Source organism: Astatotilapia calliptera, chromosome 18 (genome assembly GCF_900246225.1).
Source record: "Astatotilapia calliptera chromosome 18, fAstCal1.2, whole genome shotgun sequence".
Classification (NCBI taxonomy): Eukaryota; Metazoa; Chordata; class Actinopteri; order Cichliformes; family Cichlidae; genus Astatotilapia; species Astatotilapia calliptera.
Genome location: NC_039319.1, coordinates 13,773,279 through 13,845,367, shown reverse-complemented (window position 1 = coordinate 13,845,367; position 72,089 = coordinate 13,773,279). Strand labels below are relative to the sequence as shown.

At 38.6% G+C, this 72,089-nt stretch overlaps 5 protein-coding genes, 1 long non-coding RNA gene and 2 pseudogenes across 8 annotated transcripts; 5 read left to right on the top strand and 3 right to left on the bottom strand.

Annotated features, from left to right (window-relative positions):
- The first annotated feature begins 737 nt into the window (after window positions 1–737).
- On the top strand, window positions 738–7,566 carry LOC113010738 (chemokine XC receptor 1-like; annotated as a pseudogene).
- A 13,238-nt stretch (window positions 7,567–20,804) lies between these two features.
- Window positions 20,805–23,768, bottom strand: LOC113011431 (chemokine XC receptor 1-like). The gene is made up of 3 exons (XM_026151016.1): window positions 23,648–23,768; window positions 23,437–23,553; window positions 20,805–23,274 (listed from the first exon to the last, which is right to left on the bottom strand). The coding sequence occupies exon 3, from the start codon at window positions 23,083–23,085 to the stop codon at window positions 22,093–22,095; it is 993 nt and encodes a 330-aa protein (XP_026006801.1). The 5' UTR covers window positions 23,086–23,274; window positions 23,437–23,553; window positions 23,648–23,768; the 3' UTR covers window positions 20,805–22,092.
- A 12,916-nt stretch (window positions 23,769–36,684) lies between these two features.
- LOC113011425 (uncharacterized) lies at window positions 36,685–41,015 on the bottom strand. Of its 2 annotated transcripts, XR_003270541.1 has the most exons (7): window positions 40,476–41,015; window positions 38,851–38,983; window positions 38,634–38,733; window positions 38,456–38,515; window positions 38,277–38,367; window positions 37,953–38,110; window positions 36,685–37,289 (listed from the first exon to the last, which is right to left on the bottom strand). It is a non-coding gene; the product is annotated as an uncharacterized LOC113011425 (long non-coding RNA). The 2 variants fall into 2 exon arrangements; XR_003270540.1 differs by having other exon boundaries at window positions 37,953–38,367.
- A 1,272-nt stretch (window positions 41,016–42,287) lies between these two features.
- On the top strand, window positions 42,288–46,621 carry LOC113010956 (chemokine XC receptor 1-like; the record flags this gene model as incomplete). Its single annotated transcript, XM_026150257.1, has 2 exons — window positions 42,288–43,203; window positions 46,578–46,621. Coding segments are annotated over exons 1-2 (954 nt in total), but the record flags the coding sequence as incomplete, so codon positions are not given.
- A 6,852-nt stretch (window positions 46,622–53,473) lies between these two features.
- Window positions 53,474–56,175, top strand: LOC113010926 (chemokine XC receptor 1-like). 2 transcript variants are annotated; one of them, XM_026150213.1, is made up of 2 exons: window positions 53,474–53,637; window positions 54,872–56,175. In XM_026150213.1, the coding sequence occupies exon 2, from the start codon at window positions 54,904–54,906 to the stop codon at window positions 55,915–55,917; it is 1,014 nt and encodes a 337-aa protein (XP_026005998.1). In that variant the 5' UTR covers window positions 53,474–53,637; window positions 54,872–54,903; the 3' UTR covers window positions 55,918–56,175. The 2 variants fall into 2 exon arrangements, with proteins under 2 accessions (XP_026005998.1, XP_026005997.1); XM_026150212.1 differs by lacking the exon at window positions 53,474–53,637 and adding an exon at window positions 54,323–54,369.
- A 1,574-nt stretch (window positions 56,176–57,749) lies between these two features.
- Window positions 57,750–59,154, top strand: LOC113010849 (chemokine XC receptor 1-like). Its single transcript, XM_026150075.1, has 2 exons — window positions 57,750–57,771; window positions 57,924–59,154. The coding sequence occupies exon 2, from the start codon at window positions 57,934–57,936 to the stop codon at window positions 58,942–58,944; it is 1,011 nt and encodes a 336-aa protein (XP_026005860.1). The 5' UTR covers window positions 57,750–57,771; window positions 57,924–57,933; the 3' UTR covers window positions 58,945–59,154.
- A 1,607-nt stretch (window positions 59,155–60,761) lies between these two features.
- On the bottom strand, window positions 60,762–62,949 carry LOC113010455 (pescadillo pseudogene; annotated as a pseudogene).
- Window positions 62,950–67,160: 4,211 nt separating this feature from the next.
- Window positions 67,161–70,896, top strand: LOC113010893 (chemokine XC receptor 1-like). Its single transcript, XM_026150161.1, has 2 exons — window positions 67,161–67,191; window positions 68,850–70,896. The coding sequence occupies exon 2, from the start codon at window positions 68,890–68,892 to the stop codon at window positions 69,871–69,873; it is 984 nt and encodes a 327-aa protein (XP_026005946.1). The 5' UTR covers window positions 67,161–67,191; window positions 68,850–68,889; the 3' UTR covers window positions 69,874–70,896.
- Window positions 70,897–72,089: the final 1,193 nt, after the last annotated feature.

Here is a 72,089-nt window from a genome sequence, read left to right as displayed (position 1 = left end):
ATTGCTAGTGACCCATTACCATGAAAAGATAAAACATCAAGGACGACAGTTTACAGAAGGGGCAATCAGAGCGGAAGGCCTGTGGATTGTTGCCGGCAAAAGGTTGATTAGCTCTGTAATCCATTCCTGTATTGTCTGCCGCAAGCTGAGAGGAAAACTGGAAGTCCAGAAAATGGCCGACCTTCCCCCAGAACGTCTGAGCATGTCTCCTCCCTTTACATATGTAGGGTTGGATGTTTTTGATCCGTGGGAGGTAATCACCCGAAGAACTCGAGGTGGAGCAGCTCAGAGTAAGCGATGGGCGATCCTTTTCACGTGCATGAGTACCAGGGCTGTGCATATAGAAGTCATTGAGTCCATGGACTCAAGTAGCTGCATCAATGCACTACGCAGACTTTTTGCCTTAAGATGGCCTGTGAAGCAGCTGAGGTCAGACTGTGGTACAAACTTTGTTGGAGCATGTTCTGAATTAGGAATAAGACAAGATGATCAGAGTCAAAACAAGATCCTGAGTTACCTCTACGAACACGGCTGTACATGGGAGTTCAACCCTCCACATGCCTCGCATATGGGAGGTGTGTGGGAGCGCATGATTGGTGTAACCAGGAGGATACTGGACTCCATGTTGTCTCACGGTAAACACAGTTCCCTGAGTCATGAAGTGCTCTGTACATTGATGGCAGAGGTGTCTGCTATAATCAATGCAAGGCCATTGATCCCAGTCTCCAAAGATCCTTCTTCACCACTGCTGCTGACTCCCGCTATGATAGTAACGCAGAAACCTGCAAGTACAGGTACTTGCTGATGAATTCTGGACCCGATGGAGAAATGAATATCTACACACTCTGCAGCCAAGTGGCAAGTGGCATGTCGCAACTTACAAGTGGGTGATGTAGTGTTGCTCAAACAGAAGCAGTCATCTCGTAACGAGTGGCCGATGGGGTTGGTCACTACCACCTTTCCAAGTAGTGATGGGAAGGTGCGCAAAGTGGAAGTCAGAACAGCATCACAAGGCAAAGTAAAGACTTTCTCAAGGCCTATAAGTGATGTTATTTTGCTCTTATCAATAGAGAGTCCTAAGTTAACCAAAGACAGTTAAGCATGAAGTGGCATATTTGGGAATGCCAGACGGGGAGTGTTCTGTTTTCAATATGTTCATATGCTAATGACACAAATAAGTGTAAAGTGTATTTCTATTGTTATATATTGAAAAATGTTGAATCTTTTATTTTGACATCTGGATAGACAGGGAGGCTTTTATTTTGCATTGTGCATAGACAGGAAGCAGGAAATGCAGAGAACAGTGGGAAAAGCATGGCTACAACTTTGTAATCATTCATGTGGAATCCAAAGCAATCCTTCAAAGGAGTCCTTCAGAAAGCAATAGTCGTAAGTTCTGTCAGTTCTTTGTATATTAAGCAATTAATAATAGGGTGTTTTGAGACATTATTTTGTACCTTCTTTGAAGTGCAGTTATAGGGTGTAGCTTCTGAGCTAATGATACAAGTGTACGCTCACCCACTACCTGCTTGTTTTTCTTTGTAGTAATATCAGTTTGCATATCTACAGTATACTTATTTCATGGTCTCCTGTGTAAGTGCCTGAATATATTTACCTGCTGATTATATGTCAATCGATTAAGAGTTTTGTATTATGTGTTTTTCTAGTTTCACTCCAGTTCAATGATGTCAGTGCAAGATGATTGCTATGTTTGGAGTCATTAAAGGAGCAAGTACGCTCACCTTCCTGGCTCTTGAAAAGGAGTTTGGCTGGCTGTTTATCTATGTTCACACTCAGGGAGTTTAACACATAGAGAGAACAGTACACATACACTCAAAATATAACATGATCATTTTAACCGGTGATTTTAACCTGCACATAGATAATCCTTCTGACTGTACATCAAAAGAATTCTTAAACATTCTTCACTGTATGGATTTTACCCAGCACGTCACGCAGCCGACTCACAACAGAGGACACACTCTGGACCTGGTCATCACCTATGGGCTGTCCAACAGTGTGTCCTCTGTTGTTGATTTGGCTGTCTCTGACCACTACGGTGTGTTTTTTAACATCACCGGTTTTATTCAGCGCGAGACCTCGGTGCAAACTGTGAGGAGGCGCTATCTAACCTCTGTAGTGGCTGCAAATTATACCAGGGTTTTAGACTGGATACATGCACCTCATGTGTTAACCTCTTCGACATGTAAATGGCTGTGAACAAAGAGAAACTTGTAAATAACTCATGAAAGAATAAAGTTACGTTGAAACCAAGCACACCATTGTTTTTCTTGTGACATTACCAATAAGTTTGATGTGTCACATGGCCCTCTTCCTATTGAAAAAACAAAAGTTGTATCCAAGATGGCCGACTTCTAAATGGCCACCATGGTCACCACCCATCTTGAGGAGTTTTCCCCCTCACATATACTAATGTGCCACAAACAGGACTTTAATATCACCAACCATTCCCATTTTATTACGGTGTATCCATATAAATGGCCCACCCTGTAGATAACCAAACTAAAACCTGACATTACAAAGAGTAGGCATGCAGAGGTGTTGAACTCCACTCCTGGAGGGCTGGTGTTCTGCAGGTTTTAGATAACACCCTGGGTCAACACACCTGAATCAAATAATTAGTTCATTTCCAGGCCTCTGGAGAACTTCAAAAAATGCTGAGTAGGTAATTTAGCCTTTAAATAAGCTGTGTTGTATCATGGACACAACTAAAACCTGCAGGTCACTGGCCCTCCAGGCCTGGAGTTCCACACCTGTGGCATAGAGCAATTACAACTATAATAAGAAATAAAACCTGGAACACAATCTTAACCTCAGAACATTAAAGAAACCAGAAATAAAAGACCAAACACATAAACATTGTGCCACAGACCCACTGGGACCCAGACCCAAACTCAACTCAGATTAGAACTACTTCTACTTAAAAATATTTATGTTAGAAAATTAGTTGTAATAAGTGACTGGCACCTACAAACACAGTCAAGAGGCTTAGCTGTTCAAGCCAAATTTAAGAGATAAGGGACTTGAGATTTGTTGTGCCCAAAGATCTGGTTCCAGTATTCTAGAAACATTTAATAATTTGGGATTGACACAACAAAACAAAATTAAAAGGGAGTGGCAGCTGTCAATGGCAGATATTAACTTTTGCTGGTTAGCGAAGATTATTAAAAATTGGTTTGAGCTAAGGTGAGAGGGGGGCAAGAGAGCGATGGACAGACTGGTGCTGCAGCCGCAATAATGCAGTCGTGGTTAAAAGATAGCTGAGCGTAAAAGTGATGCTCTTGAATTACCAGTCAATCTATGTCCCTACGCTCACCTATGGTCATGAGCTTTGGGTAGTGACTGAAAGAACAAAATTGCAGATACAAGTGGTGGACATGAGCTTTCTCCAAAGGGTGGCTGGCCTCTCCCTTAGTGAGTGAATGGGTTAAATGCAGAGAGGTAGTTGTAGTTGTAGTTGTTGTTGTTGTTGTTGTATACAGGATGAGAGGTAGGGATGGGTATCTATGAGATTTTCACGATTCCGATTCCATTTTTGATTCTGTTTAACAATTCGATTCTTTATCGATTCTCTTATCGATTCTTTTAAAAAAGGAGAACACTAAGGTCGAATAGCTTAGAACTTTGTTTTATATCTTCTCTTTGAACAAGATAGAAATTTAGGAGTAACATGGCCTTACAAACCCAACAGTGAGATCTTAAGAGATCCACAGCCTACGGCTCTTCAATGGGGTGTCACAGGGTCCCCAGGAAAAAAAATTGTAAATGTAAAATAACAAAATAAATATTCTTCTGTAGCAATAACAAAGTATAACATAAATTATTCTGTAGCAATTACACAAGAATATCCAGTAATGTCCCTGCCTACAATTAAACACATTCACTTACCGAAAATCAGGGCATCTGCTGTGGCAAATGGGTGCAAACCTTTTACCACAAACTGAGTCACTGCTCAGTAACATTCGTCTATCCTGGCCTGAAAGGAGATGCTACCGGTAGACTGCAGTGAGAACTGCCAGCATCTGAGCCAGCCAGACTCTGTCTGTCTCTCTCATCATGGTCACCTAAATGCACAGTAATAGCAGGTTTTGTAATAAGGCAGATCGCGCTAACACAATATGCACTGTTAGTTGATTATTTACCTGCCGCATTAACGGGAGAGGACGTGCCAACGTTACCGCTGCTGCTGGGTTGAGATTCACAAGTCGAGCGGAATTAAAAACATGACATTCATTTAAGGTTATCGTGTGTTTTGTGAGCAAATGCTTTTTCATATTCGTAGTGTTTCCTCCCTTAAATGAAATATCTACTTGGCAAGTATTGCAAGTTGCCCTGTTGTCATCCGTTCTCGTAAAGTATAATCAAACTTTTGAGCGTTTGAGCCGCCATGTTTCCTGCCAGGTAAATGACGCTCCGCAACGTGGTGACGTCATTCGGGGCGACTGGAATCGATAAGGGAATTGTTTTACAAAAATGGCAAACAATTCCAAGGAATTGAAACAGTGGGAACCAGTTCTCAACAAGGTTTTCGATACCCATCCCTAGTGAGAGGTTTGGCCATCTGGAAGGGGCTCCGATTATCTTCTCCACATCGAAAGGATGCAGTTGAGGTGGTTTTGGCCCACCAGAAGAAGAATCTGGGGCAGACCCAGGACATGCTGGAGAGAATATACCTTTTGGCTGACCTGTTAATGCCTTGGTGTTCCCCTGATAACCTAGAGGAGGTCGCCAGGGAGAGGCAGGTCTGGCTTTCTCTGCTTTGGCTGCTGTCCCTGCAGCCCGGTATTAGGTCTGCACTTGCAGGCTTTGCTTTGTTCACCGTGAATAAAGCAAGATAATTAGACCTCAATCCATTTTAACTTGCAAGGGAAGCCGGTCTGGTCAGGATCTTGGAGCTGCAAGCTCCCCACCTGATCCCAGCCAACTCCAGTCTCCCCTCCCATTGTAAAACCCATATGGTGTGTCATAAAAGTTAAGGCACTGTGTGTGTGTGTGTGTGTGTTTGTGTTTGTATATGTAACTTCCTGGTTACAACTGTTTTAACAACATCCCTAGTCATAAAAAAGGGTCATCTCCCCTCACCCCGTATATGTCTTAACCCCTTTTAATGGTCCACCATATACAAGCATAGGTGAGCCCATAAATGGCAGGAAGTAAACATTCCTTACTAAATAAGGAAACCAGAATGTTACCTGCAAGTGTGCCTGCAGTTTAAGACAAGGTTCACAATTTTAAATGCAACAATGACAACTTTTAACAAAATCACTCCAACACCCAGCTCCAGAGAAGTGGAAGAAAATGGATGGATGGATGGTTTTTGCTACCAAAACTATTACAGTAACTCAAATATTCAGGCTCTATAACAATGGCAAATTTCTGGTGACAAGATCTCAGACAAATCAGGCTGGTGGGGTCAGAGTGTAGCCCTATTGTAAAGGGTCTAACAGAAAAAAACAACAACAACAGAATAAGAGTGTGAGGCTTCTTTTTAACCACAGTGGTGTGTAACATGTTTTGTTTCAATTTTAATTTTCTTCTTATCTGCTTCCTCATCAAGAGCCTTGCTGCTGTACTACTTTAGCACTTTAATATGTTGGTCTACCTTTTTATGCTCTACACAGCATTAGAGATATCATAAATCAACACCATTTTTATGATCTGTGTTGGATTTTATGTTTTCATATTTAGTTGTATTTATATAATGTTTACATGTTTTCAGCAAGAAATACTTTCTTTTGAACAGAATACTGGGGTTTCTGCATTTATTTATGTAAATAAATGTAACTTTTGATTGAGTCTGTTTTGATTAGATGGCTTTGAAAAAAAAAATACATTCAACATTATTTTATTTCATTTCAATGTAGAAAAAAGTGATTGCTCAAGCTTTTTGCTTTTTTTTCTTCACAGTGTGGCTTTCATTAGGGTGGTACTCTAGCTCAAAGACGAGACAAAATATCAGATATCTCACGAACATCACACGTTTTTCACCACAGTGCAGTTCAACAGAAGACCTGAGATAGAGGTAAGTTCAGAGGAATGTAACATGCGTATAGACAGCTATTTGTCAGGTTTAATTTTGATGAAGTTTCATTTTTCATGTGACAGTTTGTTGCACAAGTTAACTTTGAATTTTTTGTTTCATAATGTGGTTTTTGTTAAGGCAGAATATCTGAATTAATGTGAAACAAAAGGACGAACTATTAGTTTTCCGAAGAACATTGTACAGCTTTTGTGCTGAATCACAGGGCAATTCAGCAGAAGACTTGACAGTTGATGTTTGAGGTAAGTTGCTGTTTTTGTTTTCTGAAATTTGATACTTTTTTAGTCACTTTGGTTTTATATAATATACAAAAATTAGAACCAAAATCAACAGTTTCTGTCACTTTAGAGAAAACTGCTCAGTCATTGTGTTTGATTGCATTTTCTTTTATATGTATGTTTTCCAGAAAATTGAAAATGGCAAACTTCACATCCACATCCAGAACGAGTGGTCTTGTTGAATACATGTGTGATACTAATGTTCCCACCATCACTGGTCCCCTTTTCATCTTGATCTTCATCCTCAGTATCATATGCAACAGCCTCCTCTTATGTGTTCTTTTCATCTACGAGAATCTGAAAAGTATCACAAATATTTTCATCCTGAACCTGGCCTGCTCTGATTTGATCTTCACCATCACACTTCCATTCTGGGCCGCTGATCACCTACACAACTGGGTCTTTGGGGACTTTGTCTGCAAAGTTATCACTGCTGGATTCGCTGTTGGTTTGTACAGCAGTGTCATTCTGCTGACTGCTATGACAGTGGATCGTTTTACTACTGTTGTACTGCACAACTGGCCGATCAGCCATGTCAGAGTGAAGAAGTGTGCAATTGGTGCCTGTATAGCTGCCTGGGTCATCAGCATCTTAGCGTCCCTGAGTGATGCAATGAAAGTAAAGGTTGAAAGCTGGGAAGGTAAAAACTTTTGCTATGATGAATCTGAAGACACGCTTGGACATTATCTCCAAGTGTCACTGCTATTCTTCCTCCCATTTGCCATCATTATTTTCTGCTACTCTGCCATCCTCATGAAAGTTTTGCAAGGTTTAAACAGAAGGAAGTTCAGGACTGTGGCTGTGCTGTTGTGTATTGTTGCAGCCTTTTTCATTTGCTGGGGGCCATACCATATTATGCTTTTAATCAAGTCTCTCAATACAAACAATGATTGTAAGGTACTGAAACGGTTAGCAGTTGCCTACCATATCTGTGAAATGCTTGCCTATTCTCACTGCTGTATGAACCCTCTGCTATATATGCTCTCGCAGAAGTTGCGAAAGCATCTGTTGAGTCTTTTGCGCTGTGAAAAAGTGAACAGGAAGAAGAGAGAGAGAAGCACCAGCCTGAACATTTCACAACAATTCACACTGCAGAGCTCTGCTGTTTAGATGGAACTGCACAACTATCCATTTAACAGTCACTAATAAAATTAAACCTTGATTCAGGCTGATACAGTCATAGTACTTTGATGTGTAAGTGTATTAACTCATTCATTGAGGCAAACAGAGAGCAGTAATTAAATCTAATTACTGCTCTCTGTTTTCCTCAGTTGGACTGTAAAAGTCCAACTGAGGAAAACTTGGACTGTCAACTTGGACTGTAAAAGTAAAAATAGCTGGTGTATTTTTACTTATACCTTTATTTTAAAGTAGACAAATTACTTTTTTAATTAACAAAAAGTGTAAAGGTTGGGATAAACATGCTTTAAAATTATTGAAATGCTGACACTGATGTAACAGAAATATCAATCAACCTTAACTAGATAACCAGAACCTTAAATACAATGTGAAAATTTAAATGAATTGTGCTTAATAGACAATTCAATCTGTATCCAGTTACTTAAACTTTAGGGAAAAACAGTATTAGACTGCTCCATCAAGCTCCATCTATGCAATCTATATGACTCCTTCTGTATGTTCTTTTCAAAATGGTGGAAATTGAAACTTCCAGATTTTATGGACACAAGGGAGTGGTACTGTAGATAGCATGATTCTGTTGCTTAAACTCAAGTTGTTTCTTCTATTTCCAAGTCTGAACTTTGATTTAGTAGGATTTCAGAAATGCACAATAGTTTTACCCCTTCGAAAAGAAATGTAAGTACCTCGCATGTTAAACCAATGTCCATACTTCAGGAAGTAGAGGGCAGGATGAGGCAGAAATTATTTTACTCAGGACAGCTATAAGGGGCAATAGGTGGAGTAAGACCAGACATCAGAGCAGGAATTTGAAAGCTCAGAGGAGGACATATCAGCTTTTGAGGGGCCTGGCCGCGGACCGAACAGCTGTTTAATGCAGGGCTCTGATGTTTAGACATTACAATATGTAGAAGGGGAAATAAGAATGTATTCAATTTAATTCACACACACACACACACACACACACACACACACACACACACACACACACACACGAACTAAGAATTTGATTTCTTCTTTTATCCTCTCCTGTTGTTCATGTAATTAATAATATATATGTAAATAAAAGTGGACTAAATCATATGCTTTCGTACTTCATTTCACTTGAATTATCGTTTCACTTCCAATCTGAAATTCAACCTGGGCTGAAAATTTTGTTATGCATAAACAAGAAAACAGGACAACAGTGCCCGCAATCAGAGGACCACCTGTTTGGTGGTCTAAATATTAGCGCTCACATGGCGGTCCCTGAATGACATCAAACAGAAAACAGGCAACCAGGTTTTAGAAAAAAAATCAGCACACACACAACGGCCTATCTGTAGTTATAGTCAGATCAACAAGCAGATTCTTGAATAGTACAATGGTCAAAGTACCAAATGATTTCAATCTCTCTGATAATGGGACAAGAATAAAGCCTCCTGAAAAGAGAAAAGTCTCTTAAACAGCACACAACAAGGCTTCCATGAAAACATGATTCCCTTCACGGGCCAGGCCTCAATTCAACATTTAGTCTGCTTATCTTGCAGTTTATGACAGCTCCTTCTCTATAATGAAATGCAACCACAATTTCCTGAACTAACGAACTGTGGTCTGATTAGTTAGTTCCTTTTTGTAACACCTGACTTAACTTCCTGTTTTAACAGGAAATGTATTAGGTGTTGCTTTGCTTGTGTATCAGAATGAATATTTATTCTAGTAATGCTTTGCTTAATTTCTTGCACAAATGCTATCTCTTGCTTTCATGCTGATCAGTGCACATCCTGCTTCTTTAGTTGTTCAGAAAAAAAAAAATCTAAAAAAAAGAAAAAGAAAAGAAAAACATTGCTATGTGTGATTTTTAATTTCTTGAGCCTCACGTTATGCAATAGCTCTTATCCATGATGGACTTTGGGTGTTGTCATTTGCCCCTTCTCAGGCTCCAAGATTATTTCTGGATGCTTCTAAACTGCATTTGTTTTTATCAAGATGTGACTAATGTATTTGTAATACAATGCATTTATTAATTCAGTTCATGACCTGATTGATACAGCTTTAACTATTAATAATGATGTAATAATGTTATATCGTCATTACTTCGGTTACTCAGTAGTTATTTGCTGACAAGACCTGAACATGTAAATCATGTTCCTGAAGAGGGACTACCATTATGTAATTATTGTCACTAAATAATAAATATTATTTTTGAATTCCTTATTTATTTTGAAACTATCTTTTTTTTTTAATTGTGTTTTATTGTATTTTTATTGGCTATTATGGCACTTTTAGTCTTTTTGTGTGTACAGCGCTGAAAGCAGCTCAATTGAGCTCCACATGGAGAAATCAGCACTTTACGTCCTCTGCATTAAAACAGCTTCCTGTGGGTCTTTCTAAAGGGAACAAGCTTTGAAGATCACATCAGATATCCTACGTCTGCACCTCAGTTTCTAACCTGTGGTGCAATTTTTAGGCTTTTAAAGAACTCCATGACGGGATCTTTGGAGAGTGGGTCTGTGGAGTAGGGACAGGAATTTATTATCTGAGACTGCACACCTCGTCTTTGGATTATGTTTTTGCAGTTTTTAAAAAAATTCAGTTTTTCTTCATTGATCCTTTAAATGCAAAGCAGCAGTGAACCCTTCCAGAACTGGGATGCCAGATTCTTTCTTTATCTTTCATTTGGAAAATGCAGCAACAAACCTGTCTGCATCTATTATTGCAAAAGGCATCAGGGAACCCTTCTGCCTCTGGATGTCAGTTTTCTGCCATCTACCTATTGTTTGCAAAACAAAAAACAAACAAACAAAAAAGCTATGGGCACTTCCCTCTATCCTTCTTTCGCAAAATGCAGCAGCAAGATTTTGGGCACCGGCATCCTGACACCTGGATTCCAGCTTCACGTTCGCAAAATGCAGAAGCAAGTTTTTCTACCACTAAGACGCCAGGTTCTCACTATCTCTATCCCTCATTTGCAAATGCAGCACAAAGCTTTTTGCACTGGGATACCAAGTTCTCTCTCTTCTAACCTTCATTTGCAAAATATAGCAGCTCACTTCTCCAGCACTGGATTAGCAGCTTGTGCCATCTACTATTAAAAACAACAAAACATTATCATCACCGTGTTGCCAGTCTTCTTCTCCATATCAGTTCTTTGTCCAGGTTCTCTCTCCTCTATTGCTCCTTTGCATCATGCAGATGCAACTTCCCGGAACCGGGATGACAGTTTTTCTTCTCCTGTACTGTTAATTTGTAACACAGCAGCCTTTCCTGCCAGTTTCTACATTATTGTTTTCTTCTTTGCAGTATGCAGCAGCAAACCTGGCACCAGGGGCTGGTTTTTCTGCCATTTGACCATCATTCACCTTATGAACATTACTGGCACTGGGTTGCTGGTTCATTGCTCCACTATCCCTACTTTTCAATAAACTGCAGCAAACCTTTTCTCGTCACAGGGTTACCAGTTTCTCTGCCATCTATCCCTTCCCCAATTACATGCAGCAATGCACCTTTCTACACTGGGTCTCCAGTTCCAACATTCTCTTCTTTGCAAATGCAGCAGCAACAACTTCACACAGGGATGCCAGGGCAGCTTCCACTAACACACATCTTGTGTGTGTGTGTGCTGGAGACCAGCTGAAAATCTGAACTGGGTACCAAACCAGTCAACTAAGCATTTTGTGTGATTTGCAATAAACACTCCTCAAAGTTGTGTTGGGTCAGTCACTGCAATCCAACTTATACAAACTTCAAGTCAAAAGATCGTCCAGGGACGAGTCAAGAATAAATAACACAATAGGTCAGTTTCAGCAAATCTTTATACAATTGTATTAGGGTTCGCAATACAATTGGACCACTAACAACCTTACAACCCACACAGGTACTGTTTCTAACTAAATCCACTCCAAGTAAATACGATACCACAGGGACACTCATTACATGCACTATGTGCTTCCGTGAGAAAATAATTTATACCACTGCAAATAAATTATACTAGACACAACAAGTAATTTCATCATAAACAATTGCAAGGGCAGATTCCTATGAGTTGTTAGCCCCCTACTTAGGGATTGCACATTGCCCAAACAATATTGCCCCTAGCCCAGTTGACATGAACACAAACCCAAGCATAAAATCCTTTTTAAAATACGGCCCTTTCCCTAAAACAAACTAGGGTGTAAGATCGACAACAGGAGAAAAGAAAAATGGTGACACATGTGCAGCCCATCCTGCAGGAGACGATACAGTGTTACCTGACAATATATTTTTTTCATGTTATATTCAAAGGTCAAAGGTCAACTCGAGCTGACTCCTCTGCTTGCCAAACCACACAATTAATGAATACAATAGACATCACCAATACATTTCAACAAACTTCATTAAAAAACATTAAGTCTACACCTTGAATCTTTGATGAAGGGCAGTATGATCATAAAGTACTTAAATGGCAACCAGATCTACTCATGTTCTAAGGGCCCAGGGACCAGATCTCATGTTCTTCACACTCAAAAACTTCCCAGCATTTCAAAACCACAATTGTCTAGAGCCACACATCAGAGAATAAGAGCATCTGATTCTACTTCCTCTTTTATATCTTCCCGTTGATCCCCTGGGTCCTGAAGCCTTCCCCAATACAGTAGTTTCAGTTTCACCTTTTTTGGATTATGTGTTTTGCCTTTTTGGATTTCAACAGCCTGGAAATTAAGAGCTTGCTTTAATTTCACCACACTCCACTTGTCGTTGTCTGGATGTGGGTCGTCAATTCAATATTTAGTCCGCATGTCTCACAGATTACAACCAATCCTTTCTCTGTATTAAATGCAACCACATTTTCCTGAACAACAGGACTGATATCTGATTAGCTAGTATGTGGCTTTGCAGCAGTTGCTCTCAAAACAGCCTCACACTATGCACGGTTTTTGCAGTTATATTTCTATACTGTTACACCTCACTGAGTTTTAACAGGAAATATACTGGGTGTTGTTTTTCTAACTAATCCATTTATCCATTTTTAGTGTTGCCTTGCCTCATTGACTGAGTCAGTTTGACCTGCACACACATACAGACACACAGTTACATTATTATAATCTAAGCACAGAGAAGCCAGTTGCTCTCACTTTTCCACCCTCTGTCATGTGCCCACCTGCAAACCACTTGTTTGTTTTTCCATATTGTCAAGCACTATGTGCCTTGCACATGCTACATCAAGGGGGTAGGACAAAAAGATAAATACTTCTACATCAAACTGCAGAGTCTTCCACTACACACATACATACATACATACATACATACATACATACATACATACATACATACATACATGTATGTATGTATATATATAAATACATGTGTGTGTGTGTGTGTGTGTGTGTGTGTGTGTGTGTGTGTGTGTGTGTGTGTGTGTGGGTCAAATGTTGGATGTATTTTGGTGTTTTATTGTTCTGTGAAATGTTTACATTGTGTCAATAGAAAATTGTACTTAGTAGTCAGTATAAACTTTTAATGATATAAGTTTGCATATGATAGAATACTGCATGATGACCTTTTGATCACTTAGACTGTTGTTCACTACAAGACTTGTTCTGTTCTTTTATAAGTTTCTTCCCACAACAAGCAGTTTCACTCCCTACCAGGAAGAGGAGAGCTGAACACTCTTATCTTCACTCCCTAACAAGAAGAGGGGCCGCATCCTTCAGAATCACACACAAACATACACACACACATACACCTACATACGCACATACATACGCACCAACATTCCTCTGTCTATGAACAGAGGTATTCACTATTGTATTACCCTTGTATATAAATAAAGACCAGGGCAGTGGCAGAGTGCAAGTCCTTGAGCCACACTCTCGGGTGCGAGCGCTCTGTGACTGCCCTTGCAAGTAAAAATTGCAGCGTGTGTGTTTCTACTCTCTGACTCTCAGCTGAAGAAGTGTCTTTAGAATACATTTCTTGTCAAATTTTATGATTGATATATCATTAGGGACCCTAAAGCTCCCCCAAAATAGGGAAAAAATTAAAAAGTCATGCAGTAGAGGGTTAATGACTAACCTTGTATTGTGGATGGATTATCTCAGTTGTTCTCCTGACTGAAGTTTGGTCCGTTTGCAATCCTGCCATGCAATTGCATTTGTCCCAAACCATCGGGAACCTTCACATTAACTTTTATCAATGGAAAAAAGTTAGCATTCATTCTCCAGCTTCACTGTGCTAATGTGTTTATATTATGCAAACCACAGCTGTGTAGCTAGCCAACACATAGCCCAACTTCAGTAACCCTACAAAATGTCACTGCTGTTTAGTTTTCTGTCTTCATGTATTTTGACGTGATAGCAGAACTGTATATTTTAATATTTCAGAAATTCCTAAGTCAGAGCATAGTGTATTATTTAATCTTAATTTTTTTAGGAGACTTAGCTTACCACTAGAGGGAGCCCACATACCACCATGCCATTCGCCATCATTATTTTACGCTATTCTACTCTCCTCAAGACAGTTTTGCAAGGTTTAAACAGAAAGAAGTTCAGGACTGTAGTTCTATATACCTAAAGATTGTAAGGCACAGGTATGGTTTCATATCACTTACTTATTCTCATTGCTGTGTAAACCTTCTGCTGTGTATGCTCTCACAGAAATTGCGAAGCATCCGTTGAATCTTTTGCGCTGTGAAAATGTGTCCAGAAAGAACAGAGAGAGAGATGCTGGCCAGACTGCAGCTGTCATTGGACAGAGATCTGCTGTTCAGTTGGAACTGCACAACTTTCCATTAAACAGCTACTTGTGAAATTAAACATCGAACCAGTCTATCAATATTTTCATACATACAATATGGTTTGTACTTTTTTAATTTCACATCTTTTGCATGATCACTTAAAATTATCTAAATCAATGTTTCACTTTTTAATGTTTCAATCAAAGATTTGCATGGGAAAAGATGTGTATAATAAGATGTTTTCAGGCTAGACTGAAACATGCTCCATTGTCATCAGTCAAACTACTGTTAAGTGTAAGCATATTAACACAGTCATTGGGGGAAACAGTGAGCAACACTTAATGTAGAGTGACATGGACTGTATGCACAAGGCAATGTCACTTTGGTCTTTTATTCTATTTTGAAGTAGATCATAATACATGTAGCCAGTGTTGGGGAGTAACGGAATACATGTACCGCCGTTACGTATTTAGAATACAAAATATGAGTAACTGTATTCCGTTACAGTTACCGTTTAAAAAGGTGGTATTCAGAATACAGTTACTTTGTTGAAATAAATGGAATACACTGGGGTACTTTCCTGTTTCATTTTGTCGCGGATCAGGACTGTTTGGGTTTTGTTTGACAGCTACGTTCTTTTGTTCCAGGCGGCAGCGTTACGGTTGCCATGGTTACAGGGCGACGCTCTCTCTCTGCGACTGTGTGTTTCCTGGGTGAGAGAGCGCCTTTTCGTTGTTGTTGTTGTTGTTGTGCTAAGCTAACAGGCAGAATGCTACAAGCATAGCTCTAAAGAATGTAGCATCATGTTCAGTGTAGTCCGTGCTGCTGGGAGAATGGACTGCCATACACGTTATGTGTCTGTGAGCGCTAGGAGGGAGAAAAAGGGGAGTGGAAAGGTACGAGCAGTCATCGAGGAAAAACGGGAGCTGGAAGCATGTAAATATAATAATAACCACTTCAGCCAAGAAGAGTGCCTGAGGAGCCCAGTTGTAAGTAAGCTATTAAGACTCGACTGTACACTGTGTTCGTGTTTTCCTCCGAAAACAACAAGTTCCGTTGGAGCAGTCTTTCAACGCCTCTCTCTGTCTGTCGCAAGAAAAGTTGACCCACACAACAAAGTAGAGCTATTTTTCGGCTACCAGCCGACAGGGACCCCGCCGTATTATGCTGGGCTTACACTGTGCGATTTTTTCAGTTGCGCGATTCAGCTCCTGCTCAAACTAGAGATGGACCGATCCGATATTACGTATCGGTATCGGTCCGATACTGACCTAAATTACTGGATCGGATATCGGAGAAAAATAAAAAATGTAATCCGATCCATTAAATATCACGAAAGCACCTCACAAAACTTGCAACACGCCGTAACTCACCTCAGAACGTTAGCACGTCGGAGCAGTATGCATCACGTGATAGAGCGGCTGTGGGATGCGGGACCTGTCGGTGGTCTGGATAGCATGTGGAGCTTCGCTAGCAACCCGGCATTTCATCTCCGACAAAGTTATCCCCGAGAGAAGTAAAGCAAGTGTGTAAGTCCATCTCTGAATGTAAAGCATTCCTGCGTTAAGCTTAACAAGCGACTGCCTCTCTCTCTCTCTTGCTGCTACTTCAATCATGAAACTGCTTAATGATCAGCTGATCGGCTTTTCTGTCGCGAGTCCCTCTCTCTTGTTTGTTTTTGGCCCACTTTGCCCCAGAAAGAGGAAACCAGCGGCTGAACAACAGCAGCACGTTTAAGCTTGATCAGCTGCTGTTAGAATTTATTTAATATTACTTTCTACACCAGGATCTTTTTCTACTAGCTGACGCTGGTAACTGTGCAGGGGCGGATCTAGCAAAGTTTAGCCAGGGGGGCTGATAGGGCATGAACAGGGAAAAGGGGCACAAAGACATACTTTTCTTTCTTATTCTCATTTAAAATGTCTCGCTTTTAATAAATAATTATCCGAATCTTACACCCAAAGTTTTAATTTGATGTAAAATGAATAGAAGTCAATTACTGTATATAGTGACTATTAAGTCTAATATATATACCCTAGTAAGCTATAGTACTTTTTCCTTTGGGAAGGTACCATCTGTGCAGTCTGCAGTTCTGTTGAAGAAAGATGTTGAATCTATTTAATATTTCTTGAAAAATAATTGATTTCTGTGCATTTTTTTTCACACTGCATCAAATTAAGGTTGATTACGTTGATTAAGCATCATGAGGTGTAGCGTGGGGGGGTGGTTCCCTATTTTTTATTTATTTATTTTTGTTGTTGCTGGGAGTTGGAACCCTATTAGTTAGGTTGCTTAATATTTACACTAAGTACTCTTTAAAATACCAGAATAGGGAGGATGGTGTAGGTTTAAGTTTATTAGATTGATCAGTATTGCTGAACTATGAAATATTTTTTTTGCATACAGGTATAACAGAATAGCTTTAGTGTAGTTGTTGTTTTAAACTTGAGTATGAACTTATACAAAATGCAGCAAGATATTTAAAAAAAAACAGTTTTGTTGATTAAAAAACACTATATCGGATTCATATCGGTATCGGCAGATATCCAAATTTATGATATCGGTATCGGACATAAAAAAGTGGTATCGTGCCATCTCTAGCTCAAACTGTACGATTGACTCGCAGGGGTTAGAAGTTCATAGGTCACGATGCAGGGTCTCACACTATACGGCCCGATGCTCTGATGCGACCTGAGTGCTCACACTGTGCGTCCATAAAAATGAAGGTTATAACAGAAATTCTGTCGCTCGCTCTCCCTCTCCGTCTTTCACTCACACAGACACACCACCACCATCAACTTTGCTAAATTGCTAATGAAAAACATTGGTCAGGCAGCTGTGATTGAGCAGCAGTGTCGATCCAACTATTTTCACGGTTGTTGTGGTCGTGATAATTTTGTGAGGCCAAATCGAAAGGGCTCGGATGGTTCTACAGGTTGTGCCTCCATCGCTTGTGTCCAGATCACACGCTGCACTGCCGTGCTACGCCGTCTTTTTCGCTGACATTTGTGTTTGCGCGTGCGCAGTGTGGCAAACTGCGGTGACACCCTCACGACCAAGCGATTGATGATCGGGAGCTGGTCGTGAGGTGTCAATCGCTTCTCGTTACCCCACGTATACTACACGATGCACGACGCACGATGAAGGCCAAAATCGGGCCGATCGCCAAAACGATCGCACGATTCAAAAATCGGCTCAAAATGGGCCAAAAATCGCACAGTGTGAGCCCAGCATTAGTCAGAGGTCCCTTTACTACAGTTCGGAGTCGCGGACCTTCAGTAATAGTAATAAATCACACAGCAATAGTACATTCACGTTGTTGTAAAAAGCATGATAATATTGTAGCGGGTCAGGGCTGTTCGGGGTTCTGCTTGTACAGTTATGTTTTGTGTATGTTGCCATGGTGACGGGTGACGCCCTCTCGCTGCAACGGTGTGTCCTTCCGGGGTCAGAGGGCGCCCTATGTGTGTTGTGGTTGCCGCGCTGAGCAGTTAGCTAGTGGCAGTGTGTTCTTCTGCAAATGTAATAAACGGCTGTGCTCCCTGGCTAGCTCACGGGAAGCAAGACCAAACGATACCTCCGTCTCCTCCTTGTCTGAACTCGCCACAATATATTAAGTAATCCAAAGTATTCAGAATACGTTACTGTCATTGAGTAACATAACGGAATACGTTACAGAATACATTTTGGGGCATGTATTCTGTATTCTGTAATGGAATACATTTTAAAAGTAACCTTCCCAACACTGCATGTAGCTATGAGAAATTAAAAAAATATAGTAAGTGTAAAGGTTCAAATAAACATACAGGATGGGTTGTAAATGTTGCCCTTTGAAGTCTGTAATGAACTCTACATGAAGATTTCCCTTTTCATTCTCATTCCTTTCCATACATTTACATGTCCAAATGTGGATAATGACAAAACAGGGTGTGTCAGGGGGCTGGCTCTGTGACCCAACATTTTGAGTTTGTGTTTTGATTGCTTATATATTGAGATAATGTTAAGTTCTATTATTATTATTAGTTTGTCTTAGTTGAGTTTTGGTCTAGTTTATGTTTCTTCTATGTCTCCTTATTTATGAGTCTTTTCCTGTCCTCTGTGCAGTCTGTCTTGTTCTCTGTTTTACTTTTAGTTAAGTCAGTGCTTTCATCTCTCTTATCTGTTCTCATGTGTTTCTCTTTCTGTTCCATGTCTCCCCAGTCAGTCATGTGTTTCATGTCTGCGTGTTCCATGTTGTCAAGCTTGTATTATCATGTCTACATCTCGCCATGGTTCATGTTTTATTTTGAAAGTCTTGTCTTTCCATGTTCAGTGTGTTTAGTTTTGCATTCCCTGTGGCCTCATGTTCAGCTGTGTTTCCCCTGGTGTTTCCACTTCTCTCATTACCCTTTTCTGTATTTAAGTCCTCTGTCTCCCTCTGTTCACTGTCGGTTCATCTTTTTTTCTCCCTCCATGTCACGTCAGGTTGTTCATGATTCGGTCCAGGTCCCGGTCCCTCTTGTCATAGTCATCATAATCATCCCTAGTTATTCCCAGTTTATGTTTTAATTTTAGTTTTAGTTCTCTATCATTTATACTCTTGCTGTTCATTCATTCCTCTCCAAAATGTTGAGGAAATTGAATTTACAATTCTTAGACATAAACAGGAATTAGGATTGGATGGTTAGATGTATATGGTTAGATTAGGTAAATTAGCTGAAGGAATTATAATATCAACATTGGATTTGTTTTTTTACATAATTTTTTTTTCAAACAATATTGGGTCAGTAATCTTAGCCCTCTAGAGTACAGTGTTGATCCTGGGCAACAGAAAATGCTTTTAAGCCTCATTCCAAGAAAATGTAAATTTAAATTATGCCAACCAATAGGAGTGTTTGAATCTTTTTCTGACAAATGGTCACAGGTCCATATTGTGTGAGAAGAAAGTTAAGAAAATTTGCCGTAGTAATCATATTAAAAATGAGATAAACTCTAAGAAAAAATATGTTTGAGAATAAAAAGATATAGAAAGGGTTTTTTGTAAGGTTTTATTAAAAAAAATTATTTTGTACATTCAGACATTCAGTTTTTCTTTTCGTTGCCTCAGGGCAACATTGTGAGATAAGGGGGTACTTTTCGAGGGTATTGAGTATTTGTATACAGGTTTGTGTACCTTTCACATGTTGCTGATGTGATGTGATACCTTTTGCTCAGCGACAACAGGTCACAAGGAATATTGGTGGCTATGGTGAGATACAATTCAGCCTATCCCATATCACATCCTCGTGAAGCTCAAATAGCTTCCTATGCAGGAAACATTGTGTATGGATGAGCAAATGGTGCCACGTAGCGGGGAGAGCAAATTCAAGCGATACCTACCCAGTAAACCATGAAAATGGGCTTTTCAAGTATTAGTCCTTGCTCAATTAAATTCAACTCATTTAATTTTATTTACTCAATTTTATTTACAATTTTATATACTAAGATTTGCAATTTTAACATTACTGGACATCACATTTTGGGTTGTTAAGACCACAAATACTAAATTTTTCTCTACAAGGGCCTGATATCCACTTATGAGGATATGTGTGATTTTACTGCCACTGTTCTATCAAAATTTTAAACAAATGTCCTCATATGTGAATATCAGGCCCTTGTAGAGCAAAATCAGGTAAAAAGATAATTCTTTGTTGAATTTGAAGTTGAATTTGAATTCGTTGAAACTGTCTGAATTCTTTCATCTGTAATAAAATGATCAGTGTGGCTGCTCTACCAGGTGTAACAATTAAGTGTAACATCCAGGCATCCATGAAAACAGAATTCATAAAATTCAACAGAGTGAGAAGTTAGCAGGAAGTTAGCTCGCTGATTTCGATGATTTCGATCTAAATATAATATGCCATGTTCTGACTGAGGGATTTCTGAAACAAATTAAGACGTACAGCTCTGCTATCACTTCCGACATAAATGAAAACAGGAAAGTAAACAGCAGTGACATTTGCAGGGTTACTGAAGTTGGACTAGCTGGAATATAATGGTGTGGTACATGATCACTAGCAACACAGCTATGTTGGCATAAGATAAATAGTGAAGCTGGAGGATGAATGCTAACTTTTTTCCACTCGATAAAGGTTAACATGAGGGTTCCTGATGGTTTGGGACAAATGCAATTGCATGGCAGGATGCTGCAAACGGACCAAACTTCAGTCAGGAGAACAACTGAGATAATCTATCCACAATATCAGTTTAGGCATTAATATACTGCTGCATTGCCTGGTCTTTAGTTACATCGTAAAGTTTTAAAAACAGAGCTTTAAAATGAATAGTGATAATAAAAACCAAGAGAGGCAGACAGTGATCACTGACTGTTTTTTGGGGCTTGCTGAGATTAAATAGAACAAGATAAAAAGAATTAAAACATGTTAAAAACAGAACAGCCTTATTAAACGCAGAGTAGTTTGTACCCGAAAGCAGGATTCATCATGTCATCACTTAAAGACCGGATAATTTTCCACAGTGCCTCCTCTGGGTGGAGCCTTCATTGCTCCTCCCAGGATTCCCACCTGAAGCTAATCAGACCAGCTGTAGTTAAGACCAGCGTTCTCTACCAGCCTTTGCCAGAGTATCTGCTAATCTATGTTAGTTTCTGGCCTCATATTGGCCTCTGTGAGATGATTTTGAGTAATTTTTTCTCTAATTTTATTTGTCAAGAACTTTTGCTAATGCCAAGCATGGACAGAATATTGTGAAGTGGTTTAAGTTGCGAAATACATGAAAATGTTGCTTTCCAGGCTGTTCTGGGGAAAGTTTGGGATCTTACAAGTTCATGCTTTTCTCAGCAAGGAGTATTAAAATTGAGTTCAACACATTAGGGTTACGCCCTATTGTAAAACAAAGGACGCATGTTCTACAACATAAACATGATATGACAGCTGATCCGTTTGTTTACCTACCTCATCTAAACATTTTGTAAAGGTATAGCAGTCTTTTGGCTTGAAATGACACCTGAAATCTCCACATTTCGACTTCTTTTCTCAAAATACTATTTTAAGTTTAAGTTTAAAATGTCACTCTTTTTTTTCTTAATGTAACCGTAGTACGTATAGAGCTGTCAGGAGATTAGGTGGAGGAGAGCCAGACATTAGAGCAAGAAGGTAAAAATTCAGACAGAGGACAAACCGGGCTCTGAAGAGCCCGATAAAGGGCAAAATAAAGACACCAAAAGCTCATAATGTCTATGTCATTTCTATGTGTAATGTCTAAACTTCAGAGCCCTGCATTAAACAGTTCTTCTTATTATTAATGGTAGCTCCCCACTCAGGCCACTCAAAAGCTGATATGTCCTCCTCTGAGCCTTCACCTTCCTGCTCTGGACCGTGGACATTGGCTGAAAATGTGAGGTACTCAGACTTTTACTGCATAGACTCAGACTCACATCACAGACACAGGACAAAAATTTATTGTTGGACCTTAGGAGGTTTAAATAAATAAAATATATTAGAAAAGGTGAATGGAATAAAAATCAGAAGATTAAATGCAATTTTTTAAAGAAGATTTAGAAATGAAATATGAAATGAGTCTACCAGGATCACTGTGACACAATGAAAAAGTCACATCAAATATTTTAAATACAAAGTTGTATAATTCATTGCATATTTTCAAGTTTTATTTAATATTCTGTTTCATTTCAAGGAATTATGCAAAAGATATGAAATTAAATGAGTAGAAACGATGTTGTATGAACATATTTCTAGCCTGAAGGTAAAAGGAAAAATACACCAGATATCGTTACTTTTACAGTCCATGACACTCTAAATGCTGCTCTCTGTTTGCCTCAATGAATGAGTTAATACACTTACACATCAAAGTACTATGACTGTATCAGCCTGAATCAAGGTTTAATTTTATTAGTGACTGTTAAATGGATAGTTGTGCAGTTCCATCTAAACAGCAGAGCTCTGCAGTGTGAATTGTTGTGAAATGTTCAGGCTGGTGCTTCTCTCTCTCTTCTTCCTGTTCACTTTTTCACAGCGCAAAAGACTCAACAGATGCTTTCGCAACTTCTGCGAGAGCATATATAGCAGAGGGTTCATACAGCAGTGAGAATAGGCAAGCATTTCACAGATATGGTAGGCAACTGCTAACCGTTTCAGTACCTTACAATCATTGTTTGTATTGAGAGACTTGATTAAAAGCATAATATGGTATGGCCCCCAGCAAATGAAAAAGGCTGCAACAATACACAACAGCACAGCCACAGTCCTGAACTTCCTTCTGTTTAAACCTTGCAAAACTGTCTTGAGGATGGCAGAGTAGCAGAAAATAATGATGGCAAATGGGAGGAAGAATAGCAGTGACACTTGTAGATACTGTCCAAGCGTGTCTTCAGATTCATCATAGCAATAGTTTTTACCTTCCCAGCTTTCAACCTTTACTTTCATTGCATCACTCAGGGACGCTAAGATGCTGATGACCCAGGCAGCTATACAGGTACCAATTGCACACTTCTTCACTCTGCCATGGCTGATCGGCCAGTTGTGCAGCACCACAGTAATGAAACGATCCACTGTCATAGCAGTCAGCAGAATGACACTGCTGTACAAACCAACAGCGAATCCAGCAGTGATAACTTTGCAGACAAAGTCCCCAAAGACCCAGTTGTGTAGGTGATCAACAGCCCAGAATGGAAGTGTGATGGTGAAGATTAAATCAGAGCAGGCCAGGTTCAGGATGAAAATATTTGTGATACTTTTCAGATTTTCGTAGATGAAGACAACACATAAGAGGAGGCTGTTGCCTATGATACTGAGGATGAAGATCAAGATGAAAAGGGGACCAGTGATGGTGGGAACATTAGTATCACACATGTATTCAACAAGACCACTCGTTCTGGATGTGAATGTGAAGTTTGCCATTTTCAATCTTCTGGAAAACATACATATAAAAGAAAATGCAATCAAACACAATGACTGAGCAGTTTTCTCTAAAGTGACAGAAACTGTTGATTTTGGTTCTAGTTTTTGTATATTATGTAAAACCAAAGTGACTAAAAAAGTATCAAATTTCAGAAAACAAACACAGCATCATTACTCAGTCCAGATGTGACATTTGCCATTTTCAGTTTTCTGGAAAAAAATAAAACATACATACAAAATAAAATGCAACTAAACACAATCACAATTTCTCTAAAATGACAGAAACTGTTTATTTTGTTTCTAGTTTTTGTATAACAGATAAAACCAAAGGGATTAAAGTACCCAATTTCAAAAAAAACCCCAGCAACTTACCACAAACATCAACTTTCAAGTCTTCCGCTGAATTTTATTGTTGTGTAAAAGCTGTAGGGTGTTCTCTTGAAAACTAACAGTTCCTCCTTTTGTTTCACATTAGTTCAGAGATTCTGCCTTAATAAAAACCACATCATGAAACAAAAAAAGTCACCAAATTTAAACCTAACAAATAACTGCCTACATCCATATTGCATTTCTCTGAACTTACCTCAAACTCAGGTCTTCTGCTGAATTGCACTGTGGTGAAAAACCTGTGATGATCCTGAGATATCTTAAAGTTTGTCGTGTTCTTGAGCTAGAGCGCCGCCCTACCAAAAACCACATCATGACGTGAGCAACCTCTTCTTTTTCTATACACTGAAAATGAACAATAAAACACATGTTTATTTTACTTCATTTGTTTTAGCTGTGTAATTGAAACAGACTAAAAAAACCTTTTGTTCTGTTTTGTGTTTTTTTAAGCATGAGGATACTGCTGATAAAAAATGAGAAAAGAAGCAGAAACCCTAGTACTGTTAGGAAGAAACTATTTCTTGCTGGAAAAAAATGTAGACATAATATAAATACATATAAAACTGTCAAGAGATTTATTCTAAAAGACACTTCTTCAGCTGAGAGTCAGAGAGTGAAGACACACACACGCTGCCGATTTTACTTGTAAGGGCAGTCACAGAGCGCTCACACGAGAGTGGGGGCCCTGTGATCAGCGCTCTGTTCTTGCACTTGTCTTTATTTATACACAAGAAAAGTTGTTCAGTGGGATGTTGGTACGTGAGCATGTGCATATGTGATTGTGTGTGTGTGTGTGTGTGTGTGTGTGTGTGTGTGTGTGTGTGGAATGTGGGAAGCAGCTCTTTTTCCTGGTAAGAGTTCAGAACTGCTTGTTCAGCTTCTTACTATCGCTGTGGGAAGATTCAGATAAAAATATCCAGAGGTGTGGACTCGAGTCACATGACTTAGACTCGAGTCAGACTCGAGTCATTAATTTTATGACTTTAGACTTGACTTGAAAAAATGTTGTAAGACTTGTGACTTGACTTGGACTTTTACACCAATGACTTGGGACTTGAATTGGACTTGAACCGGTTTACTTGAAAAGACTTGATATTTTACCCCAAATATAAAATTTAACATGCATATTATATAGAGATTGAAAATGTGACGTCATTCACGGGTAGAACCGCAAAGGATTCTGGGAACTCGTGGCAAGCGGTACTAGCGCGCGCAGGCTTTCAATTAAAATCAGTTATACAGCGATAAAAAGAAACACAAAAATGTCAAGAAGCCGTTGTATTATTAACTGCAATAGCCGGTCGCATGACAGCCATGAGAAGCTGACGGGTAAAGAGATCGGTTGTTATCGGATTACGTCGTTGAAGAGAAATTGTTCAAGCCATGTTTCCGAAGTAACAAAGACGCGACGGATGGCCTGGATCGCAGCCATTCAAAGATCAAATATAACGTCCCAGAACACTCCAGCTCACAGGTTAGTCTGCTCCAAGCATTTACACGAAGGTCAGTGTTTTTTAGTAGTTAATACGTCATTTTCATAACATAATTAGTGATATAGGTTACAAGCAAGTCTGGCGCTGAACAGAAATTGTCGCGCTATGCTCCTTTATTTATTGTGCATAAATAGTGAATTGTCCTGACACAATATTGCGTTTCGCTTCTGTTATTATGGTACATTGACAAAAACATATACTTTTATTCACAGCATAAAACAGTTGTTTTGTATCACTAATTGCCCAGTACGATTACAGCATACAATATTGTTGTCACTGCTACATTTCTGTGATGGGTACCAGAAATTATTTCCACTACTAATTAATTACCGTTGAGCTCAAAGGTCCTATTAATAAACGGTTAACGAATGTGTATTTATGACGACGATTTGTGAGACTGGTAAACTTATGATACGTACGATGGTCTTTCGTTCTACACGGTGCATTTCAAGGTCCTGTACCCATCCGTCGGTAAACTGTACCTGGGCTTGTTGCAGTGACCTGAAGTTACTAAACTTCATGAGTGTGTGCACTCACTCCAAGAAGCGTATAATTATAAATATGCATATAAATATGCTAGGATGAGATGGCTGACTTCATCTAACTAGCAAATGTTGTCCAGGCTACGTTGGTGATACAGTTTTTTTTAATGTGTATGATATTTTTGTCATGCGATTTTAAAGCTGGTCCTACAACCGCATCCAAGAATAACATGCAGCTTATCTCAGAACTGTCGGTGAAAATTATTCTTGGAGCTAGGTTTAATTGAGCTGCATTTTAAAGAGGTGCAATTTCACAATTTGTGTATATTTTCTAAGTTCACTATTTTGTCATGTGTTGAGAAAAACACAGATTTTAAAATTACATGGTCTAATATTTACATTTAGCATAACTGCAACATTATTATTTTTTTTTTTTTTTAAAGACTCGAAAGGACTTGAAATTCAAAGTTTCAGACTTGTGACTTGACTCGGACTTTTACACCAGTGACTTGAGACTCGACTCTGACTTGCCTGACATTACTTGAGACTTGACTTGAGACTTGAGGATAAAGACTTGAGACTTACTTGAGACTTGCAAAACAATGACTTGGTCCCACCTCTGAAAATATCAGAACAAGTTTTATAAAGAACAATCAGTTCTAAGTAATAAAAAGGTCATCATGCAGTATTCTATCACATGTAAACTTATATCATTAAAAGCTTATACTGACTACTAAGTACAATTTTCCATTGACAAAAACAAACACAGATAATCAAAATGATGTAAATGTATGATATCTCTAATTCTTTGTAGAGCATAAAAAGTAGAAGAACATACTAAAATTGGTAAACTTGAACAACAGGAAAAGGCTCTTGATCAGTATGCAGATAAGTGGAGGAAGAAAACTTGATGAAACAAAACATGTTACACCTCACTGTTGTAAAAAAGAAGCCTCACACTCTTGATCTGTTTTTTTCTGTTACACCTTTGCAGTACCTTGTAGGACAACACTGTGACCCCACCAGTTCTTGTCATCTGCATGTGACACTAGAAATATGGCATTGTTATAGAGCCTGGATATTTGAGTTGCTGTGGCATTTTTGGCAGCTAAAACCATTCATACATCCATTTTCTTCCACTTCTCTGGAGCAAGTTTGCAGGGACAGCAGCCAAAGCAGAGAAGGCCAGACCTCCCTCTCCCTAGACGTCTCTTCTGTCTTCTCAGGGGAACACTAAGGTGTTCACAGATCAGCCGAGAGATAAAGTCTCTCCAGCATTTCCTGGGTCTGCCCCGGTGTCTCCTTTTGGTGGGCCCGAACCACCTCAACCGGATCCTTTCGATGTGGAGGATTAGCCCCTTCCCCTTGGCCAAACTCCTCACCCTATCTCTAAGGGAGAGGCCAGCCATCCTTTGGAGAAAGCTCATTTCCACCACTTGTATCGGCGATCTTGTTCTTTCAGTCTTCAGTGATCTTCTCTGGCTCTTGACGAAGGCAGTCACACTTTCTCCCTTTCCTTTCCCTTCCCTTATCTTTTCTGCTTGGCTTTCTCATGTCTCTGTCTAGTCTTGTCTACTCCTCTCCCTCTACCCTGGAAGAGTCTCACAGTCTGTTCTCTAAAACCTAAAAGAGGAATTATTATTTATTTTATTTTATTCTACTGTATATAGTATTTTATTTTATTCTATTCTGTACAGTTGTGTACTGTATTTATTCTTATTGTATTCTAATTTTTGCCTCATAACTTTTGCACTGTCCACTTCCTGCTGTGACAAAACAAATTTCCCACGTGTGGGACTAATAAAGGTTATCTTATCTTATCTTACCAAAGCATGAGCAACTGGAACATATTCTAAGCAATTCCAATATTTCTATTTTGGGTATCTCTGAATCTTGGCTCACAAGTTCTTCTCCTGAGTCTGCGGTTGTCTTTCCAGAGTACACAGTATTCAGAAGGGATAGAATTGGAACAAGAGGAGGAGGAATACTTGTGTATGTAAAAAAAACACCTGGATTGCTCTTTACTTAGTTCACCAATAGATGTCGAAATAGAACATATTTCTGTTAAAATCACTCTTTCCCCAGAAATGTCATTTACGTTGATCTGTTTATATCGCCCTCCTTCCGCAAAGAATATTTTTTATGAACAACTACAGATATTACTTAAATATCATACTATAAATAATAAGTCTAATGAAATAATTGTAATGGGAGATTTTAATGTCAACTGGGACTGTGAAAAGGACACAAAAACACTCAAGGACATAATGGAGACTTTGAACTTTACTCAACACATTGAACAACCCACAAGAATAACAAGACACTCTTATAATTTTATCACTGGTATTTCAGACCACAATTTTATATTATGTTCTAGAAAACTTATAAAATCACGGGTTAAGAATGACTTTCAAAGTTCATCTAACAGGAGATCCTTTTATGAATTTATACCAAGAAGTTAGCGACAAAATGTAGCAGAAGCATTAGCATCAGTTAACTGGGAGCCTTTATTGTGTAGTGATGATCCACAATTCTGCAGTAGTCACTTCACTGACATTGTTAAGGATGTTATATCAACATACTCCATTAGAGGTCGACAAAAAATAAAGACAACATCTAATTTGCCCTGGTTAAACAAAGAGTGCAAGAATTTAATGAAAACAAGAGATCAATTACTAAAGCAGTTCCTGAAAACAGGTCTAACTCTGGATAGACACTAATAGTCACTCCACAGATACTGCCCTGTGTATGTTAGTGGAGAACTTGAAGAGCTTGCTGGACAAGAGTCCCTGTGTTGGAGCTGTATTTTTAGATCTGAAGAAGGCTTTCTACTCTGTAAACCATCAGATATTGTTGTCCAGATGGACTCAGTTTAATATCTCCAGTCAGGCTCTTCAGTGGTTTGCCTCATATCTCTCACACAGGAAACGGTGTGTGGTGTTGGATGGGGTTAAATCTCCATATTTAGACTGTGATACAGGGGTTCCTCAAGGATCTGTTCTTGGGCCCTTATTGTTCTCTCTTTTTATCAATAACTTACCTGAAGTCTGTCCAAATATATTTGCTCAAATGTATGCGGATGATACAGTTATATATATGCAAGAAAATAGTGTCCAGCAGGTGGCAAAAGATCTTACAACTGCTTTAGCATTAATGCATATCTGGCTGGAGGACTCATGCCTAATGTTGAACACCTCAAAAACTGTCTGCATGTATTTTTCAAAACGCCCCTTAAACTTGAAGCAGTCAAACATATTCCTGGATGGAGTAGAGCTTGAATTAGCTCCAGAATTTAAATATCTTGGGGTCATTCTAGACCCAACATTATCCTTCAAGAGTCACATAAATAAAGTGTCCCAGGTACTTAAATTTAATAATCGAAATTTTAATCATATACGTAATAATTTAAATATGAATGTTGCAAAAACGTATTTTTACTCAAGGATGATCTCTCATATGGACTATTGTTTGACATCCTGGTCACTTGCTTGTCCAACAACACTTAAAACTATTGAAAATATTTATAAAAGAAGTTTAAAACTACTTGACAAAAAACCGACTTCCCACTTGTTTATACCCCACAGACGGACAGCATTTGGGCAGAACGTCCTCTCTGTCAAGGGAGGCCATCTGTGGAACAGTCTTCCTCAACCCATTAGAGAATGCTCTACACTCAATTTGTTTAACGCAAAGGTTAAAAACTGGTTATGGACAAATCAAGTGTGTGATCATGTATGAGTTGTATAGTTTTAATGTTTTATTTGGGAACAGAATGGTGTGTATGTGTAAGTTTGGTGATGGAGTTTTTATTATGAATGAATGATGAATTTTTATGAATTATTATGTCTATTTTTTATGCTTAAGGACAACAGATGGAAATTAGCCCTTGGCTATAATCTGGTATGTTTACATTCATGTAATTTTTTTTTTACATTTATGTTCATTAACATGCACTGTCCTAAATAAATAAATAAATGACATCTACCTTTTTGGAATCATGATAACAGGGTTCTTGCTGATCGGCACTGGCTTGGCACTGGCTTGGCACTGGCTTGGCACTGGCTTGGCACTGGCTTGGCACTGGCTTGGCACTGGCTTGGCACTGGCTTGGCACTGGTTTATCGAAGAATAAAGAAAGCGGAAACAGCTGTTCAAATCCCCACAAGGCTGCCTGCTATGTTGATTGGAATGATGGAGCGAGCCGTGGCTTCTCAGAATGGACTCATTAGATGCAGCACGGATGACATCTTGGAGAAGCTTGCTCTCCAATGGGAATGGCGAGGAACCAGTGATGGACATGAGATCGACTGTAAAATTGACATGCCATGGTTCACACTATAGCAAGAACACCACCATTATTTCATGCGGCTACCATATCGGCGCCAGCTGTGGTCTCAAGGCTGGAGCTGAACATAAGAAACAATTTCTCCCCTGATAACAAACTGTGTTTAGACTCTTCGTTCCAAATGCCCGCGTAGCAAGTTGCCCATTTCGCTGCAGGGCAACTTGCATGTGACAAATAAAGGCTTTCTTGACTTGGCTTGACTTGGCTTCAGTCACTACCCAAAGCTCGTGAGCATAGGTGAGCGTAGGGACGTAGATTGACCGGTAATTCAAGAGCGTCGCTTTTACACTCACCCCTTTTTTCACCAAGAATCTGATTCTGGTCACACTTGTTTGTGTTCCAGGGTTTGGTTCTTATTATAGCTGTAATTCCTCTACACCTATTCTTTGTAATGTCAGGTTTTAGTTTGGTTATCTAGTTTTTAGGTTGCTTTTGCACTATTATTTCCAGTGTTGGTCAAGTTACTTGAAAAAAGTAATCAGTAACTAATTACTGATTACTCCCCCCAAAAAGTAATCCCGTTACTTTACTGATTACTTATTTTCAAAAGTAATTAATTACTTAGTTACTTAGTTACTTTTTAAAAACACGATTTACAACCTGAAGAGGTGATAAAGTGATAGATCTTTCAGCCCAATTCTACTTTTTCTACATAATCCATCATACAAAATGTAATCAAATGGAAAAGTCTCTTTTTTTAACTTGTTTTATCAGTTTTAATCTTTTAACTTTATGCATCAAGCAAAACATTTAATTATATGCAACATTCTCTGACTTGAATAAATTAGTTTAACATTTAAACCTATTTTCTACACATTCCAGCACATAAAATAAAATATTTTTTGTGTTTTCACTCACTCTTTCAAACAGATGCAAGTAAAACACAGCAGAAAATAAATAAAGTCAAAGACTCAGCGGTCCTTTTGCTCTATTTTCACCTGTAAAGCAGGAGCAGGGTAGGCGGAGGGTTACCCTGGTGTAGGTGTGCTGCGGTCAGTTGAAGAATCCGCGCGAGTGTCTCTGTGAGTTTCCCATCACGTCGTAGCTACTCGGTGCTTGCTCGGAAGTTTAGGGGTTTTTTTCGCTGTAAAAAGAAGTTTTCTTCCCACGCACAGCGGACACTAATGTTTTTGTCACTTTTTATGGAATCAAACTCAAAGTAAGGTCAGTACTTCCACACTTTAAACGCTGCACGCTCATACTCTCTCCCGCACTCGATATATTATCCATTGTTGATCTGCACACAGCTGCTGTCACCAACGTCGCAGTTGCTTACGTCACTGTCATGAGACATTCTCGCAAAAAAAAATCACGGTTTTAGTAACGCAGTAACGCAGCGTTCCTACGGGAAAGTAACGGTAATCTAATTACCGATTTTGCAATAGTAATCCCTTACTTTACTCGTTACTTGAAAAAAGTAATCAGATTACAGTAACGCGTTACAAGTAACGCGTTACTGCCCATCTCTGATTATTTCTGAAATCATGCTCCCCTGTGTTGTACTGTACTGTACACCACCTTAGCGATCTTCACTGCCATGTGTTTGCATTATTATGTTACCGTGGTTCAGCCTTCATATTTGTCTGCAGAGACCTCAAAAAAATATGGCGTCCTCTTCAGTGGGCGGAGCCGAAGCTGGTGTCACGATCACATCACTGATGTGGTCAAGTTCATGTAACCCAACGAATTAAATAAATGCATTTGGTACAAATATATACAGTTGTAAAAATAAATAAATATAAATAAATAAGTATAGCCATAAAAATCAGAAGATTAAATGCAGTTTTAATTAAGTGGGCCGTGTCAAATGGCATCAAATATGAAATGAGTCTGCTGTGATCCTGTGACAACAAATGCTTGTGTGTGGAGTCCATTTCACTCTAGGTATTACTCAATGTTTTTCCTCGGTGACCGATGACAATGGAATATTTTTCAGTCTAACCTAAAGTCACATGTCACAGATTTCAAAGAAAAGAGAAAAATAAAAACAGCTTCATAGGATTTTGACAGCATTTTATTATCTCCAGGAACAGTAGTGCAACATTAAAATGCACATCTTTAGCTGTACAAAACTTTGACTTGAAGCATTAAAAAGTGAAAAATAGAAATGGATGACTTCAAGCGATTATGCAAAAGTTGTGACATTAAATAAATACAAAGTGTATTGTATGAAAGTATTTACAGACTGAATCAACATTTAATTTAACAAGTGGCTGTTTAATGGAAGGTTGTGCAATTCCAACTGAACGGCAGATCTCTGTGCAGTGAAATCTACAGTCTGACCAGTGTCTGTCTCTCTGTTCTTCCTGCACACATTTTCACTGCGCAAATGATTCAACAGATGCTTTCACAACTTCTGCGAGAGCATACACATCAGAGGTTTTACCCAGCAATGAGAATACGTATGTTTTTCACAAATATTGTAAGCGATATGCTAGTATTCCTGTGCCTTACAATCTTTGGGTATATAGAAAGAGGTGATTAAAAGCCAAATATGGTATGGCCCCCAGCAAATGAAAAAGGCTGCAATAATAGAGTGTTGCACCACCCTCCAGAGAGTGGTGCGGTACTCTGAACGGATAATTGAAGGTGAGCTTCCCTCCCTCCAGGACATCTACAAAAAGTGGTGCCTGAGGAAAGCAGGGAGGATCATCAAAGACTCCAGTCACCCCAGCCACAAACTGTTCAAACTATTTCCGTCAGCCAGGAAGTACTGGAGTATCCGGTCCCGAACCAGCAGACTGAGAGACAGCTTTTTCCATCAGGCAACTTTGACATTATGCATACATCTATGCAATTTCTTTTGCACAATATTCAACTGCTGACCTCTGTATATTTTATTTTATTTTATTTGTATATATATAATTAGTATAAATATCTAGTAATGTGCATACATTCTTATATTTGTACATATATTTATTCTTAAAATTCTGACATTCCTGCTCTTACATTTAGTTGTGTCTTATGTTTATTGTATCACACCTCTGTTGCTTGTGAAGCTTGCACGCAAGCATTTCACTCATATGTGCTGTACCAGTGTACCAGAACATGTGATGTGACAATAAAAGCAGAGCTATAATCCTGTACCTCTCTGCCACCCTCAAGACGGTTTTGCGAGGCTTAGCAAAACCTTGCAAAACTTGCATAACAAATGTATACAGCATGATCACTCACTTTGTCATCAGTGGATGTGAAGTTTGCCATTTTGAATTTTCTGGTAAATATGAACTTAAAACACAATTGAACACAATGATTGAGCAGTTTTCTCTAAAATGACAGAAACTGTTGATTTTGGTTCTATTTTGTATATTATATTGTGGCAGAGCTTTGTGTGCGGTGCAGCTGTGGGGGAGGTGAGCGGTGTCAACACACACACCTCACCGGCATAAATAGACCGAACTAGGTCCTGTTGTGGTTGTTGTTGGTATGTGGTCGACAGTGAGCTGAAAAGCATGAAAATGCGTTTGGGTCTGTTGTGGATCTTTCACATATATCACACCAAAAGGACTAATAAAGTACCAAATTTCAGAAAACAGACACAACAACTTACTTCAAAAAACAACTGTCAAGTCTTCCATTAAATTTCACTGTTGTGAAAATGCTGTGAAATGGATGTTCTTTTGAAATGTATTAGTTCCTGTTTTTGTTTCCCACTAAGTCAGAGATTACACAAAAAACCCAAAAACGACATCATGAAAAAAAAAGGTTTAAATTAACTTGTGCAACAATTTTTCACATGAAAAATGAAGCTTCATCAAAATAATCCTGGGAAATAACTGTCTATTGTGCCAGCTATACAAAACCCATATGGTGACTTGAGCAACATCCTCTTTTTTCTTTACACTGAAAATAAACAATAAAATCTTTGTTTATTTTATATATTTTTTTACTAACTGAAACAGACTCAAAAACAAATGTAACTTTTGTTCTGTTTTTTTGTGTAAAGCATGAGGGTATCTAAAATTTGAATAAATAAAAAGGCAGAAACCCCAGTATCCTTTTGGAAGGAAAGTATTTCTTGCTGAAAATATGTAAACATGATATTAATACACATAAATGCAAAAACATAACATCAAACACAGATCATCAAACTGATATGGGTTAATGACATTTCTAAGGCATAAAACAGGAGACAAACATACTAAAATTAAACTAGCACAAAGCTACAGATTTTATTTCCATGTTTTTTCCCATGGTTCAAATTTTCAAATTGAGATATTTTCCTCACATGGTATATTGTGGTTATTTTCATATCCTAATTTCATTAAAAATGATTCCTAATAAATTCATACAACTTAGACTTTTTAGGTTGCTAAAATTTTGTTAGATATACAAGCAAATTACTCTGTCGTTGTAACAGGTAGGTTTTCAAAACTCACGAGCTTAGTGTTAAGTGAAGACATGAGCTGTCCACTGATTATCACTTGGTGATTTGCTAGATTACTTTATGGAGGAAGAAATCCTGGGCACCCAGACATATTAGCTGTGCCTCAATTCAGGAGTTGCATCCTTTGGAGGACCCGGCCCACATAGACCGTGAAGGCCGGGTCCTTCAAAGACCTCTGAAATGGGACCGACTAGCCTTCAGATTTGCATCACCGCTGTCTCGGTGGAGTTTAATAAACCCAGCCGTCTGCTCCTTGTTATCTAAAATATAACAGGACAATGGAGTAAATTCTCGACCATCTCACACTTTTGTTTAATCAGTTTTCTGTTTGATGTTTATTCAGCTGTATAAAAACTGTAACTTTAATCTCAGCCAAACCGATTTACTCGCAAACAAATAAAACACTGAAAAAAGCCAAACAATACAATTTTAAAGTTATCTTAGTGACTTATATATCATGTTTAACCCGAGTAGCAAGAGACCCCGCGGGGTCTGAAAACGATGTGCCGGGAGTCCGGTGTTAGCCGGCTCTATTGAACCTTGACCACCTGGTCAGCTATCGAGTTGGTGGGTAATTCCGAAAACGTCAGAGCACTTTTGCAAATATGTGATGTCTCGATAAACTGAGCAGATATTTGAAGTTTACACAGCTACATTCTCACCTAAAAATATGGGAAAAACCTGTCCCAGAAAATTCTGGGATAGGTTGGACCACGAAGGATACACCCGACCCATCGTTCAAGTGCAGCGAAATGAAGGACGCATTTGTCGGCCACATTTGGAGCAGCGTTCGAATTGGGACAGCCTTCGTCGCCTTTCTGTGACATAATCGGCCTTGAAATGTGGCCTCCGAAAGATGCAGCCCCTGAACTGAGACACAGCCACAGTGTGCTATTTTCCACCGTTTATCTTCTACTGATGAGGAGGACGTCACTACGTTGAATTATTGAGGCAATTCTTCTTATTGGATGAAAAACAGAGAAATCCAAGGTAACCGGTTTGGATCCGTATGAGGCAGAAAGGTGAGAAAAGAAAAACAAAACAAATCAAACAAAAAAGAACAAAAAACCTAGTATAAAAGTAGGTTTTCAGTGCCATTAAAACCCACTAACAATGTTTAATAATAGTTAAATAGATGCATGAAATAAACCTTTAATTCAGCCAAAATTACTGAGTTTTGGTTATGTAAACTATGAGCACCATGACTGACCTCACTCGTGCATTAACATCCTAATGAGAGCGTGTGATCTGCATGTTGGAATACGGTTACCAAGAAGCCTTGATCATTTTAAGATATTATAATGTAACATTTTTATAAGTAAAATAGCTTGTTGCTGAGGAAGCTCCTGTTAGTTTACCCAGTTATTGAGTTGTTTATAATGTTTATATTTACTTTATGTATTCGTTTGTGTATTTCTGTGCCTAGTTCTCATTTTCTTCAGAGTTTAGTTTTTACCTGAGTGTCCCTTCCTCTTGTGTCTAGTCTTTTGTATTTAGTCCAGTCATGTGTCTGTTTTCCATGTTCCTTTATGAATTCCTTATGCTTTTGCTTCTAGTTTTGCAGCCATGACTTCTTCTGCTGTCTTGTTCGGCCGTCTCCACTCATATAATCACCCATTTAGTCGCTGTCTCCCCTTTTTCTCATGTCAGAATGTTTGATTGTATTTCAAAATCTGCCTCATGCCTCATTTTTTTTGGTATCTCCGGTGTGTTTTCTGTAGTTAAATATTTCAGTCTGTGTATTTCTTTAATTTTAGGTTTTGGTAGCTGTAGTTTCAGTTTCACTGTTTTGGATTGTGTTTTTTGCCATTTTGGCTTTTGCCTTTTTGGATTTCAACAGGCTGGAAATTAATAGCTTGCTTTAAAATTTACCTCACTCTACCTCTGCATGTCTGCATATTGGTTATCCATTCAATATTCAGTCTGCATGTCTTGCAAATTACGACAGTTAAATTAAATGCAACCACAGTTTCCTGAACAAGAGGACTGATATCTGATACTTAGTTTGTAACTTATTTCACAGAAGTGGCTCTGAAAACAGCCTAACATTATGCACAGTATCATTTTGGAGTCTTTGCAGTTATATTTCTATACTGACTGCACTTGCAAGCTGCATAAATTTAACAGAAAATATATTGGGTGTTGTTGTTCGGCTTATTTTTATTTTTTTTTACTGTTGCCTTGCTTAAATGGTTGAACTGCTGCTACACTGTAAAAAAAAATCTGTCAAATTTACGGTAAAATACCGGCAGCTGTGGTTGCCAGGAATATACCGTGTAAAAAATGTGGAATCTGTAAAAGACAATACGGTATACTGCTTTTGTAACCCTAATTTTTAAGGTAGACAACGTATTATTTTACCAAAATCATGATAGAAAAAACCAAATATATTTGTCAATTATACAGCAATTTAATGTAAAAAATGCAACTTTCCATAGCTTTTTACGGATATTTGCAGTAAAAAAAAAGTAATAATATAATAATATTTACAGTAATTTGTTGTTAATTTAACAGTAATAGGATAGACCCTATTATTGTAAATAACTGTAAAAATAACAGAAATATGTTAAACCTTATTAAAACCTTTGACAGTAAAAAACACAGTGAAATTGTATAACAAATTACAGCATTTTATTTTGACCAGATACATTTTACGGTAAATTCCTGGCAACCACAGCTGCTGGTATTTTACCGCTAAAAATACAGTACAATATGAGGAACATAAATGGTTTACCGTACATTTTACATTTGCAACCGCTAAATATAGAAAAATCTAAAGATGCTCATATACAACCAAGGTAGAGAATATTACTGATAAACAATGAGAAAATTTGACATACCATTTGAAAACAGACTAAACATATCATTTTCTCTATTCCTACAAAACAGCATAGATCTTGAGAATACAGCATGTGTCCATATATATGGCTGGTAATCCATGGAGGAATGACTAAACATGAAACAAAATATTACCTGCCCCTGACCTATCAACAGTAATGAGTCACTGGGTCCTGCCTTGGTGAAGGAAAGGACTCGGTGGAGTTTCTAATGCGCATGGTGTTGAAGATACAAGCTCTGCAGGAGTACTTCAATGTCCATCAGGAGTTCACTTTGGACTGGCAGGATCCCCTCTGCAGCAAAAAAAATGGACAAAGTTTGATCAGTGCTTGAGCAAAATGCACAGAAATGAACAAAACGTGCTGCCAAAACCAGATCTAATGATAAATGATTTCTTAAGTGTAAAATATACAGTTCTTAAAGGATAGTTATTGTCAAAATGCAACCTGGGCTGTTTTTTTCAGTTTTTTTTTTTTTTTTACTGTAAACGAGACAAACATATATCTAAAAGCATAATTACGACAAACAAGCCGTTTTTGAGATTGACCGTGACTTTGTTTTGTGGTCAATAGCCAGTGAATGGGAATACTAGGGGGCCGGGGCATAAATTTGAGCACATCAAAATCGATACAGTAAAAAAAACAAAAAAAAAAAAACAGCCCAGGTTGCGTTTTGGCAATAGTTATACTTTAAATCTACTTGTGTAAAAGTTATACATAGACAACGCAGCCCTAATCACAATCATAATTTGTTGGAAAACGTATTTAAGTTTCGTATTGATTTATCATAGAACTTGAAGTTAATGGCTGAATGCATGGTGATGAGACCTATCATTCAATCTACATTTTATAGCGTATGAAACTGCTCACCTGGACATGAACCTGAGCTCGGCTGATTAAGATTAGTGTCTCCTGTCCATCTTTCTTTAGCAAAACTTGAATAATACCACTGCTTACCTCTTATTGAATCTTTGGGTGCAGACTTAATTGAAGAGCCTCGTATAAACAGGCAGGGTGTGATGTTTAGGGAAACCAAAGAATACAGCCGCCATCATTTCTGCCAGAAGACTCATGGGGTGCAACGAAGCGTTCATTGTGGACTGGCTAGATACCTTCTGCATTCAGAAGGAAAACAAGAAGGGCATACACCATAAACAATAATAACTGACAAAAATAATGAGACAAGAAATTAAAGTAACAAAATAAGTGCAAATCAAGTTTCCCTGTGTTACAGTGTAGCTGAATGTTTTTCAACAATTTGATTTACGGTAAAACACATACCAAATATTTCCAGCCAAGGTTTGTTTCAATCTTCAGCATTTTTTTCCTGCCATTGTCTTGAAACTGTTTCATCTGTCTCTCTCATTTGATGCTGTTTACAAAAACAAAACAGCAATATTGTAAAGGGAAAAAGGAAAATTAATTTAATGGAAAAAAAAGATTATGACCTGAAATCTCACCATTTCCTGAGAGTCACAGGTCCTTTGAGTATCCTTATGGTTTCTGCTCAAATTCAGTGTCTGAAAAGGGCAGGAACAAAACAAACCTTTTTAATCATAATAAAGACAAAATAAGATTTAGAGACAGACGACAAAGAAATGTGTAAAATATCTTCTTGAATCTGTTTACTTTACTAACCTTGAAAGAGACTCTTGGGTCTTAGCTGTGCCACCACCCTTAAACCTTAAAACAGATGGAGACGATATGCTGGCCTGGCTTGAAATTTCCATATTTGGTGCTGTAAAACAATATCACAAACAATAGATTAATTGTACTTTTTGGACCTTGGCCAAAGCATAATAGAAAAAACAGAAAGTCCTTCATGGCTATTGTGCAATGAAATCATAATACTTACTGGTTTGTTTCTCAGATGTCTCCACTCCTAATGATTGTAGTGCCTCCAGTACAATTTCAAGGATTGAGGCAGACAGGTCCGGCAGCACCTTAGTAATGGAACTCCTTATGCTGCCCCCCCATTTCCAAGATGTCTGATAAAAGAATGTGAATAAAGGTCAATTTACACCAAGTGGTACCTTTGGTCTTAAAATATGAAGCTGATCTTGCTTGATACTACACTTTTATACAGTGTTTCGTAAGTACCAAACTAACAGCACCATTATTGTGACAGCACACTGTGTTTCAATGGAACCATTTGGTACCCATACTTCATGTAAGATGTTAATGGATAGAAATCAATTAAGTCAATGGGTTTTGACCAAAAAAATCATTTTATTTAAAACAGCTTACTATCACTTATGTCACACAGAACATCAGCAGGAGGCTCAGTAGAGGGCTCTTCTGATTTCTGCCACAGATCAGACTCTAGCAGACATCTCAAAGTCTCTCTTAAAGGCACATAATAGGCAAACCTATCTTTTCTGTTTTCATCTCTCCCTAAAAATATTTTCTTTGGTTCCGCATAGTTGAAGGCTTTTTTAAAGATCTGAGCTCTGGAGTGCACTGTCCTCAATGGCCCGGTATGACATGCAGAAAAAAGATCATAGCTTTTGACAGACTCACAGACTTTGTTGATGTCCTCCTCTGATAATGATGTGTCATCTTTTAACAGTGATGCAAGTTTACCCAAACTGTATGTCTGTCCCAACTCATGCATGTTCTGCATTTCCTCTACAATGTTCTGTATGGTTGAAGCAGGCAGTAGAAACTGACCCTGCAATTTTAAGTAGAATAGTGAAACGTTTCTCAGAAAAAGATCACAGAATTCAGGGGGCATTTCCATGTTATCTTCATGTGTAATAGACTGTGCAGCAGGCTCGGAAATCAAGGGTACAAAGTCATCTGATGTGGTTGGAACAGATGATGATTGACATGCAGACTCTCTATATAAATCACCAATGCTGCTGTCTGAAAACTCTGTGTTTACGTGACATGTGAGCAGTAAAAGATGATTTAACTCTAAAGGTATTTGTGCATCCTCTTACTGGACAAGTGACCACGTGTCCTTCCACAATATGGCTCTTCAGATGAGCTATTAACTCTTTAGAGTTCTGACACTGACGTTCACACATCGCCATTGCACATGTAAACGAAGAAACCACCACCACACCAGTGACATGGGTGGGGGCAGTGTCTTTGGTAAAAATGAGCCTTAAACGCGCCATACCTGGTGTATGTCTGCTTGCAGCCTGCTTCAATACACCGAAAGAAACAACGTGGCTCATTCCGATGCAGTTTACAATGAAGCACGTAGCCCCTTGATGACTGAACTACCTTACCACAGAAATTACACATTAACATAACTCCATGTACTTTGGTAATTCCTCCCTAGCGAATTAAGCACGCCATATACAGAAACTAATCCAGAGCAATGCTTCCCTCGCAACAGTAATGCTAACTCAACTCACAAATGCTAACTAAATTCACAACCTCACTCATAAAAAACGAACTGCTAAAATTATCTATAAACGCTGGGCTGGTGGATTTTTATAACAGAGATAACTTGAAGTTGCATGTACTCACCTCACCTCGAACTAATTGTAAGCTGCCAGGATGTCTACAAATTCCGAAGATGCTGTGGTCCAAGCAGCAATAAATGGCGCTAATATACGAGTTCAAAACTGTGTCCGTTAGCGAAGCCAACTTGAGTCTCCTGCATGAAAAAAAGAGCGGTTGGCACACAGCTCAGCAGCGCGCCGCGCTATTGGTCATTTTCAGGTGACGTCATCCCGCAATGTAACGTCGCTCTTTGTTTCTTTAGGAGGTTCGGAAGTCACGTCTGCAGACCGCTGCAGCCACGTCTTGCCTTGCTTCCCCTTTTTTTGGTGAAATGGTTCGCTCATACTGCACAATGTTGCTACCAGATTTTTTTTCTCTGCAATTCGAACGTAAAACGTCTGTACACAGTTTACCAGCAGTTTAGCTACCAATCAACAGCGATCACACAAATTCAAAATTTAAGGCCGACCCACTTAAGGTGGTCTGATAATATGGCGTGAAACACAACAACATAAAGTTGTTTTAAAATAATAATTAAAAAAGATTATTGAAATCAATTTTATTCACAACCATAAACTTTATTTTTAACATCTTCTTTTGCTGTTGATTTTTTTATCAGAAGGTTAACAATGATATACTGCAGGCCTAACTTTTAATCTGTATATCAGTATCTGAATTTTAAAATAAAAAAATACTATCAGTTTTATTGTCTTTCACTGCTGATATTTGCTTTTTTTTAATGGTATGTACTGGTTGTATTATTACGGTGGACCCTATTTTTTAACATCTTGTTTCTGTAAAAATGAATGTTTTTGTTTGCTTAAAAATCTACAGCTTTATACTGTGAATTCCAATGTGCACAACCCCAAAAGATGTAGTTTTACTCAAATAATACCGTAAAATCTAAGTTTTTCAGACATTTTCAACATTACAATATGTAATTGTAAAATGTATGCATATTTATTTGTTTTCACAGAAAATATTTATAATTTCAACATTTTATTACAGTAAAAAACAAAGTTTTATCCAGTCTCACAATTAACGGTTATTCAATCTATTTAATACAGTAAAAGGAAGTTTTTGGTTTTACGCTCCATTACCGTTGGAATTTGACGGTGTTTTGCTGTATATTTTACTGACTTTTTTTACAGTGTATATCAGCCTATAGCATCTCTTGCTCTCACGCTCAGTGCACAACCTGTATGTTCAGGCCAAATGTAAAAAAAAAAAAAAGCGGTGATTGTTTTCATATTGCATCATGTGGGGAAGGAAAAAGGTTGCCCAAGTGATTTTGTTTTTTCATGAGATGACGGGACATGACATGGTTTTTGTAACGCGGCGTCTCTTCTTGTTTTTTAATCTCCAAAAACATCACAGCTTTTTCGTCACACTGAAATTCAACAGAAGACATGACAACTGATGCTTACGGTAAGTTTATCAGTAATAGTTATACTCTGAATTTGGTACTTAATTACGCTTCATGCTTTACTACTATACAAAAACTAAAGTACATGTTTCTCTCATTTAAGGCAGATTTGCTAAGCTAATGTGTTTAATTATAGAAAATTAAAAATGGAAAACAACATGACAGCTAATGATGGAGTGAGGGATCCTGTACATTACATTTGTAGAGTTGAATTTCCAATTTTTACTGGGACTTTCTTCATCTTAATCTTCATCAGTGTTTTTTTCAAAAATTGGGTACTTTAATCCCTTTGGTTTTATCTGTTATACAAAAACTAGAAACAAAATCAACAGTTTCTGTCATTTTAGAGAATTGTGATTGTGTTTGGTTGCATTTTATTTTGTATGTATGTTTTATTTTTTTCCAGAAAACTGAAAATGGCAAGCGTCACATCTGGACTGAGTAATGATGCTGAATACATGTGTGATACTAATGCTCCCACCATCACTGGACCCCTTTTCATTTTGATCTTCATCCTCAGTATCATAGGCAACAGCCTCCTCTTATGTGTTCTTTTCATCTACGAGGGCCTGAAAAGTATCACAAATATTTTCATCCTGAACCTGGCCTGCTCTGATTTGATCTTCACCATCACACTTCCATTTTGGGCTGTTGATCATTTACACCACTGGGTCTTTGGGGACTTTATCTGCAAATTCATGACTGCTGCATTCTTTGTTGGGCTGTACAGCAGTGTCATTCTGCTGACTGCCATGACAGTGGCACGTTTCATTAGGGTGGTGCTGCCAAACTGGAAAAATAATCGTGCTCTAAGAAAGAAGTGTGCAGTTGGTGCTTGTATAGCTGCCTGGATCATCAGCATCTCAGCGTCCCTGACGGATGCAACAAAAGTAAAGTTTGAAAACTTGGATGGTGAAAACTATTGCTATGATGAATCTGAAGACAAGCTTGGACATTATCTCCAAGTATCACTGCTATTTTTCCTCCCACTGGCCATCATTATTTTTTGCTATTCTGCAATCCTCAAGACAGTTTTACAAGGTTTAAATAGAAAGAAGCACAAGACTATAGCTGTGCTGTTGTGTATTGTTGCAGCCTTTTTCTTTTGCTGGGGGCCATACCATATTGTGCTTTTAATTAAATCTCTTTATAAACCGATAGGTTGTAAGGCACAGGAACAGTTAGAAGTTGCCTACCATATTTGTGAAATGCTTGCCTATTCTCACTGCTGTATGAACCCTCTGCTATATATGCTCTCACAGAAGTTGCGAAAGCATCTTTTGAATCTTTTGCGCTGTGAAAATGTGCGCAGGAAGAAGAGAGAGAGAGACACCAGGCAGAATGTGGCTTTCACTGCTGACAGTCCACATAGTCAGTCATTAAATTAAACATTGATTCAGTTTGTAACTGTAAATGTAGAGACTGTATTTCTTTCATATATATATATATATAAAAAAAAAAAAAAAACACCCAGCACGCCCCTGCGGGCGGTTTATCCTTCAAGCTCGGGTCCTCTACCAGAGGCCTGGGAGCTTGAGGGTCCTGCGCAGTATCTTAGCTGTTCCCAGGACTGCGCTCTTCTGGACAGAGATTTCCGATGTTGTTCCCGGGATCTGCTGGAGCCACTCGCCTAGCTTGGGAGTCACCGCACCTAGTGCTCCGATTACCACGGGGACCACCGTTACCTTCACCCTCCACATCCTCTCGAGCTCTTCTCTGAGCCCTATATATATATATATATATATATATATATATATATATATATACATATGTTTATTTGTGTCTGTATGATTAGTTTTATTCTGATTTTAGTGTTTGCCTGTGAGTGTAGTTTTGATTTTATTTGCATGATTTTATTCTGATATTTGTATTGCATGTTTCTAGTTGTTTGTTTTATTATATAAATATATAACGTTGTTCTAATCCATTGTGGGCTGGCTGGACATGGGACTGTTTAGCTAATAGCAGGCACCTGTTGAGGCGTGAGATTGGTGTTTTGTTTGTTTTTTCCCTCGTCCTCCTGGGACTAGGCTGGGGTGGTCCCCACGTCAGAAGAGGAGTTCCTGTCTCTAACTTTTACACACAAGGAATATTCGTCTTGGGTTGTTGGACAATGGACTGGCGGGAATGTGTGGGATTTTGGTGTACAACGAACAACGAATTTTATGGCAAGTTTCTTTTTTTTTTGTCTTTTAAATCAGGTTTTATTATTGCTTTCTGCATCTGGGAATACTTTTTTTTCCCAGTTAGACGTGTTTGGTCTCTGGGTTTCTGATTCACTTGCTTCCCCGTTGTATTCAAAGGACCTCCTGGTATGACATTTTGGCGCACCAGCTTTAGGTTCTACGTGTGTGAATATATATGCAAAAACTTACATTCACTGCTTTTATTTGCAATGCTGCCTCTGTACAAAATAACAACAATGTAATCAGTCAAAATATAAAATACAGTCAGAATGTTAAATAAAACTTAAAAGTAAGGAAGGAATTGTGCTATTAGACAAATCATAAAAATGTGCGGGTATTTAATTTTTACAAACGAAATGTTGGCGTTGTGATGAAAGCAGCAGTGGGTTTTTGTTTTGTTTTGTTTGTAACGATTCGTTTCATTGAGTCACAGTGACCCCTGTAGATTGTTGTCATTTATAGATCTCTGGTTTCATGTCATTGTGCCGGAACACAACATCTAAAGTTGCCCAACTTATTTAAATTTTAGTCAGTCTTCTGAATATGGATGGAAAAATAAGACATCCCAGATCTGAATGAATGAAATATTCTTATTACAGTTTTTCTCGATTGCTAAAACACATTTCTTGAAACTATGCCTCATATTCTCACAACAGTAAACACAAATCCATAACATCTCACTCAATTTCCCAAACATCCTATTTCCAGGTCAAAATGAAGCTCTACACTCAAAACTATTCACTCTTGCTGAAAAACCAAACTTTGCCCTCAGACATCAAACACAAGCCCTCAAAACACACACACTACAACAGAGTTTTGCACACTGGTACAATTAATTCAAAACAATAGTTCCAAAACAATTAGGTTGCTTATGGTTCTCCCCTTCAAAAACCTTTTCACATGATAAACACAAAAGACGCAACCAATGTATGTACAGTGGCACATTTTTATTCATGTACTATACAGTACAACACACACCAAAAAACATTATTCCACCTCAGCATCTTGTCTTTGGTCTGGGTCAGGCCAGAGAATCTCATCCACATCACAGGCTATATTGGCCCTAGCCAGGCAGCGGGGGTAAAATCCTCTTGCATGCCTGATCCACCCCTGGCATGCATCTACTGATATGTCTAGGCAGGCTTCTTCCATGGCCTGAAGGAGGTGAACACGGACATAAGGTTCTCGGTCATACACTTTCCACCGCCATGCCGAAAATAACTCCTCTATCGGGTTTAGAAAGGGAGAGTATGCAGGCAGAAAGATATTAGAAAACTTTGGGTTATTGGTAAACCAGTCACGAACCAGAGCAGCGCGATGGAAGCTGACGTTATCCCACACAACAACGTAGTGAGGCTGCTCTGGCTGTGCTGGTTCCCTGTAGTCCAGCTGGAACATATGTTGTCTTAAACCATCAAGAAAAGCAAGGAGAAGCATAGTGTTATAGGGTCCTAGTACGGCATGGCGGTGGAGTACCCCTCGTTGGCTGATGGCTGCGCACATAGTGACATTCCCTCCACGCTGACCAGGGACATTTACAATAGCCCGATGGCCAATTATGTTCCTCCCCCTTTTCCTTCTTTTGGTCAGGTTAAAACCTGCCTCATCCACAAAGATTATTTCATGGGGAACAGGCCGTCCTTCAATCTCAAAGATTCTCTGCAAAACACATAACACAGTAGAGTCAATCGGTACCCTGAACCACAGTTCAAGAGTGCTGAAATGGCAGCATAAACTGCCATGCTGTGATGGTACACAATACTTTATACAGTATCAAAACTCATACCTGAACATATTCCACACGTTGGTTTTTCACTCTGTCAGAGTTTCGTTCGAAAGGGACTCGGTATGCCTGTTTCATCCGGAATTGATTCTTTCGGAGGATGCGGTTAATTGTGGAGAGGCTGATGGCATTTATGCCTCGAAAAAGATGATCATCCTCAATCACTCTCCTTTGAATCTCTTGCAGGCGGATTACATTATTTGCAATTACCATGTTTACAAGTTCCCTCTCTTGCTCCTCCGACAAAAGCCTTAACCTGCCTCCACCAGGTGGTCGTCTCTGTGTCCTACAAAAATAGAAGCACTCATTACTGTAACTGTCACACATTCTTTTTACAGGAAAATAATGGAAACATACTGAAACTCAAGAAACATAAGTTCAGTAACTTAAAAGTTACTGTACAAAGCAGTCTTACTGCAAGTACACCTACCTGTTTTCCTCCCTGAAGGTTCTGATGATGGAGGCAACAGTGAAGCGACTCAAATTTGGTTGTACTCGTTGCCCAGCCTCCCTCATGGACAAGGACATGGTCAACTAAAGTGGCTCGAATTTCATCCGAGACTGACTGTCTTCTTGCCCTTGCTCTTCCCCTTCCTTGTCGCCGTCGTTCTCCACCTCCACCTCCTTCACCACGTCCTCCTCCTCCTCCACCTCTCCCTCCTCCTCCACCACCTTCCTGTTGTCCTAGACCACCTCCTCCTCCTCTTTCACCACGTCCTCTTCCTCCACCTCCTCCTCCTCTTTCACCACGTCCTCCTCTTTCACCATGTCCTCTTCCTCCACCACGTCCTCCTCCTTCACCACGTCCTCTTTCTCCACCACGTCCTCTTCCTTTGCATCTCTTTGGATCCATTGTTTCAAACCTGAATGAGCTGACTTTGGCCCTTTTATCTATCCATCGAAGGTTCTGATTGGTGTGTGATAAATTTTGACTCCTAGTGTTTCCACCTGGTTAATTGTGTGCTAATTGAGCTCAAGCTATGCTGACTTAAGTTAACATTATTGAATGCTAGTGCTTTCTAAATGACTACATGGTGTAAGCACTGAAAAATGTAGGGATTTGTGTGTAGAGTTTTGCAGTAACAGTTCACCAAATTTGACTCATGTGTCAAAGCAGGGAATAGTGTTTATAGTTCAGGGAAATGGGTGAGCTTTTTGAAAAATAGCGTTACGGTTTTGAAATTTTAGTTTAAAAGCCTGGTTATAGTGTTTAAGCAATCGAGAAAAACTGTAAATACTTTGTTCTTTACATAGTTGAATGTGCTGACAACAAAATCACACAAAAATTATCAACGGAAATCAAATTTAACAACCAAGGAGGTCTGGATTTGGAGTCACACTCAAAATGAAAGTGGAAAAACACACTACAGGCTGATTCGACTTTGATGTCAGGTCCTTAAAACAAGTCAAAATGAGGCTAAGTACTGTTTGTGTGTTGCCTCCATGTGCCTGTATGACCTCCCTACAATGCCTGGAGATGCTCCTGATGAAGTGGCAGATGGTAAGTAAGTAAGTAAAACTTTATTTATATAGCACCTTTCAAGATAAAAATCACAAAGTGCTTCACAGAAGCTAAAACCTAAAAATAAAAATCAACCAAAAGCAAGTTTAAAAAGATGGGTTTTTAGCTGTTTTTTAAAAGCGACCACTGAGTCCACAGATCTCAGGCTCAAAGGGAGAGAGTTCGACAATCTGGGGGCCACAATTCCAAAAGCTTTGTCGCCTTTTGTTTTCAGCCTCGTGTGTTGGACAGCAAGCAAGCCCTGGTCACATGACCTCAGGGACCTGCTGGGAATGTATGGATGTAAAAGTTCACTTATATATGTTGGTGCTTGTCCATGCAGAGCCCTGAAAGTCAAGGTCAAAACCTTAAACTGGATTCTGAATTTAACGGGGAGCCAGTGCAGCTCAATCAGCAGGGGTGTGACATGGGAAAACTTGGAGGACTTGGTCAGAAGCTTTGCAGCAGCGCTCTGAACAACTTGTAGACGCTCCAAAGAGGCTTTATATAAACAAGTAAACAAAGAATTACAATAGTCCAGACGAGATGAAACAAATGCATGAAGGACAATTTCTAATTCGGAGCGCGATACAATGGACTCAGCTTAGCAAGGTTTCTCAAGTGATAAAAACAGGAGCGAACCAAAGATTTTACATGAGCATCCAAAGTCAGAGCTGAGTCAATACTAACACCAAGGCTCCTGATAGACGGTTTTGCAAATGTAGCAAGTGGACCCAAGTTTTCCATAACACTAGGTACAAATTTTTAGGAGCACAAACAAGAACTTCAGTCTTCTCCTCATTTAGTTGAAGAAAGTTTCCAGCCATCCAACATCTAATGGAGTCTATGCACTTGTGCAAAATCTGTAGCTTGGAAACATCATGGGGCTTAAAGGAGATATATAACCGAATATCATCTGCATAGCAGTGATACGAAATGTCCTTAAAGTGCTCAATAAGTGTTGAAGAGGAAGTAAATACAGTAAGAACAATAAAGGCCCCGAAACTGAACCTCTGGGGGCCTGGGATCTGGGAGTGATCTCCTCCCAGGCCTCTTCCACACTCCCTCCCCTTACCCCCAACCAGTCACGGGACATGGCTGTGCCTCCCTGAGCCTGGTCAAGTAAAGGCTTTGACATATATATCATTAGTAAATCTGGCCCTCTATGCCCCTCCTTCATAATCCGGTGTCAGACTGTAAGGTCATTCATATTCTCAGCAAACCGTTCTTCTCTTTTCCTGAGGGCTTATCAGTTCTCCTAGTTTTCATTGAGGTGTAGGAACCATGAGAAGGAAGGGAACGAAAAAAAAAAGGTTAGGAATAGAAGATACTTTTGAAACGCACCCTTTGTGTTTCCCTGATGATCATCAGTGATACAGATTCTTAGATGCAATTTAGGACACCTACACTATGCTTGGTGACCCCATATCTAATTTATATGTTGACTATATTTTAATGTTTTTTTAAAATATATTTAATCTTTACACTCAAAAGTTTTAACAGCGCTGAGACTGCAGCTGAAACAATAAAAAGAACAAACTGATAACATCCGAAGTGGTTGTGGTCTGAGGTTTCGTTTAAAATCAACTGCAAGCGCAACGTTTTACCTTTAGTTTCACTTTGATCTTGAGCGAGGAAACTGAAGCGATTTTCTTGTTTCCGTTAGCAGGTTGGGAGACATTAAAGTTTCAGAGATGCCGTTTAGTCCTGTATAGGCCATCTCCTCCCTGTATCCGTCTGACCTAATGTAGTCTTAACTTGTTGCAACTAGATTTTGTCGTTTTCCTCTCACTAACTGTTTACTTGTTTTATCATGCAGCACAGGGACTTTAGGTGGTATTTGATGGCTCATAGGCTTACTGTGGAAACATGGTGTCCTCCTGTGACCCAGAGGAAAAACAAGTTATGATACTTATTTATTTATCTTTTTAGAATAATGGAAGCATTGCGTTTAAAACAAACATATTGCATTTTTTTTAAAACAAAATTGTTATGTATTTGTTGTTTTTATCATCTGTAGTAGAGTATATTGTATCAGGTGTTGTTTAATCACAGAATGTTGTGATGTAATAATGTCATACATTTTCAAAATCTATGTGGATTTCCGTTAAAGGAAATTTTGTTACATATTGAAGCAATTAGACAGAAGCAGATGTAATTACTAAAATATCATATTGTGGCATGTTGGGAGTGGCTAGTTAGCTCCCATCATGCCTTGGGAATATGTGTTGCTGTTTAAGATGTTTATTGTTTTGTGACTCTTAACTGTTCTTGTTGATGCTGCAGTATAAATTCATTGACAGTTATTGTTTGATGGAAATAATCTTGTACCATGAGTGAGTTCAGGCATGTAGTTATTGACCCTCTGAAGCACAGTGTAATACAGCAGAAGCGTTCAGTGAAGTTCTCCCTTTTTCTGCTTGGGGTAAGATAACATGCTCAACCTCAGCATGGGTTCTTTACTGTTAAGATTCCTCAGTTTGGCACAATATTAACAATAGACAAATAGACTTCTCATTTTAACTTTTGTTTTTGTCAACCTTGCTTCTGCACACCTATACACTCATATCAGTGTTAGATCGTTTCATCCACAAATGACAAAGGACCGGGAGACAGAAAGGATTTTACTCATAACTGTGGAAGTGGAGTTGTTCTTAGAGCTGTCAGGAAATGAGGTGGAGGAGGGCCAGACATTAGAACAAGAAGGTAAAAACTCAGAGGGGGAAATTTCAAGTTTTGAGGAGCCTTAGAAGTAGGGGTGGGTTTTGATTATCGATTTTCTGATGAAAATCGATCCTAGCTTGAATAACACGATATCGATTCATTAAAATCCTGAATCGATTTTTAAATATAACTTTATTTTATTTTGCCCCAAATGACAGAATCTCAGGTTAAACCTCACCTGGGAATATTAGGTGCTGCAAGCGCCTGGGTGGCTGCAGCTCAAGAGATAGAGTAGGTCACCTACTAACTGAAAGGTTGGTGGTTTCGTTCCCCAAGTTGATCTCCAGTGCGTCCATTGGAAGGTGAATGGTAGATAGAAAGCATTTACATACAAAAAATTGCTTGTGCGAATGACGCACTACGGTAGTCTACGGTAGTGCAAAGTCTACGGTGACTGTAGACCAGGGGTGTCGAACCCCAGGCCTCGAGGGCCGATGTCTTGCAGGTTTTAGATATCACCCCGGGTCAACACCCCTGAATCAAATGATTAGTTCATTACCAGGCCTCTGGAGAACTTCAAGACATGTTGAGGAGGCCATTTACTCATTTAAATCAGCTGTGTTGGATCAAGGACACATCTAAAACCTGCAGGATACCGGCCCTCGAGGCCTGGAGTTCGACACCTGTGCCGTAGACGGTTACGTCTTTTCATTGGCCCGGAGTCTTCAGTGACCGTAGACACTGTAGACTCGGGGCCAATAGGAGCGCCGAATCCAACTGTAGACTACCAATTGTATGTCGACGGAAGTTGCGTCACCAAAACGACAACACACGGTGGGACAGCGAAGAAGCCGGTGTTCTGGGAAAAAACATCCTACCCAATGGTTCTGCGCAGACGCGGCGCATGCACACAACACCAACGCCGAATTAACGTCTTTTTCTCTCACCCATCCGGAATACTTCTTAAGGTTATGGTTATGGTTAGGGGCAGGGTTAGGTTTAGTCGCAAGTCACCGTCAAATTATAATACGGGTAGGACGTTTTGTCAGAGTAGGATGGTTTCTCAGAACACCGGCAAGTCTGCTATTTTTTATGGAAACTGGAATTTCTTTTATGTTTACAGTAAGTGATAGACTCTAAGACGCTCCTGGATTTACCTGAAATTACACGAGGCTGAATAGCCCATTTAACTCTTTTACTTCAGGGTACATCTAATGTATTACGCCCATTTCTAGTCTTTTCAGTGGCTACAGCTGATGATGATGACACTAGCAGTTCGTGTTATAAATCCAGATGCCCCTGCACTTCGTCAGCAGACCGGGTGAGAAGTATGGTCTTCACCAAACCTCCACAGGAGCTGCTCAGCCGAGTCGTTGCATTCACTCACGCACAGAAGGTATCCACGCGCCTTCACGTGGTGCTTTCGGTGGCTCGTTACAAATGATGTGAGATATATGAAGTAGTAAGTGTATCGTGTATTTAATGGTAAATGGCCTGTATTTGTATAGCGCTTTTACTAGTCCCCCCTAGGAACCCCAAAGCACTTTACACACCCAGTCATCCACCCATTCACACACACATTCACACACTGGTGGAGGCAAGCTACAGTTGTAGCCACAGCTGCCCTGGGGCAGACTGACAGAAGCGAGGGTACCATATCGCGCCATCGGCCCTTCTGGCCAACACCAGTAGGCGGTAGGTGAAGTGTCTTGCCCAAGGACACAACGACCGAGACTGTCCGAGCCTTCCGATTACAAGGAAAACTCCCAACTCTTGAGCCACGATCATGATATCATACGAATCTGCCTAGTATGATTAATTAATCATACTAGGCAGATTTACTGCACTGCCATTTACTACCCATTTACCCATGTATGGCTATTGTCAGTACATGTTGCTCATAAACTTTCTTTAAGTGTGTAACATTCACAGTGATATTGTTGATGGTAACGTGTATGATTCCAGCATACCTGACAGGCACTTTTGACTTTTTGTACACAGTTAATTATGTAAAGCCCCTTGCATTGCATTTATAATCAAGTTCACTGATTGACTATCCTGCAGTGATGTTTTCCTGTATTCCTGTTTCATCCACTTACATACAAACATACAAGTATAAATAAATACAATCTATAGAAAGAGAAATATGTTTTATATGTTTTTTATTTAGTTGCACACAAATAGCCTTCTCTGCCAACAGGTTCAGAAGACACAACTATGTAGAAACACATAACAGACCAGAACCACAGAAGCAATGTGTACAAGCAGGTGGCAAACACAAGTTTTTGTACAACACAAGCCTCTGCAACAGCTTCAGTGTTTCCTGGAATTGATTCGGAAACACTAACAGAGCTATTATCTGTCTGTTATGACAGTCAAATTTCCCCCAGATAGGTTGAGGTCTAGTGACTGTGAAAGATATGATCACACCATTTTCATAATCATCTATTCAGTGACCCCTCTTCAAATACTTACGTCACAATACAAAGATAATCTCTCATAGCAACTTTGTACTGATTTTACGACTCGTTTCTCTTTGAGAAGTGGACCTTAACATGGCAGCAAAGTGCAACAATGTCTCTCCGTGTGGGGGTCAGAAGTTCAGGGTATGCCTTTAATTTTCTTGCTTGTACAGACAAGTACAAATGACAGTACAATGGTATGAATAATCCTTCTCAATTTACCAGTATAAAAGTAAAACAATTACATTGTCTCATCGGGGCACTCCTCCTATGGCCAGTCTTTGCACATCATAATAACACAGAAGAAATGAAAGCAATTCATTCTCAATTGCTGTTAATTTCAGGGGATTTTCCAACCTGTTTTGGTTCAAAAGAGCCAAAGGAAAATCCTCATCGATGTTGGAGTAAAAACTAGATGCTTTTATTGTTTGTACACTGATAATACTGTGCTGTCATTGTAAACCACTCAAAATAAATAAATAACACATTGTGATCATACTGAAGACCACAAACAGCAGTCCAGGCATCAGTTGCGATAAAGGAGCTGGAAACATCACCTGATAAAGAAAAAAAAACAACAGACTGAATGAAAAACAGAAGTTTCCTTCATTGCACTATATTCACCAATCACAAGGCTCTTCTTTCCCCTTTTGCCACCCTAGACTTTTGACCAATCACCGATCTGGATGAATTGCACTACCGTACTGTCCATCCCCTTTCTTTTCTTCTGTGTTATAATGATGTGCAATGACTAGCCATAACAGGATTCTGAGCTCCTATCGGGCCAAGTTTTACAGTGTCTACGGTCACCGTATAGACTTTGCGCTACCGTAGACTCGACGGGTATGTTCTCCTGAAATTAAGTAGAAATTACATGCATTTTTTCATTTTAATGTGCCAAGTAAAAGCAAAATGTACGTGTGTAGGAATCTGCACTTTTCTACTGCACTTTTACAAGCAATGCTGTTTTTGTAAAAAAACAAAATGAAAAGAAAATGTTACTGAAATCCAGTGAAGCTGTTTTCACTTCTCTCTTCTCTCTGCACATGTCATTATAGGCTAGATGGAAAAAATGCAATGAAAGCAAATTTCTGTGGTCATATTAGTACGAAGTGTAAGTGTATTAACACAATCAGTGAGGGAAACACAGAGTGCATGCACAAGGTAGGCTCTTCTTGGCTGTTTTTCTCTTTTGAATTAGGTGATAATACTCATAAGAAATGATTCATGTAATAATAAAATATTAGTATTTATTATTTATTATAATAACAATAATAAAGTATTATTTATTTATTATTAACAAAAATAAATGTAGTGACAGAAATACAGGAAATGTAAGGAAATGTAGGAATATGGAGTGGAATTTGATATAACTGCGATATGAATTAACCAGGGAATATTAAATAAAACTGCAGTGCTGTTATGCAAGCAACATTATATGTTTTGACCATTTTCTTCACTGGTTCACAATAACCCCTGTGGACATGCTTTATTTGCCATTCATCTCTGATGTTGTCATGGTCCGGAGTCTGTGACTCCGTGTTTATGTTTTTATTATTCTGTGGTTTTGTTTATTCTGGGTTTTTGTACTCTCCTTCTTCACGTTTCATGTTCCTGCGTTCTGTGTTCCCCAGTCTGTGTTAAGTTTGTGTGTGTTGTGTCATTACATGTATGTGTTCCTGTTTTACTTTGAAGGTGTCTGTCTGACGTCAGTGCGTTCTGTGTATGTTTCCCCTGCCTCGTCAGCTGTGATGTCTCCCAGGTGTGGTTCCCTCCTGTTTCCCATCCCCTGATTGCTGGTGTGTGTATTTAGTGTGTTCCCTCGTCCTTGTTGCTGGTTTGTCTGCGTCTCTCCGTCCGTCATTCTGTGTATTTCCCCGTGCCTCCCTGCATCTGGTTAGTTTTTCCCAGTTTAGGTTTTCTTAGTTTCATGCTCACCCTCGCCATCTCTGTTTGTATCTACATTTGATTAATAAACTCACTTGCACCACAGCTGCCGCATCTTGGATCCTAAATAATTCGCACACTGCTTGCCCTGGCAACCCGTGACAGATGTCATATCATTCTGATTAAACACATTTTATTTAAAATGGTTTATTTTGAGACAAAATTCAGTATCTTCTGTTTTTATTCCATATTCTTGTTTCTACATTTAATTTTTCCTGAATGCTGTTGAAGGCATGAATATTATGCTGTTCAACTTTATAATCATTGGTTCTAAACTGCTTTAGTTTTTATCTTGACTAACATATTTGTACCAAAATGCATTAATTATGTATATATATATATATATATATATATATATATATATATATAAAAATATATATATATATATAAATAAATAAATAAAAAAAATCATCTTCACAGTATAAGATTTTTTTTTTCATTTCCTCAACAGTACTTTCCTCCCAAGACCTAAACAAGTAAATCATGGCCTTGGACAGTGACAGTTATGATTACATACACTTTAATGAGACTCACAGCAGTGAGACCGAGTATGACATTAAGATATCAGAACTTTACTATCCTGCTGCTGTCAACAGTCTCGTCTTCTGCATCAGCCTTCCTGCAAACAGCTTCCTGCTGTGGGTCCTCTGGACGGAACAAGCTTGGAAGATCACATCGGATATTTTACTTCTTCAGCTCACAGTTTCTAACCTCTGCCTCACTGTGACATTGCCTTTTGCAGCCTGTAATGCACTCCATGGGTGGGTCTTTGGAGAGTGGGCCTGCGGAGTAGGTGTAGGGATTTATTTTCTGGGACTATTCACCGCCGTGGTGATCCTCACTGCCATGTCTTTGCATTCTTATGTTACTGTGGTTCAGCCTTGGTGCTTGTCTGCACAGGCCTTAACAAAATATGGTGTTCTCATAGGTAGCATTGTGATGTGGCTGGTGTGTGCTGCTGCAAGCATTAAACTGGCTGTGAGTTGTAGAGTCATCGAATTTGCTGACATTAAAGTGTGTGTAAATTTGGTGGAGTCACTAACCATGAAACTCACTGAAATCTACACACAGATTTTTCTTTTCTTTCTCATTCCTGTCCTTATCACTTCATTCTGTTATGTTCACATGTGGATAATGGCGAAGCAGGGCAGGATAAACAGCCAACAACAGCCTTCAAAATTGATTTTAGGCATAACTGTCAGTACTTTTCTATGTTTGGCCCCTTATAGCATCCACATGTTTATACAGTCCTTGCTACTATTGGATTTTTATGAGTACACACATGAACTGATATATGCATTGCACTATGCTTGGTTGATCATTCATCCCATCATTGACATCTACTGCTGCTTTATCCCTTTGGTGCATTTAATAGGAGTACAAAGGTTTAGGAGGTATCTTCCCATGCCGTGCAATACATTATCACTGTGCAGAGATGAAACTAAAACTGACAGTCCAATGGCATTAATCCCTCTCCAAAATGAGGAAGAAATTTGAATTTACTGTAGCATGCATGCATTAGGATGAGACAGCTAGATGCTTGAGGGTTTGATTAGATAAATTAGCTGAACTTAATATAGTACAAGCAAAAAAACAACAAAAAAAGTTGGCAGCACCTATTAATGATAGAGTCTGACTTTGTTGATGCCAAAGGGGTGTACCACACAGCAAGATTAACAGCTTAGTGACCTGAGTTTTCTGTTACGAAAGTGACTTTGTTTTTACCTGGCTAAATCACCATGGTAACATGCTTAATCGAGGGCCAGTGTCCTGCAGATTTTAGATCTCACCCTGGGTCAACACACCTGAATCAAATGATTAGTTCATTACCAGGCCTCTGGAGAACTTCAAGACATGTTGAGGAGCTCATTTAGCCTTTAAATCAGCTGTGTTGGATCAAGGACACATCTAAAGCCTGCAGGACACCGGCCCTCGAGGCCTGCAGTTCGAGACCCCTGATATAAAGAGAAACAGAAGTGACAATTTCATTTTGACATTGTGTAATGTGTTGTGTTTCAATACCTTTTCTTAATGTTTTTATCTGTGTTTATATACTTTCTGATCCGAATCTTCTATTTTATACTTCTACTACTCCAAAATGATCTGTTGATTATACTGTACATTGTAGAAGTGATATTGTAGATCGGTCTCTATGATTACATGTCTCCAAAAGTTGAATCTGTTCATCTGGACGTAGCGTTTTCAGTGGGAGAAATGTTTTGTCACTCATCCAAGGGACTTCTTCAGTCTCAGCCGACTGCAGGTTTCCCCAATCTTATAAACAGTACATTTGCATAATGACTGAAACCAGCCAACTGAAAGAACAATGGGCTGGGAGGTCAGTTCCTTCATCATAAATATGCAAATTCTCATGACCATTGATCAAAGACCACTGATCATTGGCCATGAGTACCATTCACAGAGAGTTGGGGAATGGCTGCGAACACAGCATTGTAAAATGGCAAATGATGTAACCTTAGGCTTCCTCCTCCTTTAAAAAAAAAAAAATCACTATAAAAGTTGTTTGTTTATATACATTTGATATTATGATTATTTTTCTCAATGCATTTGATTTAAAAAAATAAAACTAACGTTTGTATCTTGTGGAAGTTTATTTAATATGAAAGAGATACCTTTTAATATTTTCTTAACAGCATACTTTCTTTTTCAACAAGCGAGCAACTAGCAAATAGACCTGTCGACTTAAGAGGTCGATTTTGTAATCATGTTGGACAAATTTCCTGGTGCAGATCAGTTAGAGTGAAGTGTGAAGAAGCCTCAAATAACTCACTTAGCATGATAATAGAAAAGGCTCAACGATTGATCCAGCGTGTTAACACCTTGCATGTTCAGTTCAACAAAGCAGGCAAGTTCAGCAGGTGCAGACTCAGCCATCAGATTAGCATGTATGAAAAACAAACTAGGGGTTTTAGGGGTTTATGTTATTATATCAATTAGTTTTACAAAGTTTTTTTTATTGTTTCCATTATTTTCAGCAGGATATATTTTCTTCCCAAAAAAGTAGCTTATTTTCAAACTTTATATCATCAGCATTTTAAGGCTTTACCAAATAAAAATAAAAAATCAGATAAATAAAACTTTATCTTTATCTTTTGATCAGTGCAGCAAAACTGTAGACAATTAGTTGTGAGTGATATTGAAACATAGGTGTAATTTTGTTTAAGTTTCATTTTAAATGTGGACAAAATGTTTGTTTGTTTTTTATTTTGGTTTGGGCGTTATCTTGAACTTAGTGTGAAACAGAAAGAGGAACTGTTGGTTTGCTTAAGATCATTGCAGCTTTTCCTGAACAGTACAGTTCAACAGAACACTTGCTGGCAGATACAAGAGGTAGGTTTCTGTGTTTAATCCCCTTTATTAGTCTCTGTTTTACATATTAAATTAAAACTAAAATCCACAGTTTCTGTCAGTATAGAGAAAACAGCTAAGTTATAGTATTTAAATGTGTTGAAAAAATCTTATTTTGTGTTTATATTTTGTAGAAAATCGACAATGGCAAACAACATGACAAGCGATCAAGTCCATTTTCTTTGTGAGACTGACTTTCCAACTTTTACTGGCCCTTTCTTCATCTTGATCTTCATCATCAGCGTCATAGGCAACAGCCTCCTCTTATGTGTTCTCTTCATCTACGAGAAACTGAAAAGTATCACAAATATTTTCATCCTGAACCTGGTCTGCTCCGATTTGATCTTCACCATCACACTTCCGTTCTGGGCCGTTGATCACCTACAACAATGGGTCTTTGGGGACTTTGTCTGCAAATTAATGACTGCCGTATTCTTTGTTGGTTTGTACAGCAGTGTCATTCTACTGACCGCCATGACAGTTGCCCGTTTCATTAGGGTGGTGCTGCCAAACTGGAAAAGCAACCGTGCTAGAAGAAGGAGGTATGCAATCGGCGCCTGTATAGCTGCCTGGGTCATCAGCATCTCGGCATCCCTGAGTGATGCAACTAAAGTAAAAGCCATAAACTGGGATAATCAGAACTATTGTGATGATGGATCTGATGACAAGCTTGGACGTTATCTCCAAGTATCACTGCTATTCTTCCTCCCATATGCCATCATTATTTTCTGTTATTCTGCCATCCTCAAGACAGTTTTACAAGCTTTAAACAGAAAGAAGCACAGGGCTGTAGCTGTGCTGTTGTGTATTGTTGCAGCCTTTTTCTTTTGCTGGGGGCCATACCATATTGTGCTTTTAATTAAATCTCTTTATAAACCGATAGGTTGTAAGGCACAGGAACAGTTAGCAGTTGCCTACCATATTTGTGAAATGCTTGCCTATTCTCACTGCTGTATGAACCCTCTGCTATACATGCTCTCACAGAAGTTGCGAAATAATCTGTTTAATCTTTTGAAATGTAAAAATTTGTGCAGTAAGAACAAGGAGGAAAATATTGGCCAGAAAACCTCTGGTATTCAGAATGTAGCTTTCACAGTAGACAACTCTTCTGTTAACACAGAACGACGCAATGATCCATTTAAAAGTCCCTCTTGAAAGTAAACACTGATTCAGTCTTCAAATACTTTTACAAAACAAAGGTTGTATATAATTTGACATGTTTTGCATATAGTCTTGATATCATATACACAGATTTTGTTTTAGGCTTTTTAATGTGCAAGGTCAAAGATGTTTGTAAAATTGTGCATTTCGCTGGTGTCGTTTTATTAGTATTTTTTGTAGAAATGAAAATGTTTCTGAAATACAGTGAAGCTTTTTTCACTTCTTTGTTTTTGTGGTATGTAATGTCAGATGAATTGGGGGAAAAAAATGCATTGACAGCAGTTTTCTGTGGTCACCGATAGAGTCAGAGTAGTGTGTAGTATAAGTATATTAACATATTCACTAAGGGAAACCGTGAAGCAGAAGGGAAGTCACTTGGGCCTTTAATCTTTCTTTGAAATGGATAATAATGTAATGAGTCGTGTAATAAAAAATGAGAAACGTTTTGGAATATGGACATTAATATTACAGGAATATAAATCATAATAGAAAAAAATTACAAAATGTTAAAGCTTGGACATATGGAATAAATTATGCTTAACTGACAATTCATACAGGTTTGCAGGTATTCTACAGGTATGCTAACTCTTTGTTTCACTGACTCACAGTGACCCTAGACTCACTTTATCATTTATAGATCTCTGATGTCATCACATTGTTCTCAAACACAACATTTAAATTGCTCCACTTTATTAAAATTCCATTTAGCCTCCTAATTTTTCTTCCATATAGTTGACTTCATATTTTTTAACTGTCACTGATGACAGGACACGTATGCTGACATGCTGGATAAATGTTATGATCATTCTGGATGCTTTTGAGCAGGGTTAGTTTCATCTACCTCTGGCCAATATAGACCTGACACAAAAAGTGAGGCAATGTTTGCTGTGCTGGAAATGTTGTAATATTCTTAAGCAAACTAACAGCTTCTCTGTCATAATCTCCAGGGTGTTTAGATTTGAAGGTGAGTTGAACCCAAATGCAGACATGAGCAGAAAGAGGTTAACAAAGCGAACTGTGTATTTGATTGATGGCAAAAAAGGAACGAAAGCAGCAAACATCCAAATGGGTGAAACAAAAGCTCAATGGGGAAAACAGAAAACTAAACATCTACGAAAAAACACAATGAGGTGGCATGACGAAACACACTAGTACTGAGAAACACAAAGGACAACGGAAAAAGGAACTACAACAGATACTCTGACAAAGGACAGCGCGCAAAGGACACAGGCTCACTAAAATAAAATAAAACAGGAAGCATAAACACAGAGAGACAAGATACCCAAACTTGACATTGACAAAACTTAAACATACATGGAGACATGAAAGACTTCAAGGAGACACAAAAGAATAAAACACAGACAGATGTCTAAAGGGGCAGGAGGAGAACTAACAGACAAAACAGACTAAACTAGAGACATAAAATAATAGAATAGGGAACTAGTGGGAATAAAAAAAAGTCATAAGCACAAGGAAACCCAAACAGAACTAGAAAAAATTTGCATTTCCTGTGAAAATGCTGTGTGGATGCCTTAACGCTGAAGATGTCTGCTGAAAAAGAAAAAAAAATGTTGCCCTGAGCAGGATTTGAACCTGGACCTTGTGGTCTCAAGGCAGCTACTCATGTCACTGCACCAAACTCTTGCTCACAAAGAAAAGGTGGAGAGACTGACAATTCTGCTGAAATGAGCAGAAGCTGCTGAGAATTGTGGTGATAAGAGGTGAAAAGGCTGAAAACTTTGCAGAAAAGAGATGAATCAGCAGAATTTCTGCTGAAAAGAGGTGAAAATTCTTTTTTTTCTTTTGCAATATCACAAGTAACAGGTTTAATTCAGTCCGTTTAACTGTAAAATGTTTCGGTTACAGATTTTAAAATAAACAGGAAGTTGTATTGTACAATACAGAAAAGTGGAGCACAGATCAAACAGTTACTTTTACAATAATAATCACACAACTAGCATTTGTGACAACCTGCGCTGTTTGAAGTTCTGCAGAGGTCATTAGAGTGCATGTAGCACGCAGAGCTCTACTGCACTTTCAGGTTTTATGGTATGTAAACCTGCAATGCACTGAGTCTCAAAGTTAAAAAGAAAGTCAGTCTGAAGAAGGCACCAGTTATTTTCGGGCCTTTTTCTTTTTTGCTTTTTCTGAATCATCGTGAGCCTTCCTCTTGGCAGCAAGCTTGTTAGCCTCACGGACTTTTCTTTTCTTTCCAAACATGATTTTGTCATAGAGGTACTTTTCCTTTTTCTTCATCATCATAATGGCCAGACGCTTCTCCTCTGCTTTCTCCTCCTGCTCCAAGCGTGCCTTATTTTCTACCTTCAGCTTTCCAGGTGTCACTTTGACATGTAGAGACTTGCCCTGGGATCTTTGTTCTTCCATTTTCTTAAGGTTTTTCTCTTCTGCTACTTCCTCTTCATCATCCTCTTCATCACCATTGTCATCCTCTTCTTGTTCTTCTTCCTCTTCCTGTTCTCCCTCCTCCTCCTCTTCTTCCTCATCCTCCTCTTGTTCATTGCCTGGTTTTTCTCCTCGCTGTAAGGCCATCATCTTCAGTTTCTCTGGAGGCACATAGTCACCTTCCTTCTCTTCCACAAACGGAGACAGGTGAGGGGGTAGAGTCACCCCAAGGAAATAATCCTCCACAGGCAAGAGAATTTTGGCATTGACACAGTCGTATAGCCACTGGGGTTGGATGTAGTATCTGTTGATATACTGTTTGCCAACACTGGGCCTGTCAATAATTTGATGGGTGATGGTCTCATCTGTCACATCGTATGTGCTACCAATGCACACAGACTTGTCCCAGGATACCTGACCTCCAAAACACCTGATGACGAATGCCAGAGACTCTCTGGGAACTTCTCTGTTGAGGTAAAACTTGAGTCCCTCAAAAAGCTTCTTCTGAGCTTCTTGCTGTTTCAGTTCCTTTTCCCTAGCCTCCATCTTCTCCATGTCCTCCCCTTCACTGGGAAACTGGTCCAGTTGAGCCTCCTCCTCATCTGCAGAAGAAACCACGCGTGCCAGACTGGCACTCAGAGCTGACAGTTTCTCTAAGTAACTTTCTGAATTCATGGCATAGTCATCCTCACTCTCTTCCTTAGGCTCTGACTCTCCATTACTGTCCAGCTTTGGTGGGTAGACCAAGTTGAGGGAACTGTAGAGCCTGAAACTGACAAAGCCCAGCAGAGTGGTGTACAACTCTGTGAATGTTGCCATTACTCTGTAATCAACATCAACGGGGTGATCATGGGAGAACTGATATGGCACCACCCATGTAATGAGCTGTCCCATCACCTCAGCCTGATAATATATTCCCTTGATGGAGAGGAAAACCTTTCGGAGAGAACGTGATGCGATCACATAGTTCATCCACTCCACAGTAAGGCGCCTGCACAGCTGGATTGTCTGCACATGACATTTTCCTGTTCGAGCAAAAGTAGAGAAGAGGAAGCACATGCAGAGGGCATCGTCGATATCACGGAGGGCATCAATGAAGGTTGGATACCTTTCTTTGATGATGTGATCCAATTTATAGGTCGGCTTGTTCTCTCTCAGTCTTTCCACTGCAGACCACTCTGTTTTTCCATAAGCCTTCTTAAGCTTGTACTCTCCGAACTTTCCAACAATTGGCTCATGGAGCAGAAAGTGGATGTCTTTGAGCAGGTAGAAGGTCCTTGGGGCTGTAGATCCCTTGTTCACCTTCTTCTTGTGTTTTGGCTCATGAGGGTATATGCCTTTGAGAATGCAAAGTCGCCTGAAATCTGGGAGGCTGAGCTGCAACTTCTTTCGAGCTCTGTTTCTTGTGATGTAGTTGGTGGCAGAGCCCCTCTCAAACTTTTTCTTTTGAAGACCTCCCATTTAGAGACAGTTTCTAACCCTCCACGGAGTTTTATCCAAATGTAGTTGTGTACAAATTACACAATTCGCAAGGGTACACAACAACGACCGACACAACACGCAGGAGATGCACGTGTGGCTTGACATGCGCGAAAGAGAGGCCCTCTTTCGCGCATGTCAAGCCACACGCAGTAGGACCCCTACTGAGGTGAAAATTCTGCTGAAAAGAGTTCAATTAGCAGAATTTTTGCTGAAAAGAGTTCAATCAGCAGAATTTCTGCTGAAAATAGTTTTTTTCTGAAAAAAGCAGAAAAAACTGAAAATTTTGCTGAAAAGAGTTGAATGAGCAGAATTTCTGGAAAAGCTTAAAATTCTAATGAAAACAGCAGAAGAGGCTGAGATTTGTGCTGATAAGAGGTGAAAATGCTGAACCAATCAGAGGTGCTTCTGTCTGCTTCATCAGGCTGTGTACTTGTATGTATTTCTGCCATGGACTGTTAACAAGAATCTGAGGTCCATATTAGAAAAGCTGGTAAAATCATAAAACTTTGCAGAATTGTAATAAATTATTAATATGAATTACTTGTCTGTGATAGTGTATTAATTTGTAGTGAAAAAAAAAATGTCGAACAAGGTGGGATTGAACCCAAAAACTTTGGTCTGAAGATTCGTTTCATTACCAATCGACTGTATCTCGGTTGCGGAGATATGACGAGAGAAGAAACGGCTTCATTTTCGGAGTTTGAAAAATGAGAGGAGGACAGATTTCCTCCCCTCAAACAAACGTAATTTATGGCTCAATGGTAAGATGACTGTAAAAACTGCTTCGACCTTGAGTGTCAGCACTGTCTGAAGATGAATTGGCACAAGCCTCGTGTCTTAACTTAAGGACATATGACGATTTGAAAATGCCTCTCATTAGAGAGTTCCAGCTGTGATTTTGAACAAAGTCCCCATTCACTTTGTTTGGAGAGTTTTCAGACATTGTGTTGCTCTGAGGCGATTTGATAAAAATCTGTAACTTCCACAACAGTGATAGTGACATTTTCTGAAAGCCAGCAAAAATACCTACGTTTTGATGTATAATTTGAGGAAGTTGAGTGGAAATTTAGCGAGTAGCAAGAAGTTGTTTGGACATGAAGAGAAAATTCACAAAGTTTCACTGTCCACTCTGAGTTAATTGCATAGCAACCATAGCAACACATGTATTTTCTGAAAAATCACAAAGCTGCAACTGAGAACTTAAAGAGGCATTAAATAAAAACGGTAACACATACGAAAAAGCTGAATCAGACAGGAATAGCCCAATCATTTGAGAACGTTTTAAAGTTTGAATGGAGTTTCCAGGTGAAAGTATGAGGAAGAAGTTAGGTTTCAAAGACAAGCAAGTTTTAGCAGAATTGTGGAAGTTTCCCATTCATTTCAATGGGACAAATTAAAGGAAAAAAGTGTAATATTTTAAAAAGTATAATAGTAATAAGTACCCGTTTGAATGGTGAAAATCGGCTGAAAACTGAGGGAGTAGTTAAGCAGCAAAGAAACGGAGCAACTAGAATAATAAAGAATAAAGAGAAACAGGATCTCAATAGGATCTCAACAGGATCTCAACAGGATCTCAATTGTGTGGATGCCTACGGCATCCACACAATTAACAGAGTCTGCAAACAAAGCCCACATCACAAAATCTGTAATGAAATTGCAAAAGCTCAGAACCCTTGGTCACCTGACCCATAACCATGACATCCTCTTTTTGTTTTGAATCAACTCAGAGATGCTTCCTTAACTACAACAATTTACTTAAATGTTTTGTCAGTAAAAAGACATGCGTGCCTAAGTTGGTGCACCAGCAGGTGCATCAGAGTATTCCACAATCCTTTCCTATCTGACATTTCTGCTGATGAAAAACCGCTGTGTGGCGTGAAGACAGTGAAGAACTGAGGAGTTGTGGGTAAGACAGTTTAAATATATATAAAACTGCATCAGTGAAACTAAAGGTCAAAGGTAAAAACATAAAGGATATATGACTTTGACTATGACTGATTTCAGGCAACTTGTTGCGATCCCTAGAGTCCGGTGCTCTTCCCAATCCTCCTCATTCACTTACTCTCTGTAGCTTTCCCTCTTTTGCTCTCTCCTTGCCTCCTCCTCTCCTGCATGCAGGCATCACTACATTGTTCAACTAGTTTGATATAAGGATCAGTTTGGCCTTAACGTGATTTTAGTTTGAAATGCTTATTTTCTCGCAGGGAAACCTCTATGTCTTGCTGTGCTTTGTGCTTTCCTCTTAGATCTCCCCTTGGCTGCAGTTTGGCTCTGAAACCATGTTGGAAAATAAAAAGGTGTTAAGATGATAGCGCCTTGCTTTCCTCCACCATCTTGTGCAGCAGATTGATAAAAGCACTACAATGTAGGAACCCTGTTAGATGTCTGCCTGGCCATAATATCCTGCAGTTTCTGCATTTCATTCTCTGAAAGATATAAACTAATACAAACTCCCCCTTTAGTTACAACTATTATAGCAAGGTGTCATCTTAGTAAATAACTGAAAGTTTTCTGGCTGGGTCACAGTAGGAACTTTCTCAGTGGACTTTGAAGTACTCACTACCCCCCACAGAAAATGTCAGCTATTTTTAGAACACAAAAAGGAAGTCGAAAATTTATAAATAATGTGCAAACATGACCCATTTGAGTTTCAGAGAATTCTGAAATGTAAGTATACCATCAGAGTCTAAGGAGGTGTTTAAGAGAGGAAGAGAAACACTGAGCACCAACAACCACAGGGTACTTTCAGTTTTTCAAATGATGAAATAGGGATTCACTAATACCTTACCAATGCTTAGTAGTGTGTCGTTTACCATATCTTATGGTGTAACAAGTTATAACAAAATAAATGTGAAACTCTTTGTGTAACTAAAATGTCTAACAGTATGCAGATTTAATGGGTAAAGGGTATTTTAACATTATAGTTTCATCATAAAGAATAATGTAAAATTTCCTGCTTCAAACTCAGTATGAACACAGAGAGAATGCAGAGGTAACTACTGGGATTGGCCTGTTTAAGATGGAAACATGGTTATTTCCCTTTTCCCTGTTGTTCAAGTAGCAACATACATGTATGCTGCTTACTTGAACAACAGCACCTGAAATGACATGGCCTCCTAAAATTAGCCAGACCAGACTGAGCTAGAATAACACAAAAACTTGTTGGTGTTATTTTTCATGGTATTGCATCAGGTTTCCTGAGTAATTACACTTTTATTAATTTGTTAAAAGTATTAGCCTTCAGCAGGAGCTTAATCTTAGCCAGTATAGAAGGAGCTTAGTCAATAGGGATATTTTAGCTTTCAGTAAACTATTGCCCCCTGCTTATACTACAAGGATACAAGTGTGACACTCACATGATGTCCTCTAGTGGACCAGCCAGTGTAGTACATATTTTTTCCATCTTACTGGGCTGCTGGTCTTTAGTGAAATGAACTGACTACATGTTCGTTTATAAGCTAATTTAATTATTATTAGTAATCACCTGTACGATAGCACTGATACTGGGTTGTATGAAGACCAGCAAAAACTGCAGTGGGTCAAAAACGACAAATTAATGCAGCTTCCTCATCTGGATGGATCCTGCACTCCACCTGAGAATGACTATATATCATGTAAGTGCAGTTTGCAGTTGAAATTAGGATTAGATGCTTTGTGTTAGAATTAGATAAATTACCTGAAATTTATATCAACATCAGATTTGTTATAATAAATAAAGCTGTAACTTTTCAGATCATTTTCCTTAACACTTCTTTTGTCTGACAGTCAGAAATTACTGATGATTGGGTCTTTATCTTTATTACTGGTTGCTTATTGCTATCATTTGATTAAACATGAATGTACTAATTTGTTCATTTATAAGGTATATTATTTCAGGTTAAAAAGGAATGTGACCTTAGTGATTTTAACTTTTTAGTTCCATAAGAGCTGGCTCAAGGACAAGGACTCAGTTAAATGTTACCCATTTTGGTACTTACACAGCTACATCAGGCATAACATGAAATATGTTGTTTTAACCTTATATTTTGCACAATTTGCAACAAATTATGTCCCCAAAACTCTAATCATGTTTGTATGATTCAATTGAATGCAATTTAAATTTGCTTATTGTTTTCTTTGTGAGTTGATCTCTGTGTAGAGATGTAACTTAAGCAGGAAGCTGTTTTCACTTCTCTGTTCCCACAAAATGATTTTGGTATGTCACAATAAACTGGACTGGAAAAAACAAAATGCTCAAACAGCACTTTTCTTTAGTTCATGTTAGAGTGAAATTAGTGTGAAGTTTACGTGCATTAACACTATCACTGAGAGAGGCTGTGAGCAGGACCTAGCCTGACACATGAGCACATGCACAAGGTAAGGAGTCGATTTGTGTAAATGGGAACGTTTGGGAAAAACTTTAATGAAAAATCCAAGAATATGGAGTGAAACTTATATTACAAGAATGATAATGAAAATGGAAAAAAAGTTAAAATAGACTCTTTTTTTTCCTTTTTTTTTTGCCTGTCCCGTTTGGCTCTTTTGCCATCAGAATTGTTGTCTAAAGGCAAAGAAAGATGCCCAACGGATTTACTTTACCAAATTGACCATCCCAGCTTTGCCGTAATGGTCCATTTGATTCACCTTTTATTGTTCATTTTATTTTCACTCACTGAATACGGGACAGACTTGACTGGGGGAAAGAAGGGGAGAAAGAAAGAGGGAAAGAGAAACAGCTGAGAAGAGGGACGGGGGAGAAGGGCAAAAGACAAAAACCAACAGAACGGGCAGAGAAAAAAAAATGCATATATCGATCACCTGGATCACCTGATAGATAGACTCTTAAATCATCACCATGAAAAAAAAAAACATTTTGATGTTGCTATGCATACAATAACACTTGTTGTGACAATTTTTTTAATGACTCACTATAACTCTTACAGAATAGGTTTATGTGCCATTTATGGGTATTATAGTGCTTTAGCACATTTCATTTTATGTGGTTCATTCTAAGTTAAAGGCATGATATATACGGAATTGTGATATTTCTAATAAATATCATTAATAAGCATTCTGATCACTTTGACTGTTTATGGTTTGCCCTACAAAAAAGGCAGTATAACACAACCTCTTAAACACTTAAAGCAGTTCAAGCTGTGTATTAAAAGATAGGATCTGTTACGTTAGGCTACATTAGTCTTTATCTAGGTTGGCCTAAAAAATAATTACTTTATTAATGTATATACTACTACTAATAATAATAACAATAATATATTCTCACTTCTTTGCTAGATCAACAGTAATGTCCTCACAAAGACTCATAAAGAAAAGCCTCAAACGGTGATCTTAAACTCTTAATTAGACTAAAAGTCTAGGTTGAGGTTGAGCTTCATCATGGTTTCACTAGTAGGGATCCCAAACCCAACTACACATTACAATGTTTAGTGATCATGAAGCAACAAGCTGCAGTGGCTTCTGGACTTGGCAGATCCCCAAAGGGAGCCCTTCTAGGAGCAGAATGAATGTACATGCACTTGGCAGGTGGTCCTGAGTGTAATTAGAATGAAGAGAGATGCATTTCGTGCTATAGAATTGTCCTGAAACCTGACAGCAGTGCGTGGAAGGTGGATGAAAAGAACCGGTGTCTAAATTAGACAAAACTGATGCCACTGTGTTCACCTTTACTACACATTATAATTCACAGGAATAGATGGGGATAGGATACAAGCGCAAAAATTACATGTTGAATAAATATTATGATTACTTTGAATTAACTGCTATTACATTAAAAAGCACTCATGGTATTTCTTATAAACATTACAGTATAACACAACAGTCGCTCCAAACAACAGATTTCCAAATCATAACCTTTAACTTTCAACACTGTTGAAGTTTGTATAGTGTTGTGTCTATTACACTGGACTGGATTAGTTTTTATCGAGATTTGTCTGATAGATTTAAACCACAACAAAAAATGTAATCATTTATGTATATTTTAAAAAAAAACTAACCTTATATCTTTACTTCTTCAATAGGTCAGCAGCTATTTCCTTACAAGACCTCAACAAGTAAATAATGGCCTTGAGCAGTGACGAGTTTACATTCTTTAATGAGACTGAAAGCAGTCAGGATGACTTTCCACTGTCGGCGCTCGAATGCTATTGTGCTGCTGCCATTATTATTTTCTTCTGCATCAGCCTGTCCGGAAACAGCTTCCTGATGTGGGTCATCCGAAAAGAACAAGCTTGGAAGATCACACCCGATATCTTACTTCTGCAACTTACAATATCTAACCTTTGCATCACTGTGACCTTGCCATTTGAGGCCTGTAATTTACTCCGTAGCTGGATCTTTGGAGAGTGGGTCTGTGGATTCATGACAGCAGTTTATTATCTAGGACTGTACGCCTCTATTTTAATCCTCACTGTCATGTCATTGCATTATTATTTTTCTTTTGTTCAGGTTTCACGTCTGTGTGCACAGGTCTCAAGAAAATGTGGTGTCCTCATTACTAGCATCTTGGTATGGCTGGTATGTGCTGCTGCAAGCATTAAGCAGTTCATGTATACCGAAGTCATATTTGAGGTTCAACTGTGTCTGTTTGAATGGACCCAAGCTCGAGTCTACACAGAGTTTTGCCTTTTTTTTCTCATTCCTTTCCTTATCACTACATTCTGTCATGTCCACATGTGGATAATGATGAAACAGGGCAAGATAAACAGGCAGCAACTGCCTTCAAAAGTGATTTTAGGGATAACTTTTGGGACTTTTCTTTGTTTGACTCCTCTGCACGTCTGCGACTCTGTAATGTCATTTATAATCTGGGGTTTTGTGAAACACACACATGCAGTGATGGAAGCATTGCACCTTTCTTGGTTTATCCTTTATCCTCTATCTCAGTTCTGCTGTTGCCTTAGTCCTCTGTTCCATATAATTGGAGCACAAAGTTTTAGGAGGAATCTCTCCATGCTACATAATCCTTTATCACAAAGCAGAGACGTTAGTAACGATGGGAGTTCAGTTGCATTCATTTCTCTAAAAAATACAGAAGAAATCTGAATTTGTGATGCTTAGCATTAGATTAGATGTTTTTAGTTCCGATAAGATATTACTAGATCTCTAATTAGATTAGATAAAAACAAACAACAATTAAATTGAATAGCACCTGTTTATAACGGAGACTGATTTTTGTTAATGTGAGGATTGAGGAGGATATTATGCAGTGGTTAGTGCTGACAAATATACCAAATATACGCAAACCGCCAAACTTTACAACAAGGCCAGGTTTCTTGTGCCTCATTCATTTGTGAGTGAGGTTGCTGGAGTTCTTGTATTAAACTTGAGAGGCTCGACAGTTCAGTGTATTTATTTTTTCTAAAAGGAAACATGCCTAAATTGTTCTAATAGTTTTGTAAGGTTTTTTTTCTCCACCAGAATGCCAATTTATTTTAACTATTATAAGTTAACCTAGTTTTTTGCTTTTTAAGAGTGTGACCGTGATAAAAAAATATCCAATACTAATTTATGTTTCACAACCTTTTCACTTTAAAGAAAGGGGCTGGTTGAACTTGGATGACCTCGCGTAATACGTGTAATGTGTAACGTGCTGTGTTTCGTAACGTTTTGTTTTTTTATGTAAATATCCGTGCCGATCACATTTCTGATCAAACTCTGTTGTGATCAAGATTGTTTTTATTTTAATTCTCATCTTTTCCATATTTGCCTTAGCTTATATATTTTATCTATCTTACATGTTTTTATTTGCCAAGTCAAAAATGTATGTTTCTGAAATCTGAATCTCATTCCTGCATTTCATTTGCTGTTTCTGAAATGCTGTGAAGCTGCTTTCATTTATCTAAATAGTGATTTGAGTATGTTACAATGAGCTGCACTGAAAAAATTGCAATGACTAAAGCTAGTTGATGCTACACTCTGGTACTTTGTTTTGTTTTGTTTTGCTTTAACAAAAACAAACAACAATGAAATTAATGGCAGATGTTTATAACAGAGTTAAAACTGGACATTTGATTTCTAAGATTGAAAATGAAAATGAATTTTAAAAAAAGAAATAAAAATAAGTGCTCTGACAATGTTTGATTGATTATATGAATAAATAAACAGCAAAAGGAACATTATTGTAGTACAAGTCAACAATATTAATTGAAGTATATGTCAGTAAAATGCAGACAGCTCATATTTTCCCTGACCTTTGACCTTTGACAACGACTCCTTTAGTTGTGATAGGACACTTTTTCAAACTTTTTTCCTTTCTATATTATGTTGCACGACAAAGGTTGATCAAATATATGCTGGTTACAGTACTGTTTGTAGAAAATGCAAGAATGACTTAAAATTTATCAGAAAAAACATGTGACTTGAAAAAATTCACTTTAGGCCTATAGCTAAAGTAGATTATAATGAAGGAAAACCGTATCACTGCAAATGATTTAGTTTAAAAACAATGAACAAGCTCATCAGTTTATCTTGTAGCTGCAGTTGGCTATTGTTAAGCTCTGCTTGTTTCATACTAGTAGGAAACTGTAGCTATCTCAATTTTATGTGTTAAAGCTCCTACAAACATATGAAACAATATGATCCTGGACATGGACATTACACAGAATATTAAAAAAAATAAGAAAGAAAGAAAGAAAGAAAGAAAGAAAGAAATCACTATTTTAGATTATTATTATTATAATTTGTATCTCAAGTAGAATGAAACGTACAAGATGCATTTTACTACTATTGTTATTATTTATTACTATAACACTGTAACACTATTACCGTCTTTTATCTCTGATATGCATGTCATGAATGATAGCATAACTGCAGGTTACATCAGTGCTGGTAATCTAACTGTTCACTGATCAGATTTTTGCTTTTCCAAAGACAAAATTCAACCTCTAAAATATGGAGGGATTACCAATTTACTTTATCTGTCTTGCTTAAACCAAACCTTCATCTGCAACACAATAATAATATTTCATCTTAAACTGTAGGCTAGTCTTTAATTTTAATAGAATTTCAAAATAACACACATTGAAAGGCATCAAGGGTAACAAACAAACACAAAAAACCCCAGCTCATTCATTGTCATATGTGTAAAAGAGAAAAATGTGAAAATTCTAAAATTAAACCTTTGTATATTCTCAGTTGTAGTTCTTCTAATTGTTACTATCACTGTAATTCTGTAATTACTGTACTGAACAAATCAACCCACAAGGTGGCAACAAAAATGACCGTAATGACAGAAAGTAATGTAGATGGAAATGTCTTGT

Bases quoted from the DNA above. Each gene is read 5' to 3' on its own strand.
- LOC113011431 (XM_026151016.1), bottom strand. From the start codon at position 23,085: ATGTTTTCCAGAAGATTGAAAATGGCAAACTTCACATTCACATCCAGA.
- LOC113010926 (XM_026150213.1), top strand. From the start codon at position 54,904: ATGGCCTTGGACAGTGACAGTTATGATTACATACACTTTAATGAGACT.
- LOC113010849 (XM_026150075.1), top strand. From the start codon at position 57,934: ATGGCAAACAACATGACAAGCGATCAAGTCCATTTTCTTTGTGAGACT.
- LOC113010893 (XM_026150161.1), top strand. From the start codon at position 68,890: ATGGCCTTGAGCAGTGACGAGTTTACATTCTTTAATGAGACTGAAAGC.